The sequence below is a fragment of the Microtus oregoni genome, unplaced genomic scaffold (assembly GCF_018167655.1).
Source record: "Microtus oregoni isolate MIOR12 unplaced genomic scaffold, Mior012 000042F_ref0000377, whole genome shotgun sequence".
NCBI lineage: Eukaryota > Metazoa > Chordata > Mammalia > Rodentia > Cricetidae > Microtus > Microtus oregoni.
In genome coordinates, this window is record NW_024543209.1 from 6,537,209 (window position 1) to 6,609,297 (window position 72,089).

General features: G+C 42.2%; 1 protein-coding gene across 2 annotated transcripts; it reads right to left on the bottom strand.

Annotated features, from left to right (window-relative positions):
• Positions 1–6,542: 6,542 nt before the first annotated feature.
• Tmem170b (transmembrane protein 170B) lies at positions 6,543–46,699 on the bottom strand. Of its 2 annotated transcripts, XM_041632681.1 has the most exons (3): positions 46,228–46,699; positions 19,096–19,266; positions 6,543–13,513 (listed from the first exon to the last, which is right to left on the bottom strand). In XM_041632681.1, exons 1-3 carry the CDS (start codon positions 46,322–46,324, stop codon positions 13,383–13,385), a joined length of 399 nt encoding a protein of 132 aa, XP_041488615.1. In that variant the 5' UTR covers positions 46,325–46,699; the 3' UTR covers positions 6,543–13,382. The 2 variants fall into 2 exon arrangements, with proteins under 2 accessions (XP_041488615.1, XP_041488616.1); XM_041632682.1 differs by lacking the exon at positions 19,096–19,266.
• Between the last annotated feature and the right edge of the window lie 25,390 nt (positions 46,700–72,089).

Sequence of the window (72,089 nt, forward strand, 5' to 3'; positions counted from 1 at the left end):
TTCTCACTTACACTCATGTTAGGGATGCAGGCCCTAGCCTTGGATTCCTGAGACTCCCTCATCCTGAGTGCTCACCTCTGTTATTTTCTCGGCTGAATACCCCATATCTACTTTTAGAAACCCATACTTCCAGCCCGTTTTGGTGTTCAGTCACCAGGCCCATCTAAGCCCCCAGGAGCTTCTCCCATTTCTGAAATGGTATAATGACTTCTAGCTTGTACCTCTCATTTGACGTGAACTAGATGCAACCTTGGATTTTCTGAGGGTCCCCACATTCACAGGCTCCCGAGTTAGGGCTTGGATAACGAGGGCTAGCGAAAAGGCTTGTTTCTGAAAATGCAAGTTCGAATTCCGGTCATAGATATGCCAGGCATGACATCATAGAACTGGGAAGGTGTTAGGGTCCAGGAGCCTTGCAGAGAGCTAAGAAACAGGTTGACAAACACTGGAGGGTGAGAGGGTGCAGCACTGAGTGAGGGGTCTGGGTGAAACAGTCAAAGCACTGGCTGGTGTTTAGGTTAGAGGGTTGGAGAGCGTCAAACTTTAAATATATGTCCAGAATGCTTTCAGACAACCGGAGGCTGAGCTTGGGAGATCTCCCTCACCACTGTTGATGTTTTTCACAGTATTCTCGGAAAGTAAACAAGGCTGGAGAGGGTAATAGCAGTTTCTGCCATCTTAAATGTGCAGGTATGAATTATGCCGCTGTGACAGGAATATAGAGGCTACTCCTATCAAAAGAAATTTTGGACAGGTAATTCTGTGCCAAACCTCTCTCATTCCATCCCCTCTGGAACATGTTTAATACATGCTATTTACATTTAGTCTGATCCATCTTTAGTTGAGACTTAAAAGGGGGGAAGATTAGGAAATTTTTAGAGACGGATCTGTATTTTGGCCAATTTTTACTGTTAAAAGCTAGCATTTTTTGGCAGTTTTTGAACAAAAGAATGAGACATGACAGATTAGGAGTAGCCAAGATAACCAAAGAATTCTTTGAGTTGTACATTATACAGTTGGAATCCTATCAAGTGGCTTTTCCATTGGAACTTTAATTTTTTTTCTTCAAATTTCATTATTTTCCAGAACTAAAAACACTAAATGGATATTGAAGACTAAATCAATTCTTACTTATTTTCTTTGGGTTGTTCAGATTTCCAATTATAAGAAAAGCCCTGCTTTCACAGTGGGACTCATCTCAAGGGTTCCTTTTGTTTCCTTTAGAGGATGCGCTTTTGAAAATGCCTTAATTGTCTTCTCATCGCAAAGAGAGAAGATCCTACCCACCTCTGTGCTCACAGAAATAGTGACTGGAGTCAGATGTTCAGACACATCTGGAGCGGGGGTATTTTAACAGTAAGGAATTCATGTAAAAGGACACTGTTCAGCACGAAGCAAACATCCTCTCGGGGTTGTCAGCCAATCCACTATCTCTGCAAGAGAGGAGGTGGTATAGTGTCGAGCTGGTCTGTATTTGGGACACTACTGTAACCTAAATTTCAGCCCAGGCTTTCAATGGCTTCTCCATGACAGTCCCTGACACCACAGATGAATCCCACTGTCACAACCAATACAGTGTCGCTTGATCCTGACCGGAGCTAATCAGTGTGCTCCTCACCTTCCCCACCACACCATGGACCCCCGCTACTGACATTGTCCAGGTCCTGTTCTGCAGATTCTTCTCAAACACAGCATCCCACTCCTATGACAACCACAGGACCCTTTAGTTCTTTTGTCTATGCTGGACTCAAAATAGCCACAAAGACCGGTTTTGACTTTTTTTTTTTTTTTTGGATGTTTTTCTGATCCAAATAACTAGTTCTAGGCATTGAACTGGTAAGGAATCACAAATCTGGAATCCAGGCTGGTTTTACTTACGAAGGAAAACAGTCTGCTTAGTTGAGACCTTAATTAAACACATGAACACATTTTACCAGTTTCTGGTCACTGGTATGTAACTCTTATGATGAAGGATCTGGTTAATGGTTCCACGCTCAGCACTACCAAGCAGTAGCCACCTAAACCTTAGTGTGGAGGCCCAAAAATGTGAGTCTAGTTCCACCTTGTCTGAAGGTCAGAGAGTTTCATCTTGCTCAAAGTTGTTGACAACTAGTGTATCTACACACCTTGACCTGGGGCGTGATTCCTTGGTGTTTTGGACAATAAGATGGCCCATACAGTTAGATCCACTCCACCTTGACCAAAGATGAGAGAGTTCTAGCATTCTTCTTCTTCTTCTTTGGAGTTAGGAGGTTTGACCTACGGAGTGGCTGCCTTCAGGATGCTTGGTCTAGGATGGGTTCACTGCCTAAACAACAGTATGCTTTTCTCATGAGTTAATGACTTGATGTCTCAAAGCACTGAAGCCAGTAACTGCTCTAGTTGTCCTTTGTATCATGTTAGTGCAATCTTTTGCCTGCTTTTCCCTGTTGTACTGGGGTATAAAAGTGTATGGAAAATCAACCATGGGCGATTTCAGCATTCACTGGAACTTTCTTCCATAACTATCCTATGCTCCTGCCTTATTATTTTCACTGGTGTCTTGATCCTCTTATTTTTCTAACCTCCACGCCCCTACCCTGGTAAGTGGTATGCTTGTCAAAGCTGGTCTCAGACACCTTAGTTAGGCCTTGCTGCTTTCTTCATAAAGTGTTAAGGTGACACTTTATGGCAGGTGGAGGAGCTGGACTCGGGCTCTCCAGAGGTAATCCATGGCCCCCCGAGACTCACCTGAGTCCAGACAAGAGTTGCTGTGGTCACTGTAGGTCAGCCTTCCGAAGTGACTTTGTCTAACCAGCTGCTCAAGACCACGAAAGACCTTTGTTTAACTAAGTAAATGTATCCTGGACAGAAGCGCAGGAAGAAAACACACATTTGGCTTCATCCCAGGGGAAGAGTGCTTGCCTAGTGTACACGAAGCCCTGGGATGTAACCCAAACAGGACCAACAAACAAATATCCTATTCGAACAACAAAACTGCTTTCCGAGTGAGAACAGACCATGATGACGAAAAGGAATGTGTTAAAGGTTTGCCAGGAAAGGTCAGGAAATAACGTAATTACAGCAGCTGCTCTACCAAGAGATTTTCATACTTTCTCTAGGCATACGTGTGAGTGAACACGTGCTTACACACACACACACACACACACACACACAGAGTTTATGATTTGGATTTCAAATTTTCAGGCCTTCTCTTTGACCTTGAAAACCAAGTAGCTCAAGTTGCCCAAGATTGCGCTAATACTGTGCAGAGATTAAAGCTTCAAACCTCAAGGTTACGGGTAGGGTTGCTACGTGAGTTAGGGTTAAGTGTTGAGCTCGCGGTGCTCGATTGGTTCCAGTCTAGGGAAGTTGTGAGCATCATACACCTGTTTAGATGGTGTTGTACGAACAGTGTCAGCCTAAACTGTGAGAAGACAAGGCGAGTCCATCTACTGCGTTGATCAGGAAAGAGACTAGCAGGAACATTAGGTCTCAAATGGAGTGTCCTACACAGGGAGGGCAGACTAGAAGGAGGACCAGGTCTCACTCAGATGCATCCATAGGCTTTCAAGGTAAGTCTCAAAACTGTCGCCACCCATTTCTGTACCTTGTCCTACTTCTGTTTGTGTTACCAGTTGTAGTCACCCAGTGGCAGTCAACATAAAGGGACAAAGAAGGAAAAGCAGGCTTAACCCTCAAGTCCTCATGTCACCACGTCTTTCGGTTGGGAGCAGCTTCTGTATTTGTTTCCTCAGTCCCTACAGAGCACCCTGTGTAACTTAACGGGTACTTTTCAAGTCAGCTGCTTTGGATGTGAAAGCGCCAGCCCTGAGTGGGGTCCAAGCTATAGTTATTTCTGTACAATAAACAAAGCTATTAGCAACCGGATCTGAGATAGCTGGTGACCTTGTACCGCTGACAGGCACGTCAGGCCCGCCAGTCCTTCAGGGGACCTCACTGAAGTCACTGCCGTGGCTTCCTCAGCTTGGACATATTTGGCCTAGGGAATGCAAGGAATTTGCTGGCTGAGCAAGTTCATCTGTTCTGTTTTGTAACAGGCTCCTCTCCATTACCGCTTCTAAAAAAAGAAAAAAAGAAAATCCCCTCAGGCTCCGTTTCAGAAGTAGTACTATGGTCGATGGGACAGTTTTAGTCTGGAAGAATTTTCTCAAAATAAATAAGTAAGTAAAAAAGCACTGTGACCTCAAGGACACTGAATCTGGTTCTGGCTTTCAAAGGGCTCTACTTCCCTCCCTACTACAACCTGTAGCAAGGCCTCGAATGACATCCGTCTGCCTGTCCTGGCTGACGGGAGGGAGCAGAGCCACAGGCTCAACAGTCACTCTGCAGTTATTCCCGTTTATTGATGGTTAAACCGTCGGTCACAGAAACTGCACTTTGAGGCACTGGGCACGCTGAAGCAATGGGCGGCACTCCAGAACATCACGGCAGCTCTAATGCCGTGCCGTGTTTGGAGCTGTCTTCTTCCAGGAAGCCATTTAATCGTCACTAGCTGTGCACTGATTTCAAGCATTAAGTAACGGAATTTGAGAAAAATGAATAAGTCAAGGTCAGGCTGATGACTTCGTTAAAACTTGCACTAATACAACCAATGCGACTCTTTCGGTTTGTCACTGACTCGCAACACTATCTTAATCATTCTTCAGAAAGCAAAAACTGGTTAGTGATGGCATGCAGAAACCATGTTTTCTCTCATGTTTAATTTGCTCCTTATCTTCTGGAGGAAAACCAATTAGCATCTTAAGGGAATGAGCCCAAACGTACTTACCAAATTAACCAGGCCGCCAAAGTAGAAAAAGAAAATAGAACCACTGCACCATCTAGTGGCAGAATGTAGCCTTGCAACTAAGCCAACCAACGCAATTCCATTCTACAAACCCTCCCCAGAACTTCTGAGCCTAAGAATATTCACAAAACTGGCCAAAAGTGGGTCTGGCTGCAACAAATAATGAAACTTACAAACAAGCAGACAGTGTTAAGGGATGTAAATGAGTCCCAAGTGTTTCTCAATTTCTCTCTGCAAGATCCACCATAGGTCCAGGCATAATTTTATAAATCGACAGGGTTAGGCTTAACACCACCAAGGACGTGAGTACCCCTCCACTCCACAAGTCTTGGCGAAGGGCTCAAGTGTCTTCCATCTGGATTCTGGCTCTGGTCTTGCCGTAAGTATGACATTTATTGCCATGTCTCAATGCTCAGCGGGTATAAAATGTACAAAGATAGTTACCCATTTTAAAACATTTTGTTTTGTTTTGTTTTTGGATTTTTTCGAGACAGGGTTTTTTCCGTAGCTTTTGGTTCCTGTCCTGGAACTAGCTCTTGTAGACCAGGCTGGCCTCGAACTCACAGAGATCCGCCTGCCTCTGCCTCCCGAGTGCTGGGATTAATTAAAAACATTCTGAAACCAAGAAAAGAAAGCGAAGTAGTAAACTTTTGGTGCATGTGTGCAAGATTTGCATTTTGTCTGAGGTTTCTGTTTGTTTTGCATCATGGGCAATATGGAAATGTATTTAATAATTTTGTAATTTTTATGGTAAAATGAGAATGTTTTCTGATACTCCCAAAAGGAAATTTACTTCAATTGGGTAAATTAAGAATTAAATAAAGACCAGTATTAAGTGAAAAATGTGTTTACTTGCAAGCATTATACGTTAAGTTAGTTTTTGTCCCGATAGGGTCAGTGATATTCATAGGAAGAGACAGTCTACTCCTTTCTCAAGATGGTGGGCCTGGCACCTCCCTCAGAAATCCCTTTTAAAAAAAATCCATATTCTGCCTAAAATTTGACAGCCCAAATCCTAAGGCTCCCTCCACAAGGCCGTGCATGTGCCGAGGTCAACATCAGGTACTGTCCTCTGATGCTCTCCATTTATCTGCTGAACTTTCTGTCATGTGGGTTTTGGGGACAAACTCAGGTCACTGGACTTGGTGGCGAGCACACTTACTCAGTGAGCCATCTCACTAGGCTACTTCACTTTTTGAGAGTCTATACTGGACCAGGAGCTGGCCAATCAGGGCTGGCTAAAGAGCAAGGCCAGGGATCCTCCTGTCTCGTGTCCTCCTCTAGTGCTTGGGTTACAGGAACATGCCATGGCATCTAGCTTTCCCCATGTGTGCTGGAGTCATTAACACTAACTGCCAGCATTACTGACTGAGCCATCACCCCAGTCCCATGGCATCATTTTTAGAACAGCGACTCTCAGAAATAAATGTTTACGTGGCCAGGATAGGTTCAACACAGACTGGCTCTTGGCAAATATAAGCCAGGCCAAATTTGCCTTTCAACTTGTTGCTTACCTTTTCAATACTTTCATGGTCTACAGGTGAAACTGGCCAGAAAAAGCCGACAGAAGATCAAGAGAGGCCGTGTTATTGCATTTTTCTATGGCTCTTGTGGTGGCAGAGATTAAACCCAGGATCTTACAAATACAAGACAAGCATTTTAGTTCTGAGCCACATCACTGACCTAGAGAATAGAGTCCACTGTGAGCAAGTCGAGAAGACACAGGCTAATCAGTCAAGAGTCCAGACCTGTATAAAGCTTTTGAAGACAGGTTTACTTATATATAAGTGCATGAAATTGAATACAGAAACTTTATTAAAATACTATATATTACAAATTTTAATCCAATAAATTCTGTGTAATGACACTGAAGTGCTGGAGTCGCTTTAACAGATGCTCTGTGTGTCTACAGCGGTTCACCCTGTATATTACAAAGAGGAGAGCCATGTGCGGATCTCAGAGGTTTCCTGGGACCAGACGCGGGATGGAATGAGTTGTGCATCTCTCCTTTCCAGCAGTGGATTGAACTGCGGTTGTTTTCACAGGCCAACTTAAAGAACCAAAATGAACTTGCATATGTTTATTGCTGCCCTTTGAAGAAAATGTGTGGTGAAAAATAATTTAAAATAAGGACCAGCATCTCTGAGGCTAACCCGATGCTTACTGCAATTAAAATACTTAAAATTCACTGCAAAATTTGTGTTCTTCAGGGAGTTATGCTATATACACAATGAGATTTGTACATGACTTGGGAAATAAAAAAATCGCTCATATAAAATTAAAAATCAATAGTATACAATATTTACAGCCTGTTAGGTATTACATATAAACATAGTTTAAATAATCCTTCCAAATGAAACTGTTTTATGTAAACATGCAGTACACATATTCATACAGTGTAGTTTACAGCCGGAGCAGAAGGGAGGATTGTGTTCACACAACGCAGGTACTTCATCACACACACTCTTGTTTGAGCAGCACCCTCCAATGTCTGTTCTTCCTGTCTTTAAGCTTCACAGTACATTTAGTATTTTTATTGTAAAAATAAATCCCTGATGGCAAACATATTTCTAAGGTTACATAAAGTCTGTCTTTGTACTACAATATTTAACTAACACTGTTCACACAGGGATCTCTGCCGTAAAACTCAACTTTAAAATCCCACACTTAATTTGCTTGACAACATTTTCCCCCATTTCATACTTGCTTGGAAAATGAAACAAAACAAAACAAAAGCCAGAGGAAAATGCCATGTGGTGAAGGGCAGGGAAAGTAGTGGTCGCCTGTCATACAGTGGCTGGCTGGTCTCTAGGGAACCATATGAAGTTAGCAGCTGGACTGGTCTCAGTGGCTCATGCTGGCTCTGGAGTCTCATTGTAGGTGGTACAGGTAAAGTACCAACCCCAGAGCTCCACAAGCCTCTTAACTTTCAAGGCACTGAGACATCATTCAGCTTTTATAAACTGTACTGTGGGTCAGCTAAATGATTCATCAGTGGGTTGAGCGTTACTGGAATTTTAAAGTGAGTTTCTTAGTACTGTCTGCTGGGTCAATTAGACTCACTACTTGAACAAAGCCACACTAGCATAGAGCTAAAGCTGCTCCCTCAGCCAGGGACATCTTAAGGCAGGAGCTAATACTGAGGGTAGAACCACAGGTAGATGTTCTGCCAGGTTATATGGCTAAATTGAGCAAAAGGAGGACTTCTTATTTATCTATCTAAACAGGCAAAGCTCATGACGAAAGGCATGTACTAGGAAGAGAGTCAGATCTTTCCATATTATTCTGTGGAAATTGTGTCTACTATCATAAACACTAAGAAAAACTTTGCAAACAAAAGCTTCTGTTTTTCTCTGCAGGAAAAAAGCTATTCCATCCCAGCCATATTCAGTAATAAACATAAACATTTTGATTTAAAGAGAACGAGCCAAGCACATGGCACACACCCCTAATCCCTGTACCTGAGAGGCTAAGACACAAAGATCAGAAGTTCAAAACTAGCCTGTGCTACACAGTGGGTAAGACCCTGCCTCAAACACATAAAACTTAAAAGCAAAATTAAGCCTTTTAACATCAGTAGTATTTCCAATCTACTGTTCATTTAGGCAAGGCTCTAAAGAAGTTAATTTTTAAAAAGTAATTATACCAATATATATCTAGGAGGAAAAGTACTCTGGTTATGGGGTTCAGATGATCATACATCAGAGTTCCTCTTTCTAGGTATTTAATGCCATACTTTTTCCCAGTTTACATACAGACCTGATAATTCCCCAAAAGGGAAGAGCTGAGCCTACACACACAGGGGATGGGTACAGGATATCATCTAAAGGAAAACATGAACATCACACTGTCCTTCCCTCTGTCACCCCCCTCCATGAGATAACCACCGCATAAAGAAGGGTACTGAATATTCGCTCTGGGCCAGCAGTTCAGCTTCGGTCAAGGAACTATGCACATCTAAATAATGACATCTGATAACTGCTTTAGAAAGAAGCGAAATTGTTAGAGGAACTGCTAAATAAATCAGTTAGAAAAACCAAGGAAACCATGACAGGAGTTCAGCAGACATGCCACACACACGGGTAAAGAATGTGAGAGACAACCTCCTAAATTAAGAAATGATTCTGGATCACAGCTCAGCTTGCTCAGAAAGGTGGATGCTGCCACTATCCTCATGAAGAGTCAGCCAGTGCCTCTCCTTGATTACTGAAAACATTTCATATGTTTAACATTAATTCCTCCCAAACAAATCCCAGCTATGTTCAGACACCGCCACCCCACACTGGATCACCTACAGGAGACAGGGATCCGCAAGGGAGATGGGCAAGTCCACCACACACAAAGCACACTACGGATAAAGTGCGTGTGTGGCAGAGCCCACACTCCTGGAGTGAGGGATCAGCAAATCTGTGTCTCGCTGCTTGATAACACAGGGAACTTTATCACATATGCTTCTGTGCACTGACAATTCCTCCTCTTTGAATCTTCCTGTTACAAATGAGATTATACATTTTAAAAATATTGTATTTTTAAATCAAATATTGTCCTTTATATCCTGAACAGTTTCAAAGGGATGAGAAATCATGGACCATCATCAGGAGACACTAGATGACTGTCACATTTAACCAGAGACTGTAACCCCTCATTTTAAAAGGAAACAGTAATTTACCCAGTTATACTCAACTTGTGTTACCACACTTCCCTGCAATCTAAACCCGTCAGAAATTGCCCAGTAATTTTTCTATGTTCCTCATATCTTACAAACAAAATAAACAGAGATGTTTTCAAGGAGTGTTTTAAAACACTCCTAAAGAATGCTTCCACATGGCAAGAGCACTGTGGTCTGCACACAGTTCAGAAAGTGCTCTCATCATCCTGTCGCTCCCTGCATTATAAAATGGCATAACTTTAAGGTACTGGGATTTTTTTTTTAAAGGTTAAATAGAAAATAGGTAACAAACAAAACAATAGCCAGTACCAACAGTGACAGGACACAGAAGTCCCAAATGCTCAGGATGACAGATGACAGGCGATCAGGAGGGGGGGGGGAGCTAAAACAAGGACAATGATTTGCATACGGTAAAGAGTCAATGAATATTCTAAATTAACCCGAAGAAGTAACTAGGAAATGACAGTGGAGGAGGAAATGCTGGCCACAGCTACTCCTCCCACATCGCCCAGTGGTGACAGCCCTGCTGTAATCTACTCCTTTATGCCAGGGCACCACCACCACCAACTGTCATATCTGCATTATTCTACCCAGAGGGTATCAATCACATTTCAGAGTGAGACCTGAAACTCAGAGTGGTTAAATGCTGCTCAGACCAGAGTAATAAAGGCGACAGAGCCTGGATACAAGACTGCACCATCTAGTCCTTTCTCTACTAGCTCAGAGCAACATCTAAGACACGGAAATGCCCAATTCAGAGGATTGGATGGGAAAAGGAAGAGGAGGATGGGTCGCGGGGGAAGCGACAAGGTACTAGTACAAGTTTTTCAGGGTTTGAAATCGCTTCCCCAGCTCCTGGTGGACTTGGGTGAGGGAACCCTATTTCTGGCATCTTTGTACATAGGAGATCTAGGAAGGAACTCACCAAACAGAGCTAGGTAGTGAATGCCAGCCTGGGCACCTTAAAGAGGCCACCCTGCCTTCCACTGCAAATGAAAGATCCTGGAAGCACCGTTTCCTACAGCATTGTTTGATCTTAAATCATTCAGTGAACCTTGTTCCTTTCATAAACAAAACCCTTGGAAAAACAGCAGTGGAATTCTGTGTTACAAATACTAAGAAAGTGCTCTGGGTGAGACCTCAACACTGGGTGATATATTTGAGGATTCAAACTAAGAGTGGTGCTTTCAATTTAAATCCACACAGGCATCAGGTCCCCTGAGAAGCCAATGAAACTGTACCAGGGCCCATGACCTGCACCTCCTTCTCAGGGAAGTTAACAGGGAACTTACATGAGGCCCTGGTGCTGAAGACTTTTAATTTGTCGTGAAGAAAATTTACTGCTAAACCATGGCTGAGTTTTCAGAAGGTGGAACCCGACTATGTCGGTGAGAGCTTTTGTCATGTCCCAAAAAAAGGGTCTCCAGCAAAAATCTTAAATACCCTCCAGTCTATTTGAAAGATCATTTAACTGAACAAATATATCAACTTCTCTAGTAGAATAGGAAAATGTTCATCAAGCAAAGCTTTCCAATTGGACTGTATTCATATATAGCTATCTATATATGTATATAATGATATACTTGTGTGTGTATATATATATATATATATCATTAAACATTTGTCTCTTTAAGAAACAGCTAACTTCTTGAAAACTTCACCATATAAATGGCTATTTAGATAGTTTCATAAATCCATTCTATTCAACTGCACTTCAAAATACCAAGTGATAGTTACACAAAATCCCAATGGAAATAACTGAAGAAATTAAAACTACACACATATTCATATACAAACACAATGCTTAATGCAAATCAGCTGGGTGATGAGATGACTGCAGGACACTCTATAAAATAATAATTAACCCTTCTAGAGCAGAAACAGGAGCTCAGGTCTCTTTGGTCCATTCATTCACATATTCAATGTATCAATTTAATTTCTAATTAATTTTAGATTATAAACAATGAGCTCCATATTATTTCATATTATAACTTTCTTAGAACATAAAATAACCATGTTAAAATAAATATTTGTTCTGTACATGAGACACTGTCCGTGTTAGCAGTTCTCCCAGTGGCACACAATGCTCTTAATTCCTGACAAGCCGTCTGAGAGAAGGGCAGAAATCAGCCCAACAGGAAAGGAAGCCAAGTCTATCTGGAAAAGACGCCTGGGTTTCATTTTAGAAAAGATTAAGAATATAAAGAATGCATGGGAGAAACAGCAAGCTTGTACACACACACACAAAGACCATCTCAAGACTTGTTTTCCCATATCTCTAACGCTGAAGACGTGCTTACTGGGTGATTTGGGGGGTTGTTAAATTTCCAAGCCACATTATAAATTGGTTTATGTACTGGCAAAAGCATCCCCTCCAAAAACTGCTAAGATACTCTCTTTGCTAGAGATAAGAGGGTATGGATGATAAAAGTCTTCAAACTAAATTAAGGAGCTTAGGGTGTTCCACTGTTTTTTAGATTAGTCGTAAATTCATTCACAATCTCTACAATGGATCTTCCCTTAAGTTAGCACGTTTATAATTACAACTGGTCAACCCCCTCCCATACTCAGTTCAACCAGGGTTTGGACTTTCCCGACTGCTTGTATTCATAACAAACAACCGAGTGTTCTTCTAAGCCTCCTAAAAGGTTTTATAGACAAAGCACAACTCTACTTTAATGAATGTGATCAGAGACACTCTTGACTCAGGTAGTAACTTAGAACATAAACTCAAATGACACCACGCAAACAAACTCCTCAGACAAAGGTTCTGTGCTGTCTTGACACACTCAGAATAACTGCCAGCTTGTAGAATGATACACTATGTCCCCAGCTTGCGCTTAATGTAAATCTAACCCTGCCACAAGTACAGGGTAAGGTAAATTACTGCTCTTCCTATGTAAAGTACTTATTATTTTTCTATAAATGAGGCATTTTAAATCCCACAGCCTAATTTAGGCCACTTTCTAAGCAGTTAGTACACCAGAATCAAAGACTGCCCAGACATGTACACCACGCAACACGGTCCCAGTGCAACACGAGTTAGCAGGTTGTGTTCTGTGACATATGAGGCAAAACATTCTAGAAGGGTTGAAGAATGCAACATGCATTTTAGACTTTTTCTTACAAAATTTATAAGAAAATTTTCAAATTATATTTTTGTGACACACAAGTGACAATGTTTGACCCAGAAAGATTTTGAATCATATAAATAGAATATAATGTATTAGGGAAACTATTAAAAGGGTGTGAGTTACTGAAAAGTGTGCACCCTCCAAGTCCGTTTGAGTCCTTAGAACAGCTCAGCTAGTCTTCATTAAGAAGACTATTGTTTTTCACATAAATTAAATAACAACACATAGACATATTAAAGCCCCAAATTCCTGAAACACTCAGCTTTAGAAACCAAATGCCTTCCTTAGTATTGAAAGCCTGGGATTCGGTATTCACATGGGAGTTAGCATTACAAACGAAGTCTGACTACGTTACCTGGACCATGTCAAGTATATTCACAGCACTCTACACATCTACACTTGCAAACTGTCACATGATCAATGTTAACAGAAAGAAAAGTTTGGCACATAGATCCATTTCTCAAAACGTCCCTGTAACTTAACACAACACTGTTGAGAACGATGATTTCAACACCAATGTTAACCTGATTGGCAGCTAAACAAGGTGCTTTTTCTTGCAGCTTCAATAGTGTCCTGTGCACCTTGCCTGGGGTGGAGGCACGTAAGGTGCGGTGCGGTAGTGCAATCGCTTGGACGCCAGAGGGCAGGCTTTCCACACGGCTCAAGGTCTTCCTAGGTTTTGACTTGCTGGGTCCCTGCTTGTACAATTTCAGTTCAGCTGGTTAACAAGGCCATTTCCGGGGAAGCTGGACATCTGTTTTCTTAGTTAAGAAGACATTCCCTCAGAACCTCAAAGTGTCGCGAGGATCCTTGAAAAGGAGATGATAAGGGTCAGTACAGTCTGCCCCACGCCCCACACCAGGGCCTCCAGGGGCGCCATGTTCTTCCCAGCCACTCTGTAGATGCCTGCAACTGCTGCACCTATGAAGGAAACAGAGCACAGGGTCACCCAGGGCATCACCTGCCACATGGCTGCTGCAAAGGTCACCTGTCTGTTTACTAAAGCAGAATACTTCAATGCACCCTCACTTTCCCACATAACACATAACTATTTAATCCAAGAAAGTTATAAGACGCAGTTTATGCTCTCATCCATTTTAACGTGAGATTGTTTTAACAATGACACTCATATTTTACTCCAGAATAAACTCTCATGCCCTTACACACACACACACACACACACACACACACACACGGAAAGAATTAGATGCTAGCCCTGGACCTCTATGCACTAATTCTAGTCAATAGCCATACACGGAAAAGCCTATCCGTGCCTCACAATACAATGAATGGTGTTGGACTAAATCAGTAGCCATTTGGAAGAAAGATTGAAGTTCCTACCTCACACCATGCCACCAGGCAGACTAAAGAACAAAACACTAAAAATAAAAACACAGCCATAAACTTTGAAACACAAGTGAGTGGGTTTAGTATCCTATAAAAGAGGTGACCTTAAAATCATGAAGGGAGGGAGGGGAGGAAAAGGAAGGAAGGGAAAAGAAAGGGGAGGGGGGAGGGGAGAGAAGGGGAGGAGAGGAGAGGAGAGGAGGTGAGGGGAGGGGAGCGGAGAGGAGGGGATGAGGGGAGGGGAGGGGAGGGGAGGGGAAGGGAGGAAGGAAGAAGGAAAAGTAGTAGAAAACAAAAAAGGAAAAGGGCCAGTCATAGAGGCGCACACCTTTAATCCCAGCTCTCACAAGGCAGAGGCAGATGGTTCTTAAGTGAGTCCCAGGCCAGCCCAGGCCAGTAAGGGTTACACAGTGAGACCCTTTCTCAAAAGTCAAACAAATGTGGTCTGGAGAGAGGGCTCAATGGTTAAGAGCACTAGCTGCTTTTTCAAAGGTCCTGGGTTTAATTCCTAGCACCCACATGGTGGCTCATCACCATGTGGTTACTATGTAACTCCAAGGGATCCAACACCCATGACTTCCATGGGCACCAGACATACAAGTGGTACACAGAATACAATAAACAAACAAACAAATAAATATGTACACCTCCACAACACACTACAAAACAAGGGCCTAGAAAATGTGGCCTTGCTGAGACAAAAGAAAAAGAAGATGAACAAATCACAAGAGCTGAGAGAAGGATCCCTGAACCTTGAGAATACAGCAAACAAAAGGCAGCACCCACATACTGATCAGCAACTAGTGAGTACTTCAGTGGGTGCTGGGGTGAAAAGTGACTTACCATGTAAGAGGGGATCCCACCTAACGCTAAAAACAAAGAGGGACTTAGGTCAGAAATGAGTTACAGTCCCACTACCAGACACCTGTTTCTGTGAGCAGTTCTTTGGAACATTTACAATTTGTCCCTTTAAAAAGATTTTTGCTGACTTCTGCTCTAGATGAATTAAAGTCCTTACTATAATAGATAAAGGTATAAAATAAAGACTATATATCAAAATGTCTTTTTATTCTGGTGTGAGATAGAATTTCTTAAAAGCCCCAAATTATAAACCATAAATGGGAAAAAAAAACATAAGCTGATTACATTGCTATTTAAACATTTCAACTCGATAAACTCACTGGATGAAGAGAAGTGGTAGGAGCCTAGGAAAAGGCATCCGCCAAGCTTCATACACCAACATATGAGAAGCATGTGGAATGGAGTAAGAAGGGAACAGGTGCATCCAAAGAAAAGCACAGAATCAAAGCCATATGTAGAGGGGAAAACTGTGCAGTGAGTGATGGAAGAGATGCTGAGACTCATCGGTATACAGAGAAATACACATCAAATCAATAAAAAGATATCACCCTACACCTTTAGATTGGCTAAAATGTTAATAAAAGATTAGCCAACTAGAATTGGTCACTACATAGACTCATTTTTTTCTTCTTAAAATTTTATTTGTAATGAGGCATGGTGGCGCACGCCTTTACTCCCAGCACTCCAGCAACAGAGGCAGAGAGGCAGGCAAGTCTTTGAGTTCAAGGCCAACCTGAACAACAGAGGGAGAGTTCCAAAACTGTCAGGGCTACAAAGAGAAACCCTGTCTCAAAACAAACAAAAACAAAACAAAAGAAAACAAAAGCAAACCCTTTATGTATGTAGGGGGTGGGTAGGCTGTGTTTGCTCCTATGCAGAGGTGAAGTGAGGAGGCTGCATCCTGGGCATCCTCTACTGTCACTCTCTCTTATTCCCTTGAGACACTGGACTGGACCTGAAGCTCATCACTGTGCAGCTAGACTTTCAAAGCAAGGGTCAGTGAACCCCTAACCTCCACCTCTCACCAGTACTGGGGCTACAGGCTTGCATGGCCACACCCGGGATTTTGAGTGGAAGCTGGGGCACCAACTGAGGTCCTCACATTTACACAGCAAATACTCATACCCACGGAGTCACTTCCCTAACACCACCCTAGCCCACACTTTATTTTTTTTTTTTTGGTTTAAATCAAATCTGATAATATCAATACTAGCCAGCATGAGAAAAATAACTAAGATACCCAGCAACACATCACTTTGTCTTGGAAGTAAAATCTAAGTAATAAACACAATGGCTATATGCCAATATTTATCACATCAGCATCTCACTGATGATATATAGCAACTGTTAGGTTTAATATATAGTTATATACAAGCCACCAACAAACTACATTATGAAAAGACATAGAGGGGCTGGAGAGATGACTAGGTGGTTAAAAGCATTGGCTGCTCCTCCTGGGTTTAGTTCTTAGCACCTCCATGGCGGCTCAACCTACACAGTGGCTCACAAGCATCACCTGGAAGTCCAGTTCCAGGGGATCCAACATTCTCTTTTAGCCTCTAAGAACACTGCACATATGTAGTGCACAGACACACATGAAGTCAGAACACCCGTATACCCCCCCCCCAAAAAAAAGAAAAGATACACAGTTAAATAGTCTAGCTACTTTTCTTAATTCATGGTTGCAAGCCAAAAAAATAAGTAACAAAAATATTTCTGTTTATTCTTGCTAACCTGAGAACCAAATTTTTATCTGAAATTGTGGCAGACTTACATTTTCAAAGATTTCAAAACATTTCATGGCAGTTTTTAAAAATTACTAACTTGTTGGATGGTGGTGGCGCACGCCTTTAATCCCAGCACTCAAAGACAGAGGCAGGTGGATCTCTGTGAGCCAGCCTGGTCCACACAGTGAGTTACAGGACATTCAGGGCTACACAAAGAAATCCTGTCTCAAAAAACAAAAACAAAATCAAAAACAAAACAACAACAAAACACCCCACAAGAAAAACAAAAACCATGAGCTTACTATATTTGTGATGGAAGTGAAAGTAGGTTCCATGCATAGACCCATATTAGACATAAACAGAAGTAGAATTAAATTTCCCACACACCCTTCAGAATCTACAATGACATAAACAAAAGTACAGTGTTTATAACATCTGAGCAAATTGCTTCTCCCTCCTCTGCTTATAGTCCCAGTTACAACAGTAGCCCAGTGGTTGTCCCTTCTTGTCTCCTTAAGTGTCAGTCACCACAGTGAACAGCACACAGCTATCACTTAGCACAGACCCTGACACAAATACTGACTTTACTTGTACCTCTTAATTCTTCTTCCTTCCCCTTTATTCTCCTTTGTTGGGGACTGCAGACCCTCAGACCCTGAATTTTCAACAGTTTGTTTTCCTGTGCTTTGCAGCTGCTCTGGGCACCAGACCCTCATGAGTTCATGATGATAGGGGAGTGGTTTCTGGTGGGCTTGCAGCTGAAAAATCCTGAGAACTAGGGTGTAGCCATTAGTCAAGAAGAACCCTACATAAGCTGCCCTTGAACACAATAAAAGGGGCATTCTTGTTTCAAGGACGACCTGTGTGTGTGTGTGTGTGTGTGTGTGTGTGTGTGTGTGTGTGTGTGTGTGTGTTTCAATCTTCAGCCTCTTGACCGACAGGCAACGGGTCCCGTGGTGTATGGGCAGAACAGTACACTCCTTGACTCTCCCCACATCCTTCTTTCTTCTTGTCTTTCACTCCATCACCCAGGCAACAGTATTGAAAATTCACTCTCTAGGTAGTGTTATTAGTGGGTGTGGCGGTGAGAGCCTGCTCTCTCAGAGTTTCGTTGTTTCTTTTCAAATACTCTGCATACAGTTACAGAACAACCTATCTAACTGAAGAGCTTTGCCCTTTAAAATATCTTCCTGTGGCCTGGAGTTGGCTCAGAGCTTCTGAGCACTTAATGTTCTGCTCCTGCAGACCTGGGTTCAGGCCCCAGCACCCACGTGGCAACTAACAACCTCCTGGAACTCCAGTTCTAGAGAATTCAATGCCCTCTTCTGGCCTCTGTATGTACTGCATGTACACAGTACACAGATGTACAGGCAGGCAAAACACCAATATGAATCTCTTAAAAAGAAAAATATAAATATCCATGTGTTCTCTCCGGCTGGCATCTGGAGATCCTTTAGCACTCACGCCAGCTTTCCCAGACAACTCTCCTACGACCCCAGCAGCTGGACCTGACAAGATATCACAGCATCAAGTCACACAACATCCCCAAATAAGCCAACCCAGGAAACAAAACAGCAAAGAAGAGATTAAAATGGAGAGAGAGAGACTGAAAGACAATCACTATTTCCCACAGGTGTTCTGATACCGTCTTGAGGTCAGGAGACATAGTTAGACACAGGGAGACCACTCCTCTCTTCAAACAAGACATGGTCATCACTTTGGAGCAGGTAAAGGAAGGAGACCTTTACTACAAAGATAAGGCCTTTCTCATACTGGGGCCAGGACAACTTTCAGAAGTCCCCTGTGGAGGGAGAGTCCCGAAACAGGATGCAGTGCAGCAGTGAGCTACCCCAGCAGGTAAGAAGACAGTCAGAAGAGGGTGCCATGTCAGTATATACCTCAAAAGCAGCGGAGAAGTGACCACCTGTAAGCACAACCTAGTAAGAAAGCAGCTGTGGAGCTCCCAGGAGGCAAGGAGGTTCTGCTCTGCCAGTAACCCTAGAAACCAGAACTCTCTCAAGAGCAGGGTGGAGCAGGGCCAAGTTCAGTGCCAGGGGACAGCCAGAGGAATAAAACCAGGATATACATAAGAGAGATAGTTGAGAAGAAAACTTGTACATTTCTTGAGGCAGAAAAGTTTTGTCATAATATGTGGTACAGGAAGAAATGCAATTATATGTTGTCACGGGCAATTGACCCTATAGACTCAAAGGCAGTATTTTCATGTTCTTAAATGACAACTGTTACTGATGTATTTTAGTGGCTATCTTCCTTTCTTGGTAAACAGTAGGTGTCTTTAAAGCAGAAAACTTTTTCTATAAAATACTTTCAGACTGAACCCTTGTCCCTTGCCAGTTCATTCCCCATGAATTCCCGCAGAGCAAATATTCACAGTGAGATGCAGCCACCTGTCTGGTGATAAGTGAATTCTTTGTGGTCGAGGCCCTGGTTGTAGTGTTGGGGAGTAATCTACATGAAAGATAAAGCTTCCTTTACAACAAGTACAGTACTGACGAAATCAGTAACTGCACATAAAATTAGGTCCTTAAATATAACAAGCCAACTTACTAGTAATCATTGCTCCAGTTACAGAAGCCAGAAAGCCGATGCTGACAGCAATGACAGAGATCACTCTGCCCTGCCTGTGCCTCTGCAGCATCACAAACATCAGCACGCCTGCAGCACCGTGGACGAACAGAGAGGAGAAGAGAGCCCAGAGGAAGATCCAGTACCACATCTCTGAAAGGAAAGAACAGTGTTAGTTCTGCTGCAGAAATACAGGTGAGAGAGCCCATCAGCAAACAGTGAGCAGCCAGGTCTGGGGAGAAGCCTCAGTGAGATCTGCATATAAAAAGGTCTAGCCTGCTGTCTGACACACAGCATCACTAAGCAAGTCATTGATTATCATTACTGCTAATGCCTGATGGAGAAGAACTCCTTCATGATCTCAGAAAGTAATGGCCACACTGCCATTTCCTTTCCATATCCCATTTAGAAAGCAATCCATCAGCTCGTCTCCTGTCACTTTAATAATCTTAGCCAGGACTTTCACAATCCTTTATGCTTTCTTCAAATGCTCCCAACGGGCTGTTCACTGTTGTCTTAATACACCACAGGGACAGAGCACACCCTACTGTCTCTCATATCGCTGATTGCCCTGTGCTTGTGTAACTCCATCTCCCTGGCCACATCCAAGAGGCACATTCAATAGAGGCAGCAGCTGCTCCAGGTGAGGCCAATTCTTCCCTTTCCCTGGAATACTTGATTGGGATGCGCTGACTCTCCTCCATCTATGGGTAACTGAAGTTAAACCTATTTCCTCCTTGTACAGTGCAAGTTACAGTATAGAAAGAAAATAGACCCATCAAAGAGACAAGAGGTCCCCAAGTCTAATATTTCAGTGACTTCTGAGGTATGTCACATTCCTATCCTAAAATAGAAGCTAACACCCCAGTTTCTCTATAATAACACACTTGTTTCATGTGGAAGTAATTGAGAGAAAATTGCTTCTAACTGAGAAGCTGTCTACCATGTTTAGTCACCCTTGAGAGGGTGCTCTTTGGGATGCAAACATCCTACGAGGAAGGACCCCCTCTGCTGTTTATGCTACTTGTATTTTCTGTCAGGTCACTACAGAGAGACACATTTTTTAAAGTAAGCCCTATTTATCCAAACATCACAGTGGACATATGTAATGACACAATTACCGTGAAAAACAATATGGCAGTTCCTCAAAAATCTAAGAACAGAATCACCATACGATCCAATGCCATGTCTCCGTATGTATCTGTGTTGGTTAGTTTTTACTGTCAATGTGACAAAACCCAGAGTGACCTGGGAAAAAAGGAACCTCAATTAAAGAACTGCCCGGATCAAATGTCCTGTTTCTGAGGAACTGTCTTGATCGATGATTGCTGTAAGAGGGCACAGCCCACTGTTTGTGGCAGCATACCTAGACTGTATAAAAAAGCTAGCTGGGGGCTGGAGAAATGGCCTACCAGTTAAGAGCAAAGTTCACTTCTCAGCATCCACAAAATAGCTCACAACTGTCTTAAACTTCAGGGGATCTAAAGCCCTTTTCTGGCATCCATGGGCACCTGACACACACACATATATGCGTAAGCAAAATATTCACATTCATAAAATAAAAATAAACTTTAAGAAAGCTAGCTTACGAGTTAGCATGCCAAAGTGGATGAGGCAAGTCTTACAAAGCCCCAACCCTAGATGAAGAGCTATAGGCGATGAATGACTGCTGAGGGAGGGAAAGCCATCCTTGCGAGATTAGCCTCTTAATGGGTTATCCAACACCAAGCGATCCGCCCTTAGAACATATACAGACAAAACTAAGTGGACTCTGCAGGTTCTATTTATACATTGTTATATATGTAACAAAATGTAAGTAAAGAGAAAGGGACAAATGTTTTGGTAATTAGGAAAAAAGGGAGGGGGGGTTTGGGGACCAGCGAGATAGCTGAGGATGAGCACAATGATGGACTGTGATCTAGAAGTGTAAACAGGCGCTTTTCTCCCCTCACGTGCTGTTGATCATGGTTTTTGTCACAGCAACAGAATGAAACAAGAACAGAATTTAATAATAAGGAAAGTAGGATGTCTGTGTTACTTTTTGTCTAGAATTTTAAGCTGGAAAAGTTGTTGAATGTTGGAGGCCGAATTTAAAAGGTTATCATGCTGAAAGAAATGTGAACAGTGGAGGCTTGGATTATGAGGAAGAGGGGGAATGGATACAGGCCATTCGTGTGGTATCTGACAAAGAATCTGGCTGTATTCTGCTCATGCCCTGAGAACCTCTTTGAGGAGAGAATAAAGAGTAATGGACTAATTTACTAGGCAGCGGGAATATCTGCAGCACAGCCCTAGATCTATGGTATGGTTATTACTGACTACTCTGATGCAGGCCTCCCAAGAAGAGAAGCAACTTGCAGGGCAGAGAGAGCAAAATGTGTAGCTCAGAGGGGAAAAGAGTGGTGGGAAGCAGAAGACTGCAGTCGGGTCATGTGCTGAAAAAGAGGCTGTGACTGTTAAGGAGACAGACATCACTAACGGGAAGGAAGCTTTGTGCTCTGCACTGGGATGAAGGGTGCTCTGAGGGCAAGGCCTCACCTACAAACATACACCATGTGACAGAAGAAAGCCTAAGGGGTTCTGTTCCCAGAAAACAAACACCTAGCCAAATTCATCCACACCATCAGCATATAGAAGCATCTACAACTATGGGCTAAGGGAAGGGCTAGGATCCATTTCACTCTGGCAGCTGAGCTTAGCAGCGTCATCCACTTGGATGGTTTTGGGGTATGAAACATGCAAGGTGAAGGAGGTCATGGGTTCTTCCTTCACAGTTTCAGAGAGCTGCTGTATTTGTCAGGGTTCTCAAAGGGAACAAACTGATAGAATGAATCTATACAAACATGTCTCAGTAGTCCCAGGCTGGAGCTGGAGTCTCAAAGTCCTAGAGAGCTGACTATTTTGGTCTACACTGGAATCCCAAAGTAGGGTCTCACACAGCAAAGGGATGCCTCAGCAGCAGGAGAGATGGACTTGCTAGTAAGAGTGACAAGAAGCATGTAAAAACAAAAGTACCCTTCTTTAATGTCAGTCAAGCTGAGAACCAAATTAGACATCTCAGAACTTGAGGCCAGGTAGCATGTAGCAGGTTCAGAGCCTCTGGGAGGTCACTGTGTAGACTGAGCCCTGTGAAGCCTGGGGTGTGGTAGCGATCCCAAGATGTTGGAGATGCCAGAGTCAGGAGATAACCGCCAAAGAGATCTGCATCCAGGAGTGGAAACCAGCCCAAAAGAGAGATGTACACTGCAAATGTAAAAGCTGGAGGGGCAGTGCCATCTAAGCCCTTTGAAGCTGAAGTTCTAAAGACTAGACGTGGAGCTACAGGATTTAGGGTTTCCCCTGCTGGGTTCAGTCTTGCTTTAGTATAGTGTTTCTTCATTCTGCCCCCATTACCCCCGTTTTTGGAGTGGAATGTATATTCTGAGAATTATATGCTGAGAGTGTGTAATTTGTTTTCAGTTTCACGGGGCAGGGGACACAGTTAAGAGATTTCTTTGAGTCTTAGAAGAGACTTTGAACTTTTGAACAGTGTGATGGCTGTTAAAAGACTATAGGGACTTTTAACGTTGGACTGTACACATTTTGTATCATGAGAAGGCCAGGAGCCCAGAAAGGCCTGTGGTGGATGTGATGGACTGACGGACAAATGTCCCTCCTGGCTAATGTATTTGTACACTTGATCCCCAGTAGGTGGTAGACAGATCTGGGAAAGATACAGCGCCTTTAGGAGGTGGAGCTTTGTGGACTTTAGTGTCACCTCCCTTCCCACCCAGTTCTTCTAGCTTTGCTTCCTGTGTGTGTGTGAGACATGAGATCAGCCAGCTTCCAGTTCCTGCCACCACGCCATGCCTTCCCTACCATGATGGACTCAAACCCCCAGAGTTGGAAGCCAGGATAAATCTATCTTCCTTACGTTGATTTTAGTCAGAATATTTTATCACAGGAACAGAAAAGGAACTAATACAATACCCCAAAGAACAAAGAGTAGACTAGATGCTTTAAGAGACTGGCACAGCCAAGCTCATGCTATCATATTCACCACAACTGGGAGGCAGAAGTAACCCAAGTGTGCAACAACACATGAACGAATAACACATCATATACATAGACCATGGGAAATTATTCCATTTTAAAAGGACAGGAAATTCTGTTACATGGTTCAACAAGATGAACCCTGAGGACATCTGTTGAGTGGGTCCTATCACATATCTACCACTTCCATTTGAAAATGGATCGCTGCTGGGCACATCCTACTTTATGACTTAGTGGGTCATAACACCCAGCTTGTAATGGGCAGTTCAGATAGCATGGCAACTTGGTGGCCCACTACAGCTTCCATTAAAGCCCCAAAGCAGGCCAAGAGCTGTCTCTCAAAGGGAGAATAGTTGTCTGCAGATGATGGTAAAATCTTGCTCCAAAATCCCAAAGGTCTCTTCTGTGACTCACCTATAGAGGCCTGCCAAAGACCCCAAAAAGCATTCCTATCTGCCACTGACACCTCAAGTACCATCAAGCCTGCTGGATCATATGGTCCAAGGGGTAGAGCAGCCTGCACAAGAGCCTGGACTTGTTACAGAACAGAGCCTTCCCTTGTCCCAGGCCCTATTCAAAGCTGGCAGCTTTTCAAGTCACTTAGCATATGGGTCAGAGTAACACACCCAAGTAAGGAATATGCTGACCCTGAGAAACACTTTTCAGAAGATTTTTAGCTCAGTGATGCTTGTCTCTTGTTAATCACAGCTAATTTCTCAGTTCCATCTAACCAGCATAAACTATTACAGTTAAGCAAAGGTTTTCTTTCAGTGGGCCTGGTATCTTGTTAATCACAGCTGTTTCTTCAGCCTCAGCCTACCAGAATCACAAATCTTTTTTTTTTTTATATTGGCTAAGTTTCTTTTTTTTTCTTTTTATTTATTTATTAAAGATTTCTGCCTCCTCCCCGCCACCGCCTCCCATTTCCCTCCCCCTCCCCCAATCAAGTCCCCCTCCCTCATCAGCTCAAAGAGCACTCAGGGTTCCCTGACATGTGGGAAGTCCAAGGACCACCCACCTCCATCCAGGTCTAGTAAGGTGAGTATCCAAACTGCCTAGGCTCCCCCAAAGCCAGTACGTGCAGTAGGATCAAAAACCCCAGTGACATTGTTCTTGAGTTCTCAGTAGTCCTCATTGTCCACTATGTTCAGCAGGACACCGGCGCGCAGAATCACAAATCTTAACTCAAAATAGCAAATGGCTCTGATAGTCCTTAAGGGACTCTCAAAACTTCCCTCTGAAAGACCATAAGCCAGGTCTCCATTGTCTGCATTGCTCTCAATGTTCTTATCCTCTGAGTTCCCACAGAACAGTTTGCTGAGCTTTGAACACTAAATGGCTTTTCCATCCTAAAATTCCAAAGTCCTTCCACAGCCCTAGAATGGTCAAGTCTGTCAAAGTAATACCCCACTCCTAGTACCAAATCTGTCTTAGTTAGGACTATCATTGTTGTGATGAAACACTAAGACTGGACAACTTGGGGAGGAAAGGGTTTATTTGACTTAGATTTCCAAATCACTGTTCATTGTTGAAGGAAGTCAGGACAGAACCTGGAGACAGGAGTTTATGCCGAGGCCACGAGGAAGTGCTCCTTACTGGATTACTCTTCTTGACTTGCTCAGTCTGTTTTCTTACAGAACCCAGGACCACCAGTCCAAGGGTGGCCCCACCTACAATGGGCTGGGCTCTCCCATCAATCACTAATTAAGGAAATACCCTGCAGGCTGGCCTACAGCCTGATCTTAAGGTTTCCTCCTCTGTGATCACTCTATCTTGTGCCAAGTAGATTAAAAACTAGCCAACACTCCTTGATCTGGTCATCTCTGAATTGTATCCTTTATAATAAATAGGGAAATATTAAGTATCTCTATGAGTTCTGTGGACCACTTAGTAAATAACCAAATCTCAAGTAGAGGACATAAAAATCCCTAATTTACCTCTGGTCAGAAGTGTTGATAAGGACAGGGGACAGAAGTCAGCTAGGCAATTTAGGGACAGGTCCCCAAAAGTAAAGAATTCTATTTTGGTTCTTGGCCACAACAAAGTCCTAGTTTCTTATCTACTAAATGAGCAGCCTGACTGCAGGCTGTGCATGAATGGGTGGCCCAAACTCCAGACATTCATTTCCTTTGGTGAACAACTCTGGAGCTGCAACTCCAGGTTTTCTTGGTGAAAATAATGTATATCTATTTCTCAATTTCAGCCTATCTCCTAAATGGTTTTAAGTCCCCATTCTTGAAGGAGGAATATTACAGGAACCTTAAAGGCCACTGAGGATAAACTCCATAAAGAATCTATTCTGGCCCTGGGTAGAAACATGTCATTCTGATCTGTTCCAAAGGTTAGAATAGTAGATAGTGGTGTTGCCTCCTTTAAGAGTTAATCCAGCTAGGCCTGTCAATTACCTGGCCAGTGGCCATCCCCCAGGAAGGCTCGGTTACCCATATAAAAGAGATAGAAGGAGTAACTATCACCTTTGTACCTTCCTTTCCCAGAAACCTCCCACTCTTGGAGCAGTCACTTGCAGAGGCACTAGCAGGCAGCTAAGACTTCTTACTTTCTGAAGCACCTGCTCAAGTACAGCTGAAAGTGCTCATTCAGGAGGAGAGAAGAAACTAGAGCTCCTCTTGGCATTCCTGGATAGAGAACCAAAGATGACTTCTGCTTCCAGCCAAAGACAAGAAATGAACTGTTCACTGCCTAGTAACTTACAGGTTTCCTGCTTTGCACCTCTTGCTTCCCTCCAGATACTGGCCAGAGCCTGGGAAGGCTTCCTTTGACACTCTGAGCTTCTTTCCTTGTCCCCTGAAGACATACACCCTGCCCCTTGTCATAGGCTTCTTGTCTGCCATGTGTCTGCTTGCTAACCCCAATACCTAGCTCAAACAGCATGTTTCTTCTCTTCTAAATCTCCATCTCCTTCCTCCTGACAGCTGTTAAGATTTCCAGCTTGCTGCCCTACTATTTTGTTTAAAATTATCTTGGAGCTGCTTTCTGAGCTTGTTCTTAAATTCTTATTCACAAGACTACAAGCCCAAAGAGAAGACACTAATTTCCTGAGTAACATGTGGCCTCTCAGATGGGGCTTCCTAAAACATCCAGTGTGAGGAAAATACAGACTTGGACTAGCGTCTGGAGTGAGCCAGTCCTGTGGCACTGAGCCCTTCATTTGAGAGATCGGGTGCTAACTCAGGTGGAATGTCAGAACTGAACTGAATTATAGAACACCTAGTTAATTCCCTGAAGAACTGCTCATTACATTGGTCACAGAGTCTTCCCTGTGAGGGTAGAGGAAACAATTCATGGGTTTCATCATATGTTCATTTTTTAAACTATTATTTTAAGAGATAAATAAGCTAAAGTGTAAAGCATGGATATAAATTTTTAAGTTATTCTTAAGTCAAGACAATAAATGACAAAAAAAAAGTTAAAAACAAAAAACCTATCTGGAAAATGGAAGAAAGGTACAAAAGGGCAGCATAAGACATATCTATGGCAATGGAGCTGCTCTTCATGGCGAGTCAGTAAACACAGAGTGATAAAGACAACCACCATAGAGAGAACACATGCACAAACGAGAGCAAGCACACACACAATTCTGGAGGAAGCTGAGTACAGCTGGAAGACTGAATCAGTATCAGGAACTTGGCTTCGACCCACTATGGCCAGCTACATAAAGGGTTAACCAGCTCTCCTGTGTACTATTTCCTACTACTGCTGTGTAATTATCTCAGAATGAAAAGCTTAATTAGGAGGAAAAGAAGGGAAGAAATACAGAAGACAAAAGTGAGAATATGGACTTTCTCCTGCCACACAAAAAGAATGGACTCAGAAAAACTTGAATTCGTTCCAAGGAAGAGACATCTGACATATTTTATGATGTGTGCTAAAAATACCACACATATTTCCTAACAAAAGGCAAAGACACTGATAATTAAGGAAAAATAGATAAAGCTTGTCTTTTTAAAGGTTTTTCTCTTTAACTCTCAGGAAAATCGTGCTTTCATTCTATGGTCATCTCAGAACAAACAGCTTCAATTAGAATAAGTTGCATTAAGAATTCAAAAGTTTAACTATCTCAATAGGTATTCGTATATTAAAGGATAGATGTTCTCAAAGTGAACCTAACAGTGAGAATGTACGGAAGGGGGTTAGTGTCATTGGGAGGTGCCTTCCACATCCTACTCAGGCAAGCACGGTCTCACGGTGGTCACAAATAGTTCAGAAATAGAAGTCAACAAAACCCTGTATTCCCCACCCACTTAGGAAAGCTGAATCCATTTACTTCCCCTAAAGGTCTCTTCCATGTCCTTGTAATACACAAGGAAATAATTCTTGACTATAGCTAACACATATCTAACATAAAAATGGGATTATTTACCCACTGACTAAGTTACCTCTACATAATAAATGTAGTTAACATGGAAAGGGGAATTTCAAGCTCAACGTTTTACAAAGATCTAAGATAGCAAAAGATCAATAAACTAAAATACAACCTCAAGAGCTCCTGAGAACCAGCCCAGAGTCACCTGCCAAGCTAACTCTGAACAACCACCCCAAAGTTAAGTTTATTTTCATGGTTTCTTGTTACCCTCTCTGAACTACACTACACTATTCATCTTAGAAAACACTGACCTCTGTTGCTAATATTTTTAAGGTTAAAAGCTACTACCATTGTTTTTAATTTCTTGACATTTCAACATGCCCGTTCAGGCAAACAAGTCTGTCTGCGGACCCACTCCCCAGCAGCAATCACAGGAAAACTATAATTTGCTCAAATGAAGAGAACTGAAGGACTTTAGTAGCAGGTGCCTACAGCCCTTAGGGAAGAACGATGCCAAGAGGGGACTCTCAGCCTTTTCACAGCGTATTTCTAGAACATATTCAGTCGGAAAAGTCAGCTCTGAGTATTTGTACTAAAACCACTATATTAGCAAAGACCTGCTCTGATACGATGTGTAGTACAATGGAACAGAAAGCACTACATCTCCTTTGAGTAGGTCACATATTTTGGACAAATGCCAGCCCAACATATTACGACATCCTCTTGTGATCTTGGGCCTGTCCTGCAAGGATTGATCTAACTAGAGCCAGGAAAGAAAGAGAAAAGACAAACACAGACACACAGAAAAGCTAGTATTGGGTAGGCCAGTCTCTGTGATGGAGAAGCCACAGCACCCCAGAAGAATAGCATGTTTATTATATACAGCTGTACAGGGAGGCAGGTTAGTCAATAACCAATAACCGAGGATTCAAAACTTATCAATCCGAGTAGAATTGAGTTGCCTGGCAGTGACTTCATGGCTGTGGAAAACCACTCTCCCTTCACTGCCATTGGACAGACTTGCTTGGTGAGTTACCCAATTTAAAGCCAACGACCTCTAAGAGATCTAGGATCCCTTCTGCCTTTCAGTTCTCTTTCCAAGTCACTGCAGTGCCAGGCGACTGGCCCGTTCCAGGGTAGGGATAGTCCCTGCCTCTAGAGATTCCTTGTCGGGGAGATGTCCCACACAGGGATACCCCAAACCTCCTACCGTTTTTGCCTCAGGCTGTCTTGGTGCTGCCCCACCATAGTCTCTGGCATGAAATTTATCCAAACTGGGGCTATCTCACTGTGCGTTGGTTTGTGCTACCTTAGCCAGGTTCATGAGTACTGCATTCCTGCCCCCTTTCCTCCGGCTGTCTCTGTCCCTGCCCTTTCTCCCTGTTCACAGTTCCTGTGTGTGGCAATCTCCTTGGTTCTCTGCCTGCCTGTAGTTCATGCTTCCATCCAACTGCTCTCCCAGTTTCCCTGACTTGTTGCTTTCTTGGATGCTCACTCTAGTTTGCCTGCTTCCCTGATGTTTGGTCCAGCCACGCTGGGATTCATGCCCAGCACATGGCTGTTCACTCCCTCTCCCCCAACAGCTTAAACTGCAGTCAGCTGTGTCCTCCACATGGCTCTGTGCATGAGACACTGCTACTCTGAGCCCAGCACTGAGGCCCAGCCACCTGCTCTGGCTAGGAACTGTCTTTACTCTGCTTTCCTATGCTGATTTACAGTGTTAACTCTTTTTTTTTTTTTGTTAAAATATTTATTTATTTATTTAGTATACAATATTCTGTCTGTGTGTATACCTGCAGGCCAGAAGAGGGCACCAGACCCCATTACAGATGGTTGTGAGCCACCAAGTGGTTGCTGGGAATTGAACTCAGGACCTTTGGAAGGGCAGGCAATGCTCTTAACCTCTGAGCCATCTCTCCAGCCCTACAGTGTTAACTCTTATTTTCAGATTTTTAAGTCGGTCAGCTGACAGTTTCCTAGGAAAAGTTTTGCTGGCCTTTCTGTTGGAATGAACTGGCTGTTCTGTGTGTATGTGTTTTGAATAACGTGGCCACAGTATGCTTGTTTTATGCTGTGTGTGTATGTGTACTTATTTTAAAATCTTAAAGGCTTATGACTCCAGACTGAAAATGCTCTGGGAAACACCACATGGTTTGCCAATACCTTAGAACATGTGGGCACGCGCCATTCTAACTAAGGTCAGAGACAGAGGTCATATGACTTCACCATCTTTACTAAGGGTGACCATGTGGACAGCCACCATTTGGGTTAAGCTAAAGAGAGAGTTCACTGCCATATTTACTAAGGGTGACCACATGCACTAGCCCTACCAAGGAGACATTAAGTCTCCAATATACCTTGGGTTAGGATATATTTCTGTATAATTTCTGTCCTATCCTAAAAACAAGGCTTATAAAAGATATGATTTAAAACAATGCTGGTTCACTGAAATATTAAAAGTTACACCTCTACATTCATGTACAGGGATGAATCTTGCTGGCAGCCAGATTTTGTAACCTAAAAGTAAATCCCTCAATACTGATTTAAAACACTAAATTGTTTACAATGTTATAACTTGTACAAATTAGGATTATGCTCTAGGTCTCAGGGCCACAGCGAAAACCAGAGACTCAAGTATTCCTTCTACTATTTTTGCTTTTACTAACATTGGTAAGCTGTAACTGACTGGGTAAACTGTATGCCCAGATTTAATTTATATGCTCTCAAAGTTAAGTCTAAACAATAGGCTTAACTTAGATATACCTAACAGCAATGATACCCTGATCCTCAAGCACCTTTACAGATTTGAGAGCATGTCATTTAACAAAAAAAAAGCTTCCCATGATAGAGGGGCATGCCAGCTCCTGGCAGCATCCTGTATCTCCTCCAACAAGACGGATGGCTGCAGAACTTCCAACTTTCACCTAGAGGCTTGCTTTAAATGTGGCAAAGCCAGCCACATGGTGAAAGAAAACTGCCTTTTACCTCATCCGCTGCCTAGACCCTGCCTGGACTGGACAACAGGACAGGGGGATCGATCATCCCATCCTGCCAAGACAGGGAGATCAATCCCTACTCCACAGAAAAGTCTGTCAAGCCTCCTGGGCTTAGCAGTTAAAGGCAAGTATTGCTTCTGAGACTTGGGTTTGCCAAAGGCCACAGAGAGATCTGGAATTGATGCCCAGGTAGCTAGAAAGCTGTCACTTCTGCTCAAATTTATTCCTCTCAGATTTTGTGGTGTTGATGACTAGAGTACCAGTTTAACAGTGCCCCCTCCCAACCCCAAGGCTACAAGCACCCTGGTAACTCATTAGTTAAGTTTCCTGTTAAAAGTACAGACAGGTGTGCTTTGGGTTCCAAAGCCCAAAGTTAACAGGTTTCAGATAGAATTTTGGTGGTTCAGAGTTTTAAATTTCCTCTGGTTATCTTCTAAAATTGTTGGTGCCTTTTAACCCAAAGCCATAGCCTTTTTATTACGCCAACAAGATGTAAATCTGTTCAGTTGTTTTACAGACACTTACAGGCTCCTGGAGAAGCTCTGCTACTATATCAACAAACCTGGCCTGATGAAAACAGTCTCCAGAGCCCATTTTGATTCTACCCATTTTTAAATTCATTTTGCAAATTCACTCCTCCTGCCTGGGCCAAGGCCAAACCACAGATGGCCCTCCAAATACACCAGTACCTGCACCAGCTCCTGGCACCTCACCACTGGTACTACCTCTCTAGGCTCAAGCAGGCACATACCCAGCAACCAGAACCTGGCTTTTCAACAGTCCCAACAAAGGGCATATCTGCTCTCCTGCTCATTCACCCTCACTTCTTCTGTACGACCAAGGCACTTCTCCATTCCATTCTTCCTGGCAGTTATCACCATTCCCATGGCTAGCTCCATTCATAGGGCTGAAGATAACTATTTTTTCTTCTAGCAACCTGCCTTCTCCATCTCCTCAAGAAACAGGTTCCTGAGGTCTCCAGAATGGCAGTTAACCAAATGCTTCTTCATTATACCTCCCACGGAGTGTGATCCCACCAACTCCCAACTTCTCCTTCCCCCGTTGCCCTATGCCTGAAGGAAGTAGCCAGACTTGAACCAGCATTTCTATACTCAAGGAGCCTGGGGTGTTTAGGTGGAAGCCCTACCAGTGTCCATATAGACCCAAAAAGGTTGGGATGTTGGGGATCCCTAGCTTGGGGCCTCATTCCACGCTCTGGTCCCACTCCTCCCATCCCAAACCCCTCAAAAAGTTTGCCAAGCAGCAGCCCCTCCCCCCAAAAAGCCTGCCAAGGCTCAGTTCCACTCCAAGGGGCAGCTCAAGATCATGCCTACAGGCTAACTAAAACATGGTAGCCATATTTGCTACATGATTCCTTCCTCTCCTGCCCTGAGGGTCACCCAGGAGTCCTTTGCTGTTTATTAAAACTGGATTTATTAATTCGGTTTGACTGGCTTATAACATCAGCAGCAGTGGATATCCAATAACTGGGGATCCAAAACTTATCTCAGCCTTCTTAGTCATTTGCCACAGATAGGCTATCTGCAATCGTCATCTTAAACTAACTTCATCTGCATCACTGCAATGTGTTTGCTTACTTTTTTGTGAGATCTGAGAGAATTATAATTTGTTCCAGTTTCCAAACAAAACAAGAAATAGCCCTGCACCCATCTGTAATACCCCTCAGCCCTGGCTACCAAGTCACTAACCAGCTCCTATGCTTTTAACTTACTCCAAACATGGTATATGAGAAATCAATCTCGAGGCATCTAAAAAACACTTGAGTAAAAACACACCAAAGAAAGGTAGACACTGGCTGATCCTGCTTGTTAGAAACCAATGAAAGACCGGGGCATTAGTTATCAGATGGATAAGATGGATAATGGGAACAGTATTTTAGAGTCTTCGCTGTTGAAGAGAGTATAAAATACTTCTGAACATTTGTACTGAAAATAAAGTTTTTAAAAATTAGGCTTTATTTCATTTTTTAGTTCATCAAAGGAGATAAAATTAAGCTTTTTGCTCCTGGAAATTACCTAAAGCGCAACTTCTTCCCTGGAGGTAAGACGTAATCAATTACATCTCCATCAAATCATCCCAGTTGTCATAACATGCAACACAGATGGAAACCACTACCATGGGCTACCATTACATAAGAAATGTTTACTTAAATAGTCTAGTACTAGAATAAGACCTATCATCAGAAACACACTGGGACTGGAAAGAGCTCAAGCATGCAGACCTGTGTCATGTCCTCACAACACGCACACAGCAGGCTGGGTATGTGGCATATGCCTTTAGCCCTAGGACAGACAGGAGCATGGCCAGGTCTTACTGGCTTCCAGGCTAGCTGAGAAAATATAAGCTCGCCGTTCAGGAAGAAACTCTGCCCTCAAAAAAAAAAAAAAAAAAAAACAGTGATAGAGGAGGGCACTTGGTGTTGTCTTATGGCCCCCACGCATAAGCAGGCATACGTTCCCCTCAACAGACATGTATGTGGGTACATTCACACATGCATACACACATACACAAATAAACAGTAACCATCCTTTCTAATAAAAACTATGTATTCGACATACTTTATGCCTCAAGATGAAAAATCTGACACCTACAAAAGACAACATTTAGGGACTATTCATAATATTCAGCTTTATATAAATAGTCCCTGCAATATTTTAAATAATCTAGTGTTCAAATAGGGTGATTTTACGGTTTGGTTGTTTTTTTTTTAAATCCAGGGAATCCAAACATACAGAAATTGCTCCCACTACATTGCGTACAGCAGAAACTTCTGATCTTGTAATGTCGGATTACACTATGGGATATAATGCATTTATAATTTGGTAAGATCCCCTAGCTTCGGGCCAATAAGTGAATACAGCCTATGAGTCATATCTGCTCCATGCTGTCTCTGAACAATCTATGGCTAAAAATAATTGCACACTCAAAGAAGATTGTTTAAAATCCAAAGAGGAAAATTTCATAAAAAATTCTACATGGACACCAGAATGCATGCTCAGACCATCCATGGGTGCTATTGCGCTACAATGGCAGACTGAGTAGCTGTGACAAGGACCATATGGCTTACCAAGCCCCAAAAGTTTAGTGAAGTCACTACTTACAGAACAGAAGGATTTGTTTTAGAGCAGTGGTTCTCAGCTTGTGAGTTGTAACCCCTGAGGTTGAACAAGTCCTTCACAGGGGTAGCCTAAGACCATTGGAAAACACAGATATTTGCATTACAATTAATAACAGTAGTAAAATTATAGTTATGAAGTAACAACAAAATAACTTTATGGTTGGAAGTCACCACAACAAACAGTATTAAAGGGTCGAACCATTGGGAAGGCTGAGAATCACTGTCTTTGAGGGCTGTGGAGTTTGGGTTGGTGCGGTTCCTGGGGTCTTGTGCCTTGTACATAATAATCACACACTGGACACTGGGCTCTCTAATGTTTTCCAGGTGATTTTCATGTATAGCCAAGCATGAGAAACCACAGCTCTGAAACATGATGTTCAAATCACACAACTGAATGCAACTGTAGAAACTGGTATGACCAAAGGCAAAAACTGTTGAGAAATGAGGAGTGTTAGAGGCAAAACAGGGAGGGACTGGAATGTCACAGAGTCTAAAAAATGTCCATTTTACTATGAAGATGAAAGGTTTTAGACAGCCAACTGAAAAATCTTTTAATTTTTAAATTTTGGACAATTTTATATGTGCATATAATGCATTATAACATCCACTCCCACTACCCTCTATCACCTCCCCCTTTACTGCTGACTCCCTTCTTCCCAACTACTCCCTATTCTCATATTTATCTCTTCCCATCTCCCTCCCCCTCCCTTTCTCTCTGTGTATGTGTGTGCACATGCGTGTGACACATGCCTGCATGTAGTGTAGCCATAGCTCCTGTGTGTTCATGACTGTAATGGCCCTGCCATATCTGTATCTACACATATTTTAAATACAGAAATTACACAACCAAATTCAATTTTTTAAAACATCACTCTGGTAGATACCGGAAACTGAGCCTGAAGCAAATGGGCAATTGTGAGACGATGTCAGAAGTCCAGAGAAAGGCCAGGCAGTGGTGGCTCACGTCTTTAATCCCAGCACTTGGAGGGCAGAAGCAGGTGGATCTCTGTGACTTTGAGGCCAGCCTGGTCTACAAGAGCTAGTTTCAGAACAGGCTCCAAAAGCTACAGAGGAACCCTGTCTCAAAAAACAAAAACAAAAACAAAAAAACACACAAAAAAGTTAAGAAATTAAGGCCTGGACTTGACTATTTGGAAGGACCACTGGTCCAGCAGCCTAGATGAGAACAAGAGAGATGTCATATCTGGCCCCCCAGATTTCTAGAAGGGACTAGTGGATAAATAAAAGCACATGGATTACACACATGGAAAAGCATGTTTGGTCTACTTATAAGACCATCCAAAATGTGAGTGAGAGACGAGGAATAAAGAAAACTAAATGTAGGAAAAAGCCAAGTAGACAAAGTAAGATACTACCTAACCTACACCTTTATATAGGTTTATTTTAGTTTATGTATGGCATTTTCCCTTAAATGTTGCATCTACTTGGCCATACTTTTAAATCTATGTTCTCTCAAACAGTAACTATGAATCAGAATGTAGGATACAGAAAGCTAAAAGAACTATTACTCCCCTTAAGAGATATATTGCAAACTCCCAACTTTTCCTTAGCTCATAAGGAAGGTCTTAGGTAACAAGGTCAGTCAAAAGATACCGCCATCCCCATAATGGGCACCATCTAGGAGAGTAAGAAGCCAGATCTGTGTGTTAACTGTCAGCTGAGTAAAATAACAGAATGAGAAACAGGGGTGTTGTTCTCTCCTGGGTGTGCCCTAGAAAGCCTGGGTGTAAAGTAGGAGGCTAAAGAAGCCACCTGGTGATATAGACAGTGTAGACCAGATAGGTGATCACAGTCTGCCGCCCCTCAGCCACTGGGAGAGCGGCAAATCTTATTACCCTCTAGAGATAAAAATAAACTGCTGCTCCAGTATAGAGAACAGGAGAAGGAAAAATGTCTACCTTCAGGGGAAAAGCAAAAGACTGTCCACGAACCAAGAATCCTACTCTAAGCAGAGGTCAGTTACTGCAGAAGGCACCAGAAACACCTACCCAAGAACAAGCATAGACAAAAGCCAAGTTAGACCACCATGGTTGGAAAGGCAGGCATGCTGGGAAGGCTCTACTCCCAATTCCCCAGTATACCAAGCATGACCAGAATCCCCACTATGAGCCTAGCCCTGGGTCACAAACAACAGCTCAGCAGCGAGCATGCAGGCAAGCATCAGGATGACTGAAAACTGGCAATGGAGCACTGGCCCGAGACCAGCCCTGCAGCATCAGGTCCCATGTCCAGTACAAGTCAACAGTGGCAACTTCCAGAGAACATGAAGAATGTGGTATGGCAAAGGTAGCCACAGCAACAGCCAAACTCAAACTCAGCTCAACCCTTGAGTAGCATGGATTACTGCTGGTCTTTGCCAGTGAAGATTATGTATCTCATTTCTATCATGCATCCAACAATAAAAACTAAGACACACTCAAAAACTGGAAAACCCTCTTCTGAGAGATACAACAATCAACAGAACCTGACCCAGATGGCAGTCTGCAAAGTCACCAGGCAGCGAGATTTAAGAGCTAGTTGGAAACTCTTAGAGTTAAAACTTCTACCCAGAAGTTGAATAAAACATATTAGATAAAAAAAAAAAAAAAAACAAGCCTTAAATGGGCTCATTAAGAGACTTGAGGCACCTGGACAAGGAATTTAGGTACTTAAAGATATACTAAAAGAAATTATTAAAACTAAGAAGAAAAAATACAGTGGAAATAGAAGAAAACACCCAAGAGTTACAGAGCTCCAACAAATAACTTATGTAATTGGGATCCCAGAAGAGACAACAGGAAAAAAAGAGATAGTCACCAAGAGTCTCAGAATCCAAAGTCAGACAAGTGGTATTCCCTCCACAGCAAAATTACTGAATCGGAAGCCAGTATCCTCTACAAGAAAACCAAAGGGAAGAAGGCAGCAAGCAAATACCTGTATCTAGCAAAAATGTCTTCAAAAAGCTAAGTCACAATGAAGATTTTTTTTTTATTTCTTCTGCTTTTTATTTCTTTTTCTTTTCTTCTTTTTATTTTGTCTTTTGGAAGGAAAAATTAGGAGATTCACCTGTCAGCACACCCATGCTAAAACCATGAAAGGAATTTCTTTGGCCAATGGCACCATTGTGAAGGGCCACTGCATGAAGAAGGAGTAACAGATTAAATAAGCAGATACAAATCTTTCCATCTATCACTCAAGATGAACTCCTGTCTCTACCCTCTTGAACTGTCCTTTAACATACAAGCCTACTTAGATCTCTAATAGCTCTCTGCTTTTGCTTCCTAGAAGATGAAAACCACTAATTTTTAAAGTCAGCTCTGGCACCTTAAACAACTGCTTAACACACCGCCTTTTAAAAGTTATGGCAATACTGTTTATTACCCACTTAGGTTAAATTACCCTCTTGCTTGCTAATTATATAATTTCAAAATCGTAAATTACAATATGCAGCATTAAACAGTAAAAAGGAATCTTTAGAAAAGCAGGATTTTTCATTTACAATAATCAGTTGCACTTGCTTTAAAATGCTCAAGTTATTTAAAGTAACTTAAAAACTGCTCTACATTAAAGCTACAGCAGTCTCTCATTCAGAAACACAATGGAATAATTATTTAAAATCCAAATCTATATGAAGGTAGAATAGATCAACTATAGAAAACTTCAATGTTATTACTTAAATGTCCTCAAGCTACTTACCTTGAGGGCATATAGGTGATGTTTAAAAAAAAGTAGTCATACTACCACATGATTTTTAAATCAGACACTGACCTAAAAGCAATCTTAAAAATGGGTAAGATTTTGCAGTCTCATCATATAGGGTTATTAATATTGAAAGCTAAAAATAAACTTGTTATTGGAATAGCATAACTTCTAATAAAACTCCACACATAACATGTTACTCAAATTAAAACTAAGTATAAGACCACATGCATGAATGGCAGGTCAGGAAATAAAGCCATAACCAGAGGCCAGGTGATAGTGGTGTGTGCCTTTAGTTCCAGAACTCCAAAGGCAGAGGCAGGTGGACCTCTCTGAGTTCAAGGCCAGCCTGATCTACAATATTGAGTTCCAGGACAGCCAGAGAAACCTTGTCTCAACAAATCAAACCAAAAAAAAAAACAAAAAAAAAAACAAAAAAATAACCAAAAAAACAGAAGAAACCAAAAATACAACCAGAGACACTCAGCAAGAAGTGCTCAGTTGAGACACTATGATCCCAAAGAGGCAGTGACATCACAGTGGGATGAAAACCACAGCAAGTTCAGAACTAGAAGGAAGCTGGAGATACTGAACTAAGTTCCAAACCAAGGTACAAGGGAACAGTTCAGTCCTAAAAGCTACAAAGTCGTCATAAAACAGCAAAGATTTTTCTTGGCTTTGAATCTCATCCTACAAATGAGCATACTGAAAGTCTAAGGAAGGACTGCTTGAAATGTTATAATTCAAAGATTAATGAGATCTTTATTTATAAATGAAAAATTGTTTATAGACTCCTAATATTTTCTCAACTTTCCTTAATTCTTTAAAATTTCTAAGTCAGTTTTTCCTTAATATCAATACAATACAATCAATATTACTGTTATCATCATCATCTTGTATTTTTGTTGTTGTTGCTGTTGTTGTTAGACAGGGTCTCTTTATGTAGCCCTGGCTGTCCTGGAATTCACTTAGGTAAATGAAGCTGGCCTTGAACTCAAAGATCATCCTGCCTCTGATGGGATTAAAGGTGTGGTGTGCAGGGCAAGATCAATATGAAAATTGACACTAATGTTATAGGTAAAAAAAAAAAGCAAGGTCTGGGAGAAACATGCTTGTCTAATGTAAGACAGATTGCAAGGTGGAGAGATGGCTCAGTGCTTAAGAACACTTGTTGCTCTTATGGAGGACCAGGGTTCACTTCCTAACACCAACATGGTGGCTCACAACCATCTATAACTCCAGTTCCTGGAGATCTGATGCCCTCTTCTGACTTCTCAACAGACACTGGGCACAATGACAAAAGTCAGATTCGTGGCACAGATTCTTCTGACTCCACATGCAGACACAAATCTAGAAGGACCACAGTTAGCTTGGCGTCAGGAAGATTTCTAACAAACTTCAGTTACAGATTTACAGACACTTTAAATATTTAATTCTATATGCTTTGGATTTAATGAAACTACATGACTTAGAAATTTTAAATATATGCCAAGTGTGGTGCCTTACATTTTTAATACCAACACTCGGGAGGCAGAGGTAGGCAGAGTTCTGTGAGTTGAGGCCAGCCTGGTCTACAAACCCTAATACACACACACACACACACACACACACACACACACACTATACATTAACAGGGATCTTTATGGCTAATGATTATATAAATGAAGTATTTTAATATATTATGGTACTATCCTCAAATATTAACTGTTCATATGGAGAGTCTGTCTATGGTCACCCTACTCCACAACATTAACTTCCATCATGTTACAGAACAGTGAAGAGCTCATTCCAAAAACTCTTAGTAGTTTTTAAGCATACACTCCCATTTGCTGAGCACTCCATGACAGAATCACCCACGAGCAGCTCTAAAATCCCTGAAGACCCATACTTTATACTTGGACTGGACCCTCATTGCTGTATACCCAGCCCTAGTGGTTCCCCATATGCAAGCAAGGTTAGTAGCAACTACTTCAGCCTGAAGTTGTGCATGACAGAAGGACAAGTACAATTTGAGGATGCAAACTAGTTTCCTATTTCTGATTTAAAAAAACAAAATCTTTGCTTGACACACATCCAAGGGCATCACTCCTGTTAGTGTACTATACCTGGAACACTCTATAAGCAACTGACCTGCCCTCACTCCCTACCATCACATACACAGGTCCAATCTCCTCCTTTAGTTTTCTTCAAAATCCTACTCCTGGTCCTTTCCAAAGTCAACAAGCCATCAAGAAGCACTTCTGAAAGCGCCCAGTCTTCCAGAACCATTTTATGTTTATCAGCGTGTACCACAATGGCCAGCACAGGGCTTGCAGTCAAGTCCAGATTAGCTCCTGGAAAGGCTTCCCATGGCTGCTCCATGTAACTGTGCATGCCCAGCAGCCTCCTTTCTTAGGGCCTTCTGTTTCTCTGGGACTGCATGCCCTCGCTCTCTCTGTACTGCCACTATTCCTCCCTCTGAAGACCTCAAGCCTTCCTGCCACCTGCCACCTGCTACACAGATGTGTTTGTGGAAGCTGTCTCTCTGGTCCCAGGACAGTCTACAGAGAACACAGGCCCAGCTGACAGGTGGACGGGAGCACCCAAAACCAGCACTACTCCCGAAGAGCCTGTTCCTTGTTCTGAGCTTCAAAACTTGAGAGTAACTGTAACTCAACATTAAAGCAGTTCAAATCTGTAAGTTAATGCTCACTGCAAAAGAGGCCTATGAGGGGATCACCAGGTGCAATTTACCTCTGAGTAAATGACACGTTTGCTGAACAGCAATGATTCCTCAAGTCCTGAGCCACGTCTCTACTAGACGTGTACCTACCACATGGGGCATTAATCAACTAAAACACATGAATGTTCTTGGCGCCCTGTCCTGCTCACTAAAAAGGTTTAGAAAAATGTTATATTCTACAAAGAAAGTTCTAACATGGACATGTCCACATTCTTAAAACTAAAATGCTAGACACAAACTGTTTTGTGTAAGAATGATCTAAGTCATGGTGAATTACGAAAATATGAGACAAATCAGCGTGCTCTCAAGTACTCAGGACAGCTCCTCAAGGGAAGGGCAGCAACACAAGCCTGTCAGTTGCTCAAACACGCCAGGTCTCTAAGGTTTCCACCTGGAAGTCACACGTTATCTTCTTTAAGTCCTACAGGAAGTGAATATGTGCTCCTAGGTTACACTCCAGGGCTAGACATTTAGTCTCTGGTAAAATCTGGCTTTTCCTACTTCCCTAAATTTTAGGGGAAAGTTTCTTTAAGCTGAGTCTACTTAGTTCAAGGTCAAGTTCACTAAATGAAATTGATAGCCCCTCCCCGCCCCCGCCCCTTTTGTTTTCTTTTTCAAGACAGGGTTTCTCTTTGTAGCCCTGACTGTCCTGGAACTCACTTTGTAGACCAGGCTGGTCTCGATCTCACAGAGATCCACCTGGCTCTGCCTCTACCTTCTGAGTGATGAGATTAAATGAGTGCACTACCAGGGCCCGGCTAAGGTTAAGGAGACCTCTTAAATGTGGTGCTGCCACCACTGTGCAGTCTATAATTAACTATTACTGGTTAGAGAGGTCATTAAAATATGTAATTGCCCTATCACACCTTAAACACTCATACACAGCAACTAACTACAGGGAAACACATGGGAAGTGCTCTGTATAACTCTGGCACAGAAGCTGGTGGATGAGTTAAGATTTTTCTCCCCATAACTATGCACAGTCAATGCTCACCTCTCAGGCAATGCCTGCCTGCCACACCTGACCACTTTTAATTCTGGTCCCTTCCCTAGACCCAATTTCCCTTCCTTTCCAGTTCGGGGTTCCTAGAACAGTTACTAATGCACAACATCTCTGACCTGTCTTTACAATTAGCTCAGTCTTGGTGACTAAATAAAGCGAAGATAAATGAAATCATGTTATATAATTAATTATTATAAAGTCAATAATCAGATATTCTTTAAATGAGTCCGCAGTACTCCAGACTTATGAACAGTTCCAAAATAACGGAGTGGAAGTGAAGTGTGAGCCCAGGGAACGGTAAGTCTGACTTTTCAAAGCTTACAGCCTCCTGTTAAACACACAGGCGGGCCTTCTAGAATGATGCATGCTACAAAACACAATCTGCCTGCACTACTGTGCTTATCACAAGAGTAAGAAATACCAATCATGTGCTTCAAAAACAGTCACCTGTGGGATCCTGCACGCATACACTACACAACACAGCATGTAGGATTAAAGCTGAGTTTACCAACCGAGTAACAGCAGTGGATTTCTGACCACTCTCGACAGGCCTGCCTTAGTAAGGGAGTATAACCTAGCAGTGAACACAGAGTCACACCAAGGGAGCCCCAGCTACCTGAAAACAACAGTGAAGGTGTTCACCACACCACACAGATAGGAACTATTTCTTCCTTTCTGGCTGACATCAACTATGAAATTCTAAATGGAAACCAGCACAGTATGTGTATGACCACTCTGAGAGGAAATGGGTATCGACAGAGAGACCCCAAATTACCAGGGGTTCAACTTACAGAGTTTCAATTTTACAATGCTGTCAGCCTATGTCCACCCAACCACGCTCTCTGTTCTCCATTGTGTGTGCGATAAATGGATGCTGTGTTAGATGACTTCCAGCCAACCAGGGGATACTGTAGCTCATTTTAGGTAGGTCAGGCTAAGTGTTGGTTTTGGTAAGACAGATATATTAAACATACTTCCTATTAGTAGTTTTTTTCATTACGGTGGGTTTATCAGACTATAACCACATCATAATTTGAGGAACCACTGTGCATACATATACATGTACATACAAAATGAACAGTATATATACACATATATGTGTATATAGATATGCCTATAAACTTTTATTCTTCACTATATATTGGACCCAAGACTCTCAACATTTATTACTAATAAGAGAAGAAAGGGTACACTTGTCCCCCACATTTTCTGCTCTCAAAGAGGAAGTGGACAAGCCTAAGTGGATAGCATCTACTTTCCTCCCAGGGCTCAGTAACCCTTCCCCTACCCCACTATGTTTGGCCAGCCGTAAGGACTTGCCTTTTCTAAAGTAAAATTCTTCTCTAAATCCTTAGTAACCAAATTTGGATCAGAATACAAAGTGGAAGCCAAATCAGTTAAGGAAAGCAAAATAAAGCAAAAAGATACAGCTAATTATCTGGAGAAAAACCATCAAGTTACAAAGCTGAAAAGGTAACAACCGTATCGAGTCCAACTTCAGATTGAGGGGTAGGAATTTAGAATACATTCACAGAAAAAGGTACTTGTGAATGAAGAAAGGAAGGAAGCCATTCATCTCTACTAAGCTTAAAAAAAAAAAACCTATATCCTATTCAGGGTTAAGCAAAGGAGGAATCCTAAATACTACATCCAGAGGAAAGTGTAGACACACAGCAACTGTGGACGGTGGTCACCTAGTGACAGACACAGGATTTGGAAACGGCTTGTTCTCAGAATTTTCATGTGAGTGTCTCCAAAAGAGGGAAACATTAAACAGCTGACCAAACCTTAGAGGATTCCTATGACTGGGAATACTGGGATATATTTTCAATAATATCTAGCATTTTTCAGCATCTTCTTTTAACAGAACAAATCAGTAAACGATCATTCAAAAATCTCAGTTTCTATGGTTTCAGCTACCTGTATCACCAACCATCCAAACACACCAAATGGAGAATTCTAGGAACAAACAAGTCATACTTTCAATATTGCTGGCCATGCTCAACAGCACGGTGCCATCTCATGCGGTCCTGCTCTTACTAAGAATCAGCTCTGTCATCTCCCTTAACATGCTGACTGCTAGCTACTGGATAGCCAGCCTCGGTCTTGCAATGCTTGTGTTCAAATAGCCCATTGTTTTACCTAATAGCATCAGAGTGCAACAGGAGTGCCACAGGAGTGACAGTGTATGGTTAAATTTGTTCCAGCTTTATTGTGTTAAGCATCTTACTGCACCTAACAGAGAGTAAACTGTATCATAAGCACACATGTTAAGGATTAGATACTCTCTGTGGTCTCAGGCAATCTGGGGAGATGGCAGGGGTGAAGAAGGCTGGAGGGTAGGTGTAGAGGAGGTGTCTTGGAATGTATGAGACCCAGCCACTGGAGATACCTTTCCATATTCTCGGGCTTCGACAAGTATGTGCCAGGCTAATCGTAAGTATCATTAGATTTACGTTTTCTCAGACCTGCCCAGATTAAGCAGCTATGTGGGACAGAAAGGACGGCAGGGAACTGCAGAGCGGCTCCCACCCTGCCTCTGCCATTAAACATCTCTCAAGGCAGGCTGCTAAGACAGATGGGGAGTTCAGAAACTCTAGAACTCTCAGGTTAGGATGCTTCTAGTTCTTCTCCGTTTACGTTTATTCCTGTCAAAGCAATGCATACATCAGACTGCTTTCCAAAGGTCAGACTCCTGCCTTTTAGACAAAATCCTAAGAGTAAAATCACATTGCTTGTCTGTACAAAGAACAGAAATGAGAGCTTACTTTTCTCTTATTTGGTATTTAACTAACCCAAATTCCCAATACCCAGATTTCTATAATTCCTTCAGCCATAATCCAAGATACCCTGGCTTTATACTATGCTTCTTTTCATTATGCTTCACTTACAAGTTTGCTATGATGTCAAATACACCTTCTGAATTAACAGTACATATTACAATTGTATTAGCACCAAACAGAAGTTTACTCTCTGCTTCAATGTCTGTATCTGTAAAGAAACACAATCTCCCAAAAACTATTGAAAATATCAAATAGAGAACATGGGAGCCGGGGTACCAAGCACTAAATCCAACTGCGCTCAATATGCATTTGCATGTCTTCCAAGTGTGTGAAATGACTGTCTACAAAGACCGCCTAAGCACCTCATTACACTTTAATGACACATTTATTCCAAGAGACCTAGATGAAATGCAATGCAGCAGCATGTTTAAGTCCTGCATTAGGTACTATTTCACAGTCTAACTTCAATAAACATGGACTCAGCACTCACAGTGTGCCAGACGCTGGTGTGCTACGACATGAGAACTCAGAAATGATCAAGACAGTGGCCTTGCTTTCAAAGCACTCAAACCAGAAGAGACAAAAATGTAATGCAATTAAAAACAGAAGTAGGTACAAGGAACAGAAGTAGAAGAATGAAAACAGAGCTATGGGAAGCGCAAAGAGAAGGCATTCTGTAGGCAGGTTCGCACTGAAGCCCCATTTGCTCCCTATAACTTAGGGTAGTTTAATCTGCCTGAATTGCTTTGTATATAGCAGAGTTATTAAGATTAGAAATTATATACAGAGAAGGAATCCATAGGAGACATCCAATAAATGGTGGGCTTATTGCCTTGGGAGCTGTGCTTGCTTGCTCATTTTAAACAGACCAGGCTGTACGTGGCACAGTGAACTGCATCTCTTGACTGAGCCTCAAGCGACATGCCGGACAGCTATGATCCCATGTGTGCAGGACACACAGAACCACAAGCTGTCGTTTTCTATAAGCAATTATTAGGCTCACACCAGAGATAACTGAAGCTCTCCAGGTATTACTAATCAAATGGGTGACTTGTGGAGCGGAAAAGCCATCATAATAATGAGAGCCTTAAATGTTTTAAAAGACTGCTAAATCTTGCCTACAGACCCACACATCTTCACGTACTCTTAAGACTCCCTGAACCAACTTTCTGTAAAATACCTTGAGGAGCCAAGCTAGTTATTAATATAGGTAATATATTCTTACTAAATATATCATTATTCATTAATAAACAATTCAGACTTTGGAAATATGAAACTGTGGATAAATACAAAATCGTAAGTAAGATAAAGAAGTCTATCTTGAAATGATCTTTACATGGATTTAACTTTTCAGAACTATATAAACATGCAGCCAAGAAGACTCTGCTGGCTCCCGAGTTCCCCCAGTTGTGTAGTTTCCGCATAGAAGGAATTAAGTACCCTGAAAATTGTCCTGTGCTACATAATTCCATCACATTTTCCTCTGCGAACATGTGAGCCCTGTATCATGCCAGATTTTACCTATAAACATATGCATATGTATACTATGTGCTTTTAACTTGATATCACAGATTTGAAATATTACTGTTTACTTGGAGTAAAGACATTTTAAAGAACTGAGGGTTTTTTTTTGGGGGGGGGGTTGTTGCCTCAGAAAAGCAGACGCCCCAGACTCAAACTGTTAATCGCTTTCCTGTCAGTATTGCTCTTTAGAAGGTATTTAAAACACACAGAACTCAAGAGTATAAACATTTCCACATTAAGAAAACCAAAAGTTTCTTCCCAAAGCAAGCCTACAGATTAAATGAAAATATTCTATGTACTAAAGCCTCACTCCAACAACCACAAACTGATGCTATAATGTAGTGAAATTCAATTCCCAAACACCTGATTATTGAAGGGAAGTACACTGGATTCCCAAATGTCACAAAAGCAGCATCTTGAGGCCAGGACACACAAACAGACAAAAGGAAATTGGTGAGAAGACAGACAGCTGCTCTGACTGCTCTAGACCTGGGCCCAGCCCCTGACCCACTATAATCTACTTAGTCATCTCCAAAAAAGAAACGAATGGTCCAAGCAAACAGATCACCGTGAGCAGGGAATGAAACTGCTGCATTTGGTTTGAGATCTGTCGGCAAGAAAATGAGCTACACCAGGAAAGAAAGAATAAAAATGATCGAAACTGCAAGTAGCGGGGGGGGGGGGGGGGGGGGGGGGCGCGAGAGCACGCGCATGTGTGCATGCGGGGCGAGTGGGAGGGGGGGTAAGTGGCACAAACGTGAACTGTGATCCAGTCTGGACACTGACGTGGCTCGCGCGTGCTCCAGCGGCCGGCACCGGGCCGAGGGTTCGGACGCCCAGAACACGCGTGGAGTGAGTGGGTCCCCACCGCTCCCTCCGCCCCGCACATTACCCGTGAGGTTCCTCAGCACCGTGCCATGGGCCCAGAGACTCAGGACCTGCTGCACCGACAGGTTGATCATCGAGTGGTCGGCGCCCTCCGCCCTCATCGTCCCCGCGGGGCGGCAGCGGGGCGCTCCGGGGGGCGCCGCTCGGCGGGTGTCGCAGGCAGCGTCCTCCCCGCCGGGGAGACATCGAGGAGCGCGGGAGGGCGAGGCCTGGGCCGCGGGAGGCACCGCCGCTCCCGCTCAGGGCCCGCGTCGCGCCGCGGGGGCCCGCCACGCCACGAGGCTCAGGTCACGCCGTGAGGCCCGCGCGGACCGGCAGCCGGCAGGGGCAGGCCGGAGGACGAGGCTCATCGCGGGGACGCGCGACGAGGCAGCGGCGCCGGGCCGCGGCACCTGCCGCCCGCCTGCCGTACGGCCTTAGGGTCGCCAACACTCGAGGAGCCGCCCCCTCCGCCCGCGACGGCCCCGGGAGCGCGCATGCGCGTGCCCGCCCGTCTGCCCCGCCTCCCCCCGGTGAGCGGCTGCGCACGCGCACTGCCCCGGCTCCGCGTGCACCGCCCCGCCGCAGCCTAGAGCTCGGGTGGCTGGCTGCTCCCGGCGTCCGCCCGCAGTGGGGCGGAGGGAGCCCCTCTGACGTCACTGGCGCCACCGCCGGGGCTGGCTGCTGATTGGGTGCTCCGAGGACCCTGCTTCCACGCTCCTCCCCCCCGGCCGGACTGCGCGCCCCCGAGACCCCGAACCGGAGCGCTGGGCCAGCGTGGGAGCGCTGCGCGTGGAACGGGGACGCTGTCAGGATGTTTTTTTGTTGGTTTTTGTTTTTGATTTTTGAGACGGTGCTTTGCTACTCCAGATTCCTCCCTCTCCGTGAGGGCGTCTGCGAGCAACTTTTTGCAAAGGTAGAAATGCCAATGTTGGGGTGTTTTTATTCGCGGGCTTTTCTGAAAGCGAGTCCAGTGACCTGGTTAAGTCTCTTCCTTTGCTAAATCCACTAAAACAGAAATAGAGCCTCTTTATCATTTTAACTAGCCTTCCTGCGGGCAGTAAGAACTTGATCTCCCGTGGCTGCAGGATCTAAAATCACGTACTGACGCAAGCAAGGCCCGGCAGGTGTCTGAATCCTCCTGGCCAAGGTTGGCTCCAGTTCTTCCTTTCATTTACAACCGTCTTATCACACAGGCCTCCCTGGTACTTAAACTAGATCAACCCCCTCTCCCTGCCCTTCAAATCCAAGGTCAGCCTCAGAAGCATCTTAAGTCCACTTATGCTGATGGCACTCTTCCTTGAAGTTTGAAACGTTTTAATATGAAAAATAAAAAATTAAGTGTTTGCAAAACATGCTCGTCATCCCATTCCCTTCATCCGACTCCATCTTTTTTTCAAACGTTCTGCTGATAAAGTTTCAAAGAGGGAAGTGAAAAAAAAAAAAAACCGTAGCTAAAGCGATCAGGTGTATTTGCCCAGACGCTGAAGAGTCAAGTGGTCTAAGTATTGTTCTTGGTGAGCAATTTAAAAATGACAATACTGCATATGCAGTTTTATATTTATGTATACTTTTCTTTTGATCCCACAATACAGAAAAATGAAATTGGGGGATCATTAATTGGGATTGAGTTAAAACCCACTGTAATTCAGAGTTTGTCAGCTGAATTAAATCTGTTACTTCAGAGATTATAGGTTATCAGACATAAGTGAAGCTTTAACATTCTAATTGTTTGTATTTTATGTAGAGAGAAACTGATTTTGAGGAATTAAGTGATTTAAAGAGGCTTCTTTTCTAATTATATTCTTTTTATTTTCATTGGAGCAGACACTCACCAGTCCCTCCCTAGCATTAAAGTTCAGAATGGGAAGTTACCTAATGATGTTGCAAAGGGATTTGACATTATTAGGGAATATGAACATTTAGTGACAGGCTTATAGCCAAGTCTCGGAGCATTTCATTCAACTCTCCTACGATAAGCTTTAGGCTATTGGAGTCTTTATAATTACAGTGTTATTTAAAATGCTGTAGCATGCGTTAAAAATACATAATAGAAACATTCGGAACCGAGGGCAGTGCTTAACATAAAATGCTCCAGAAATATTTGTCTAATGACTAATTGACTTCATAGGAAACTTAACATTTTTCTTTTTCCATGTGTTTTCTTAAACTTATATCCAAACATTTATTTTAGACAGTTGAGACATAATGAAATATAAAATACTTAAAGCAATTTCACAAAAAAACTTGTATCAAGATAAATGATATTAAAATGATGTATTTTTTAAATACAAAAATCCACAGTGAATAAAATACCAAATTCTTTAAATAAAAACAGAGTCCAGTCTTGCACTTTTGTTACCAGTCAGCTGGCTGGAGCCCTTCTGCTGTACCCCAATAGGAATGGTGGGTAAGCAAGGAGCCGCTCTTCAAGAACTGTTCTCTGGCAGTTTGTGTATCTCTAGGTATTTGTCAGGAGGCCTGCTCAGCTGCTGCCGCCAAGTCCACCTGTCACAGCCTGGAGCTCTGCCTCTTTTGTAACTGTCAATGCAGCTGCTCCCTTGGCTGCTTTTGCACCTCAGCCCACCAGCCACTCAGTTCTGCTTCTTCTTCTGCCGTTGCCACCCCTAGTGTGAATCTTTCCTCTAGCAGCGGTTTACTGCTTTGGTAACCTCGGGAAGGCAATGCAGGTCTTTTAACTTTTAACTTTGTTGTGAGTTCCTCTAGCTTTCTCATGACCCCCCTTCCCCCCTTCCCAACTTTTTTCCAAGGAAATGCTTTCTGAAGGAAATACCTAGACAACCCTTATGGTTGGTTCTATGATTGTTTCTGGTAATGTCTGTCACCATAACTGATAAAACTGCTCCGGTGACAGTCTGTCGGTTGTCCATTCACCCCGAGCAATCTAAAAAGCCCACATCTCTACTTCCTCATAGCTGTTCTTCTCTTTTCCCATCATCTTACAATAGATTGTCCATTCTGTCTGCTCTTAAAGCTCAAGTGTCTGCGTTCTAACCCCAATGTAATTAGCCAAAGTGAACATTTAATTACAATGGGCTATTAGCCTCTAGGCTTCAGTTTCATTATCCGCGAATTTTATTATTTCATTCTGTATTTCATATGTTACCTACTGTAGAGAATATATTTCATTGCCTTAACATTTGGGTCCTTCAGCACTCAGAATGGAATCTGGATCTGTAAATACCAAAAGGTGCTAGTTTTTATTCCTGTCATGTTTACATATGGATTTTTTTTTTTTTTGAGGACAGATGAAAGTTGCTACCTTGTAAATATCTCTTCTAAGAAACAAGCAAAAGGGACTGGAAAAAGAGCCCTTTGATAGAACATCGCATATATTTTCCTCCTTTAACAACTGTGATGTATTCATGTGGCTCAAAACGCTCACCATATGAAATGTGTGCATTGAAAATGTCCTGCCACCACTGCTCCCGACTGCTCACTGCTCCTCACCCAAACACAGTTACAAGGTTCTTGTGACTCATTCCCAGTTTTCAGCCAGGTTAAATAACAGCTGTAAAATCTGAGAAAAATCAGCATATGTAAACTTCATCTTTTGCCATTTTCCACCCGGTTCTGTGGAAGCCATGGATCTGACGTTAAATCCATACAACTGGCCCGAAAACAACCTCAGCATAGACCATGCTGTGTACGGACGCTCTGTATCTCTCCAAATTGATGCATTCTCCCAAATTACTAGAACGTCATGACAGTGGAACACCTGTGATTGGGACTGATGCCGTTATTAGAAAAGTCGAGGGAGATGGTCTCTCATCTGTGTAAAATACAGCAACAAGGTGCTGATCTGCAACCCAGCAAAGGACCCTGAGCAAACATGGAGCCTGATGCCGCCCTTCTCTGTGATTCCCAGCCTCCAGAAACGTGGAAAATAAACTAGTTAACCTACCTAGTCTATGGCCTTTGGTTTAGTGAATACTCACATAGCAGAGTAGCCGAGCCATAAGGTGATGTCATGGGAAAGCTCTAAGTGTCCATGTGAAGATTGCAATCACAACCCACCAAGACCATTCTGAGCTTGCTGTAGCCTGTTTCAACCTCATGGACTGTTGTTTTTTGTTTTGTTTTTTTTTTAAAACAAAAGGTTGGGGGCTGGAGAACTGGCTCAGCAGTTAAAGCACTTGCTTCTCTCTCTCAGAGAACCCAAGTCTGTTTCCCAGCACCCACATCAGACAAATTGCCCCAATCTGAAGTTCAGGGGCATCCAACACCCTCTGGCCTCTGATGGCACCTACACATATACCTCCGCTTAAATAAGTAATCTTCAAACAAGAAGTCAATACTCCTTCCACAAATGAAATACAGAAAATTAGTACCAAGAATTAAGCGACCATGTCCATGTAGCTCTGAGCATTTGGAGCAGATGTGTGGGAGGAATGAGAAAGAGTTTGGAGGTGTGAGCTAGAGAAGCTCTACAATGTTGCAAGCGATGCTTGCTGGTCCTTCTGGTGGGAGTTCAGAAGAAACGCCATCCGCTCCAAATGGTCAGAGGGTTTCAGAGGTGGGCAAGGACTCTTACCAAGAACGAGGCTAGACAACATTGCTGTTGTATCCTAGCAGAGAATCACACTCTGCCAGTGTCCTGAGGACTTGGCTGTGGCTAAACTCTAATGAACTAAATTTTTGTCTGTTTGGCAGAGGACTTTTCAAGAGAGGATAGTGTTCAGGGCATGTCGTGGTTACTGTTAATTGCTCTTGTCCAGGTCTGTCAGTAAGAAAAGGTGGCAAGTAGAGCAAAAAGCTATGAAAGCTGCGGCTTGGCAGGGAAAACAGCCTGGCAGGAAAGGTTTGAGTTGCAGCAAGGTCGTGGGAACACAACTATGACTGTTAAGGGCTTTTAGTTCCATTACAAAGAAACCTATCAGTAGGAAAGCCCCCTGGCAGTAAGGCCAACTTGTGAAAACTCACATTTATTTTGAAGGAATGGTCTTAGGCTGACAACATCACGGAAGGGACTCCTTGTTAAAAAACAACCACCTAGAAAAAATGTTTTACCAGGGTCCACACACAGAGGCAAATGAAAATGTGCTTCAAGGGAGCCAAGCTATGTCTAGAGCCAACAACAGGGCTTGGTTGCATGCACCATTTGATACAGTTGTGCAGGCATGAAACATGCAAATGTAAGGACATCACAAAGGATTCCAGGAAACCCTTAAAGCCCCGCAATGTATGGCAAGGTCAGATGCCAAGCAGGGAGACCCCAAGAGGACACTGAAGCTGTGAAGGTGAAGATTAAGTGCTTATGGAGACCTAGTTAGGATGTTGCTGTTGCCTGCCAAGCAAAGTTACAATCATGGGAGTGACGACAGCCTAAAAGACGGGATATTATGGTATAAGCAGTATCCCTGGAAAGTCAGGGCAGCCCGCAACTACTGGAGCCCGCATGATTCCATGAAGAGCCCTAGATACAGAACATTTGTATTTTCAGAGAGAAAGACAACAGGCAACTCTGAGATGAGTATGTTACTGTACAGCTAAAGAGACCCCTTGTCACAGGCTGAATGGGTGTGGCTACCTGATCTTAAGGTTTTAGCTTTGTCTTGGTCACTGCTCCTTTGCTGTGAAGAGGCACAATGGCCAGGGCAACTCTTATAAATGGAAACACTTAATTGGGGCTTTCTTACAGTTTCAGAGGTTAATTCACAGTCATCACGGTGGGAAGCATGGTGGCATACATGGTGCTGGAGCAGGATCTGAGAGCTACACCCCAATCCACAGAGAGAGAAGCAGAGAGAGAGAGAGAGAGAGAGAGAGAGAGAGAGAGAGAAGGAAACTGGGCCTGGCACGAGCTTTTGAAACCTCAAAACCCACCCCCAGTGACAAACTTCCTCCAAAAATTGTCAAACCTGCTCCAATAAGGCCACACCTCCTAATCCTTCTAGTCCTTTCAAAGCAACCACTCCCTAATACACAAGCCTGTGGGGCCGTTCTAATACTTTCGGTCTGACCACTCCCAACTGTGTGAGCCTCTGGGAGCCTATCTTATTCAAATCACCACAAGGCTTTACAAACTGTGAGACAAATATAAATATGCAAAATACACAGCTTCAGGAGTTAGTATATATTTATAAATATACACGAAAGTACTTAGTAAATATATTGAACATAATACATAATATATAGGTGTGCACCCATAGCCTACATGTGTACACTTATTAGCATGTACATGTATATATCTGTTTTCCATAAATGCTGAGAGGATTATAAAAGAGAAAAATATAAACATCTGGCCTTTACTTTTGTGAAAGTAAGAGATCAAAGCCTGCCTTAAGACCAAAGCCTTGTCTAATCACAGGTTTCAGATTGAGTCAGCTGGCAAGGTAATCCACTCCCTAAGTATCTCTGTCTTTTCTAATTATGAAAGGAACAGAGGGCAATGTTCTAAAACCCCATTAGCCAACATATATTGAGAAATTCCCTGAGCTAGGCAGTGGTTGACTGTCATCTCTCAGTTTGCCAAAGGCTCCATGACCAACAGCTTGCACAACAAAATGTAATTTCCTCCTTGCAAAAACAGAACATTTCAAAAACTCAGAGTCTTGTTGCCAAGGGAACTCATATTTTATGTTCAGCTTCCTTATATTTGTCCTGGACTTCCAAGTTCAAATGAAGAACTATGTAATATTTTATTGTCAACTCTGGTGCTCAAAGCATAGTAGAAGGGTCAATAAGGACTTTAATTTACTCCAGGGTGAAGATAAAGCGTGGTCAGATTCTCAGTCCACATTAGTCTTGTTGCTTAAAGGATAGATTTCATGTTAAGTGTTCTTTAGAACTTAAAAAAATAATGAAAGATTTCAATGTGACTTAAAAATGGTAGGAATATTCTAAACCGATAGTCTATTGCTTAGCTACACTCGCTCATTATGACTTTTTTTACTGGCCCTCTCCTTTCAGGAACCGCTGTAACAGTTACTTCACAGAAGAAAAATTTTAAAGTCTCTTTGCCATTTTCTCATCTTTCTTCCTTTCTGGATATGTGAAAGTAATATGAACACTTGGCTAAGCATTTTCAAATCATTGTTCCTTTTTATTCTTAGTAAAACCTTGCAAAGCCAGTATACCGATGTCTAAAGTATGAGGTGAAAATATATACATGAACTTAGTAATTTTTTTGAACTTGCTGAGTAGAACTCAGTTAAAAATTCACCCTTGAACTTTTCTCTCCAGTGCTTCAGACAGGGTAGGTAAAGCTGTGTACATATCTGAGAGAGAATGATGTATAGTGTACCGCTTTGAAGAATTATATTGACAGAAATCTTGTCTGGATTTAAGTCATTGAGAATTTAAGCCAACACAGTTGATTCTTCACTTAAAATAGGATTCTCTTCTTTCATATGTGAATATCTATAATTAGCTTTGATAAAATTGGCATTCTTGTAGAAGTTGTATTCAATGGTGTTAATGTCTGTGATTTGAGAGCAAGCCTAGTGTTCTGAAATTCTGAAGTGTAACATCACACCAATTAAGTGGCCAACCTAGAAAAGGCTTTTCATCTAAAATGATGCATATCTTTATAAGAGAGGCATTTGTCGTCTCTATTAAATCGGCACCAATTATTTAGCAAGAAAAAAATTGCGGACTTTATTGTCCCCATGGCTTGACTAGGATCATTTTTCCCTCTGTCCACAACCAGATCCATAAAGAATAACATCATATACTGTCAACATTTGCCTGCGTTCTAGCTCCAGAGCAGACCCTGTGCCAAGCATTTTTCAGTGTGCCACCCTTCCTGTGAAGACAGTACCATCTTCAGTTTAAGAAGGAGGTGGCCTAATGCATTAAGGTTCTGGGACTACCACTACAAAACACCAGAAACCAGGGGCTATAAAGAACAGAATTTCTTTTTTCATAGTCTTAGAGGCAAGAGCCCTGCTCCTTCTAAAATGCTAGGTCAGGATGTGACCATGCCTTCCTTTTCATTTCTGCTATTTCCAGCAGCCCTAAGTGCCTTTTGGTTTACAGCTAGGTAACCCCAGACTCTGCTCCTGTCATTACAGACATAGGTGTCTTCCTTATGTCTCTCTTCACTTATTACAAGGACACCATCACACTGCACTATAGACTCACCTTTGTCTAGCATGAATTCCTCTTGACTCATTAGCTCTGAAATACCCACATTTCTAAATAAGAACATGTGCTGAACTGATGGGAGAGACGTGAATTAGGGCGCTGACAGATAGTCGGCCTTGTACATTATATAGTAAGTAACCTCTGCAAATTAATTTGTCCTGTTTTCATGGACCCAAGATCCAAGGAAAGTGGCTGTTGGAGCCCATGTTCATAACAGCTTCATCACTCTGCCTATGTTTACAAGTTCCTCACCCCCTATCCTTCCTCTATTTGATATCTAATCCCAGTTCATGAACTCTTCTAAATGTGGTCATATTCTTCCTCATTGAGCTTCTTTGCCTCCTCATCCATTTTGTTCTCCTAATTCTGTGGAACTCTTGAGTTTCACTTCCCAGACTGCATTTTCCATCAACAATGGCTCATTTTACCCGTCCAAGGCTTTTATTGTGGGTGCATCTTCACCCCATTTCCCCATCCTCCTCTTCACATTCCCTCTCCAAAGATCTCCCATTTTCTTGAATTCAGTTGAACCTTCCATGCCATTGGCTATTTTTTTTTTATCAACATGCATTTCCTCCCTGCACTCTCCCCTAAGCTCCAATCCCACCCATGCAGACTCCTTCTAGACAAGAAGTTCCATTGTCTTCTCTAGCTATTGCATGCTTGAAACCAGATGTTTTCACCTCTTGAATAGTCTCCCATCCCTTCTCACATCTGTGCTATGTTGATGAGGTCTTCAGTGTGTGACAGATGGATTATTATAGGATGCCCCAATTACCTTGCCTGGGTTCAGCTTCCACCCATCCAGTGCATCATACCCTAGTTGCTACCCTGATCCTCCATGGTTCAGCAATTCCTTCTGTGCTGCCACTCATATTCCAATGCCACTGACACATCTTTGTCTGCCATATTCACCAGAGTAGTTTCCCACAGTTTCTGGCACACACTAGTCTAGAAAGGTGGATCGCTCCTCTACAAAACTGAGCATGTTCTCACTAGGCTCAATACTTTATTCTCTCAAATCTCCGCCTTCAAAGCCCATATCAAACCTCACTCATTCTAGAAATTTCCCTCCAACCATTTCAGCGTTCATTTACATCAGAAGAGCCTAAAGAAAGAGAAGTCTCATTGTATATATTTCTTCTTCATACCACTTCCACATCTCATCTCTTCTTCTGCAATGCTGTAGCACTGACCACTAATGTTGGGTATTTACTGAAACACTTTTGTTTAGTTTAATAAAGTTCTTCAACAGTTGGAGAATGAGGTTTTACACAGACTATATAGAAAACAAGTTTCAGAAAACTAAATGTGTGCTAGCCCAAAGACAGGGAGCAAAAAGGATCACAGACTGAAATCTGCAAACTCATAAAACAAATTAAACCCTTTCTCTGTAAAAAACTGTTTTGAGGGGTAATTTGCTATTGTAGGGTGAAAGGGCCAGTGAAAGAAAACCCTGGTCCTGAGAGCAGAACCAAAGATATACACCCCGACTCTAACCAATTCAGAAGTTGAAATTCAACCAATCCCTAAGCACAAAAACCAACCAATCACTGATCACAAAAACCAAACACTCTCTGAGCACAAAAACTAACCAATCCCAGAGGATGAAAACAGTCAGTCCCTAGGCACAAAATCCACCCAATCTCTGAGCTTGTAGCAAGCTCAGGAATTGAAATCCTACCAATCCTCACTCTGAAAAATCTTCACCTTGGAAAACTCCACACCTAAGAAAACCTATATAAGCCCTATACCCGTTCAGTTTAGAACTGCCCTTTTTCAACCCTGGCAGAAGCAGCCATGTTCCTGGATTCCTCCCTCCCAATAAATCTCTTAAGTGAGGTTTGTAGTAATGACATTCTTTCAGTGGAGCAGAGCAGAGATCAGAACAGAGTGGGGGTGGGCAGAACAGAACTTCTACATTTCTGCTGGGACATTTTCTTAGCAGAGCAGAGATATAATATGTCTCTGGAACAGAGCTGTTACACTTGCAGTAGGAAAACCTCATCTGGAATAAGGACTGTACCATTTTGCTGGGAAAACTGTGCCCCATGAGAACAGGGCTGTAATACTTCTGTTGGGATTCCTTTCCCTTCAGAGCTGTAATACAGGGATTCCTTGACTTCTGACCACCAGGATATCTTTTCCTTATGCTGTAACACAGTTATAGTAATAGAAACCTTATTAGCACAGTGGATATTACAGAAAAATGTATTACATAGCATTGTGAGCGAATATTGTCTCTTTGTCTCAATCACTAAAAGCATGTCACAGAACTGTCTGCTGAACTCAAGCCAACTGTTTGAAAACAGAATTCATTGACATTAAAGAGTAAAAATCTTTAAATTCATTTTTACAATATTAAACGTATCAACAACATTTTAAATAATTGTAGGACCAACTAAACTTGATTTCCTTTTGTTTCATTATAGATTTTTTTTTCCTTTAGACATAACATGATCATCCCATAGCCATCTCAGAGATGACTTTGGCCCAGTTGCCATAGAAAAAAAAATAAACAGAACACTACAACATCAGGTAGTTCTATGGTATCAGTAATAGATGTGCTGACACACTCTAGTAGGCAGAAGGGGTAGGGGAGTAATTCTCCAACCTAAAAGTCCAGTCTTAACTCCTTCTTGCCTTCTCCACTTCCTAGATGTAAATGACTTTGGGAGATGGCAGAGTAATTAGAAAGTAGCATGTTAACTAAAAGTAGGGCTCTATAATCTAGCTTCCATGATGTCATCATCAATAAAGGGGTAGAACTCTGTGTTGATGGAGTTGTTTGGAGGGGTTGTCAGTTCCTGGAAGTAACCTTTCAGCCATGTTCCTATAAGTAAGCCAAATAAACTCTTTGGTTCACATATTGGATTGAACAGAATCCATTCCTTTGTCTATTGTTGATGCTCTGTCTTGGATTAAAAGATGTTTATTCATATTTCCTTAAGAAAAATTAGTGCAGTGCCTTTTTAAGAACTATATGATGGGATTAGAATTTTAAGAAAAACAACCTAAAGGAGTCATTGGATGTCAAATTCTAAGCATTGTCTAATACACACTCTCTGGTCAGGAAGACACACATAAAAGTTTCACACTAAAGCATCGTTAGAGTAGGGGTGATCTCTATATTCAATACTTTGGTGAATGAGCCAGTATCACTATAGATGTCTACCTAAAATTGAACTCATATTGAAGGACTAGATAGGTGATGCTTTCCATATGTAAAGCCAAGGATGTATAGAGCATGGATCGGGTTGGTTGATTATTTTTAGGAGAAAGCCTCTCGTGAATCATTTCATTTTTACATTATTTGGGTTTACTTGATAACCAGTCAACTTTGCAGAAAAAAGGGAAAAGAAAAGAAGTAGGAGGAGGGGAAAGAGGAAAGAAGTGAGTAAAGGAGAGAAGAATAGAAAGAGGGAGAGAGGGAGGGAGAGAGGGAGGGAGGGAGGGAGGGAGGGAGGGAGAAAGAAAAATTAGGAATTATTGTAAACAAGGATCTTCTTGGAACCCAAAGGCAAAAAGCCAGGGAAATTCTAGAAGGAACTGAAACCAGGGGCCCATAGCTAGCAGGCTTGAGGAAGTGCCTCTGGTCCATCCTTGCTTCTTCTTTTTGCTTTCCCCCTGTTTTCTTTTTGAGAACAGCCTTTCTTTATTCTGCAGCCCATGGTCCCAGGGTATAGTCTCAGGCTACATGGAGAGTTAACATCGCTGGTTGAGAGGAAAACCGGCAAATTTAAGTCAGATCATGAGCACTTGGACAATCATGTGTGGTGATGAAATGTTATATGTGCTGTAAATTTGGTCTGATCACTGTTTCTGTGCTTACTCCTCTGACAGGGCATTTAGATGCAATGTTGAAATGTTTGGTTTATGACCTTCCTTTAATTACCCTTTGGGCAAGGAAGTACTGAAAGATAAGACAAACTCAAAAGTCACCACAGACTACGAAAACACAACTGTTTCAAAACTACTTCCTTGAGGTAGGCTCGCTCAATAGATAAGGCATGTTTTGAGTGGGAATTGCAATGGGGGAAGAATGTTTCTGAGCTTCACAGGTACCCTAGGAACAGATAGCTAATGAAGTGGGACTGGAATATAGCTTATAATTAAACTTTATGCCGTTTGAAAATACAATCATAAAAATCAAGAAACATGTTGAAATGAAAGATAATATACAAACAAAATAATTGAATCCTAAGAATTTACAAAGAAAAACATTGTAAGTAGCGTAATACTATGCTAAGAAATTTACAGACCTCACGGCATTGTACAGAAAGACTTTGGAAAACTACCCCCAAAGTGTTATTTTCAGGTAATTTCTGGGTTGTGTGGTCATGGATATTTTTTATTTATTTTGTATGCTATCTTTAGAGTTATATTAATGAAAAACTCTTCCTTTATAATTTAAAACAATTAATTTTGTTGAAAATCAATAGCGCGCGCGCACACACACACACACACACACAGAGATGATGTGGGAGTGTCATATATCAATCTGTTGATTTCATTGGTTAAGCAATAAAGAAACTGCTTGGCTGGCCCTCATAGGTTAAAACATAGGTAGGTGGAGTAAACAGAACAGAAGGCTGGGAAAAATAAGCTGAGTCAGGAGTCGCCATGATTCTCCCACTCCAGACAGATGCAGGTTAAGATCATTCCTGGTGCCGGGCGATGGTGGCGCACGCCTTTAATCCCAGCACTCGGGAGGCAGAGGCAGGTGGATCTCTGTGAGTTCGAGACCAGCCTGGTCTACAGAGCTAGTTCCAGGACAGGCTCCAAAGCCACAGAGAAACCCTGTCTTGAAAAACCAAAAAAAAAAAAAAAAAAAAAAAAAGATCATTCCTGGTAAGCCAGCTCGTGGGCTACATACATTATAAGAAATGGGCTAGTCCAGGTGCGAGAGTTAGCCGAGAAAAGGCTAGATATAATGGGCCAAGCGGTGTTTAAAAGAATACAGTTTCCGTGTAATTATTTCGGGTAAAGTTAGCCGTGGGGGCGGCCGGGCGCTGCAGCCCCGCTGCTCCTATTTCAACAGAGAGAGAGAGAGAGAGAGAGAGAGAGAGAGAGAGAGAGAGAGAGAGATAGAGAGAGAGAGAGAGACAGAGAGAGGCAGAGACAGAGAAAGAGATGAATAAAACATTTTAAAGTACTTCTATAGAGCAAGGTATAGCCATAAACTAGTAAATATTTAGTGTGCTGTAAAATTCTGTAATAGGTATATTAGAAACTACCAACAAACAGCAGAAATTGTCTTGAAAAAACACAGATGTTATTAGCAACAAACAAGAGAAAACTAAAGTGGGAACAGAAAGCAATCCAAAACTGACCTCCCTGGACTGTTTACATTCATTTGTTCAGTTTCTACCAGATCAGGTATCAGGTTCAGTCTATATTATCCTAAGCTATCGACTGCCAGGATGTCTTTCCCTTCAGAGCTACAGGACTTGTGTCGGGGGAAACCTTTCCCCTCAGAGCTGTAACACTTGCATGTCGGGGGAAACCTTTCCCCTCAGAGCTGTAACACTTACATGTCGGGGGAAACCTTTCCCCTCAGAGCTGTAACACTTGCATGTCGGGGGAAACCTTTCCCCTCAGAGCTGTAACACTTGCATGTCGGGGGAAACCTTTCCCCTCAGAGCTGTAACACTTACATGTCGGGGGAAACCTTTCCCCTCAGAGCTGTAACACTTACATGTCGGGGGAAACCTTTCCCCTCAGAGCTGTAACACTTACATGTCGGGGGAAACCTTTCCCCTCAGAGCTGTAACACTTACATGTCGGGGGAAACCTTTCCCCTCAGAGCTGTAACACTTACATGTCGGGGGAAACCTTTCCCCTCAGAGCTGTAACACTTGCATGTCGGGGGAAACCTTTCCCCTCAGAGCTGTAACACTTACATGTCGGGGGAAACCTTTCCCCTCAGAGCTGTAACACTTGCATGACTGAAGTATGTATACCACGGAAGTCCACCTTGGTGAATCGACCAGTTTTATCGGGGTTCCTTACATAAATAAATATGGGTGAGGAGTTACTTACAGAAGCAGAAATGACTCAAAGACAGTCGCATCACCAAAGCCCACCCCAGCATGGGTGACGACTCACAAAACTGGAAACCTGGAGCCCATTGCACAGCCTACAGGGAGCTCAGCAGGTTGGAGGGTGTCCTTCCTCAGTGATTCAGTTGGTGTCAACCTTTTTTGAGGAAGCTCTGCTGGTTTCTGCTTCTTCCAGGCAATTGGTCTGGTCTCAGAGTCTTCTTGCAGGCTGACTTGTTTGAGATGGACTCTCAGTAGGCTTTATTGCTAGGAGGAAGGGACCTAGAGGATACAGTCAGCTGCAGGTACTTCCTGAAGCAAGTGTGAGGTGTTTACCCTCTTTCTTAAAATCTTTCCCATAGGATGGAATGTTTCCGTCTCAGGAAGAAATGGCTACATAAGAGAAATTAATCAGGTCTAACCATGTAAATTTCCTTATCAGTATTCTAAAATCAATCATATAATGCACTAACATTAGACTACTGGAAAAACAAATATTTCGTTTACAGTGGCAATTTGGGATGCATTGAATACTTACAAACTAATTAAGAAAAGTCATACAAGATTTGACACTAAAAATACAATTTTCTAGATAAAAAAGTTTCACATGTATTTGAGAAACAATAAAGTTGAGGGCTTATACTAAGCGAATTCAACATTTACTAAAGTTACATTCATCATGAAATTGCTATATTATAAGAAGAACCGATCAGTATCACAGCCCAGATAGAGTTCATTGCTTTTCAACAGAGGCAAATGAAAAGCTTTCGAACACAGGGTGTTAGAACTATTAGATATTTAAGTGGAAAACACTCATGCAAAACGAAGTTGAATGCCCTTCAACAATACTTCTGTCTAACATGATAACCCATGTATCAATGTTTTCTATTTATGCATTAGTAATGTATTAGCAGTTCATCAAAGTACTGTTTCTAAAAATATGGTAGTATTCTTGTTGTTAGGCATGCGCAGGTGCTCAAAGAAGCTAGAAGGGAGCATTGGAAACTCTGGAACCAGAGTAACAGGCATTTTGAGTTGTCTAACGTGCGTTCTAGAAAGTAACCTAGGCCCTCTGCTTCCATCTTCTGCTCTTAACCACTGGGCCATCTCTCCAACCCTATAGTAATACTTTATAAGATAGATTACTCAAAGGGAAGGTAACCCTTATAATTACATGCATGGTATTATGTTCAAAGTAAGCAACCTGGTGGCACAAACCTGTAATCTCAAATACTGGGAGACTGAGACAGAAAGATCATGAGTACAAGGCCTGCTTGGGCTACAGAATGAGTTTAAGGTCAGCCTGGGAAACTGGGACAGACAGACCCCATCTCAAAATGAGAAATTAAAATAAAAGGTTGATGACATTGCTTCATGGTAGGGTGCTTGCTGAGCTTCTGTAAGAACCTGGATTCAGTTCACACACACACACACACACACACACACACACACACACACACACACAGAGAGAGAGAGCGAGAGAGAGAGAGAGAGAGAGAGAGAGAGAGAGAGGACAGAGAGAGCTAAAATATCCCCAAAGTGCTAACAATAGAAATTACACAGAAGCACAATATCGTTTTAATGGTGTCTTATGAAAAGAGACGTCTTCAGAGAGTGAACACTCAAATACCAGGGATCTGTAATGATTCAGTGGAAGGTTCAAATATGCAATTACTAAGTGACCTACATGCACCTCGCAGCTTTCCCTGTGAATACGGAACATTAGAAGAAATCTATTTCTAACCACTGCCTTAGATATATCCAGTATTTCTGACGTTCTTTTCCTTATTGCTTACACGTCACTGAAAGTCCTGGATGTTATTTCTGAAGTTTGAGGAGGAGAGCTATGAGATTGGATGAAGGCATTTTAAAGTTAAGAGATACTTGAACAGAGGTCAAGTAAGTTAACTTTGGTTAACCTGAATTTTGCTGTAAAGGTAAAATTGTGAACAGAGAGTTTGATATATGTGTGTACCATTAAATTAAAACCATATATGTTTATTGTTGGTGTTTTGGTTTTTTTTTTTTTTAGATGGGAGTCTCACCACAGAGCCCAGGCTTTTTTAGACCTTGTTAACTAGCTCAGGCTGGCCTGAAACTCTTGAATCTTCTGTCTCTGCCTCTCAGGGGCTAGATTTACAGATGTGCACATCACCATGCCTGGAAAATATACTTTTACGTTCAAACCTGTGTACGGAAAGTTAAATAGCATGATGTCTGGCCAGTTAAGCTGTTTCAGTCTTATTATCAGATGCTCTTATAATTCCATCACTTGCTTTCTCAAACCTCATCAGGACAGAAAACATAGGATCTTCAGAGATGCACAGACCAAAAACCAAAACAATACACAACACAAAACAAAACCAAAAAAAAAAAAAGAAAGCAAAACAAAAACTTGAAATGAAACTAACAGGGCTTCAGATGAGGTAGATGGAGGCTTTCTGCTTTTCTCTCTGCATTTTGACTTGATGCTTCAGGATGTCAGGATTAGAAGTCTCTTCAGTGCTGTCAGTGTGATGCCCATCTTCATGATTTTGTATGAGCTGTCTTACGAACAAGACCACAAAGATAAAAATGTAAGATGAAGGGGTGTTATAAGAAAATGGCTTTGGAGGCCCCAAATCATAGGGTTCAGTAACAGAACGGATCCTGGATTTCCTTGCTAACACCCAAGGAAATTCCCTTATTTCAGTATAAAGTTTGGTTGCTAGCTCTATAGATATATAGAGCTATAGACATATAGAGCTATACCAATATTTACAGTAAATATTTCCACCCCTTCGTAGGATGCAATTCTGCAATTGAGCTGATGACTACAGTATAAACACAAGTCATGTGGAGATTGCTTTCCCCAAAGGCTCCGTTTAATATTTGATTGATAATAACTAAATAAAAATAATTTAATGCCCTGAAGGCAATACAAGCACAACCAATTAAAACTTACGCATCCAGCATTCGCGTCATCACTTTCAATATCTATGCTAGTCCTTTCATGCTGCTATAATAAAATACCTGTGACTAGGTACTTTAGAGAAAAGAAGTTTGTATCTCATAGTTCCGAAGGTTCAAGGACATGATGCTGGAGTCTGTGCAACTCTGGTGATGACTCATGACATGTGATATCACAAGGTAGGTACACATGTGGAAGAGAATACAGGGGTGTTCTCAAGACCTCTTATAACAACTCATTATCAAAAGAAGTAAAACACCCTCCCAAGACCTGCCTTAATTAACTTGGAGGGCAGTGTACTGTGATCTAAATTCCACTCCCCAGCAGTCCCGCACTGGAACATTGCAGCACCTGAAGGATCGGGGCAAATTACATACAAACCAAAGCACTATCTAGACATAAAGCAAGTGTTTGAGGGGTTCTGCCAAAATCACAAAGCCACCCCTCCTCCCTTCAATCCATGTGCCATTTTCTTATTTGTTCTACAAGAAGACAAAATTATATTGTGGAGTTTGGAAGTAATCGTGATTGCCAAAAAAAGAACAAACATCTTTAATTGCTCCCAAAGTAACAGAAGCCAGCTAATTTCGACAGAAACAAGTCTAAGGGAGAGGGACAGCAGCGAGGGAGCATGTCTTTCACTCATTGCTCTCAAGGTCTTCTTGACCCTGACTTTCCCTCTGGAAGCAAGTCCAGTAAATGTCACCCAAGGCAGCACAAGCCAGCACTCCCTGTTTGGTTTTCCTTTCTCAGTTTTAACAGTGTGAAATTTCAGAATTCAAATCTCCACATCCCCCTGAGAAGGCAGAAAGCAGCGTTCCTCTCTCTGGTGCTGATGTCCACGGACAAGCCTCCCCAGCCCTGGGCATCACTCGTCGTGAGCTATGTCCACCGCATCAGCAGCATCATGGAAATGCTGGAAATTTAAACTGGGTCCAAACACAAACTGGACTCAAGGTTTGAGCCTTACCTGGTGGCATGGGGAGGCAGGGTCTAGTAGGTTGTGGTTTGGGTCATTGGGAGCGGCCCTAGCAAATGAACTAATGTCTCTCTCACGACTGTGACACCAGCAGATTGAAGACAAGAGCAGGCTATGAACCTCAGAGCTCGCCCCCAGTGCCCCACTCTTAATAGCATGCTACACACACGGTAGCTCTTTCTGCATTTCCCCCATCACTCCCTGATGTTCTTTCTTTCTTTCTTTCTTTCTTTTCCTCCCTTTTTTTTCTCAGTGTTTCTTATTGCCTTTTGATAGCTTCAAATTACTTTTTTCTGTCATTTAAATACACTGCTAAAGTCATCTTGTGACTTTTAAATTTCAAATTCTCCTCACCTTCATACTCATCTTTGTCTTTGCTGCCATCTTCTTCCTCTTCCTTTTTTCTCCTTCTCCTTCTCCCTTTTCTTTTTACTGTCTTTTTTAGTATTCTAGTGCTGTGAAGAGACACCATGACCATGGCAACTTAAAAAAAAAAAAAACGAAATCATTTAGTTGGGCTTGCTTACAGTTTTAGGAGTTTAGTCTATGATCTTCAGGGCCCGGAGCATGACAGCACACAGGCAGACATGATGCTGGAGGAGTCTACATCCAGATCCAAAGGCGTCTGTGACTTTCTGTGAAGGAAGAAAGAGAGTGACACTAGGCCTGGCTTGGGCTTTTGAAACCTCAAAGCCCACCCCTAGTAATGCGCTTTCTCAAACAAGGCCACACTATTTCAACAAGGCCACACCCCCTAATCCTTCTCAAGCAGTGCTACTCCCTGATGACTATACATTCAAATATATAAACCCATGTGGGCCGTTCTTACTCAAACCGCCACATTTACAACCCAGGGCCTTGTGCGGGCTCAGTATGGATTCAACCACTGCGTATATACCCAAGTACTGTTTTTCCTTTCATAAATTTTCATTTGATTGTGGCAGGAAAGAACAATGAGAAAAATCATGGGGATGTGAGAAGGGAAGGGCCCCTCACCCTGGAGTCTGAAGCCTTTCATCACCCAAGTCATTGAAATTCCAGCACCATTTGCATTTACTGTAAAAGCTCTCCATGCTGCAAATGCATGGAAACAATGCTTCTTTCATACACAAAGGCTTTGTGTTGAAGTAACAATGGCCCAGGTTTAAGGTCTCAATGTATATGCCATGGATAGGGCCTTTCTTTTCCCCAGACATTGCCTGAGAATCTAAAACAAAAATGTTAACTTTGTTCGTAGCAAAGATCTCCCTACATCTCTGTGAGCCAGCTTTTACCTCATCAGTTTGGGCTTGTCTGTGCCCATTCAGGCTTCTTAGCAACCATTTGAAGACAGTAGTTTCATATCCTACCCAAATCTTATAATTATTGTAAAGCAAAAACAGCAAGCATCAGCTCTCCCTCAGCGAAGTACATGCTCTCAGCGGTGTTTTGTCTTTCTTTCTGAGTGCTTCTCTTCTTCTTTCTCCTGTAGGGCAGGCTGGCCTTGAACTCAGAGATCTTTCAGTTACATCTTCACCAGCTTTCTGTTTTTGATGCTTTTCTTCATTGCCTAAGTTTGATTATTCTGGAACTTGCTCTGTAGACCAGGCTGGCTTCAGATTCACAGATCAACCAGCCTCTGCCTTCCAAGTGCTGGCGTTAAAGGCGTTTACCACCAGACCCAGAAGCTCCAGGCTGTTCTTTAATTCCTTTTCACAAGTTGGAAACTTAGCTGGGTGAGATCTTGTCCTGAGGTCACCATTCCCTTTATTCTATTTCTTAATCTGTTTATCTCCTTGAACATAGGATTTGGTTCCGTTCAACCTCCTGGTGCTTCTTTTCTCCTCAAATTGTACATTCTGTATTTTTGCTTGCTCAGCTTGCTCCTTTTCATTATAAATCTTTATAAGCATGAGAATTAGCAACCATATGATAGAGTCTATACTAGTCTGTTTTGAGATTTCCTCTGTCAATGGAATTAATCCAAACCTCTTCACGTTAGCCTCAGGCAGACTTTTTGGACAAGGGCAAGAAAAAAACACATTCTTTTACCAAAATATTACAAGAATGATCTCTGAAACCTCTTAAGCCAGGCCACCATAGTTCATCAAATTATATCCAGCACCACTGTCTTCTATGCCCCTACTAGAATGGCCCATTAAGCAGCACTTAAAGCTTTCAGCTACTTTTCTAATCCACAGTCCCAAGGTCCATATTCCTTCAAACAAAAGCATGGTCAGACCTCTCATAGCAATACCCCAGTCCCTGGTACCAACTTCTGTCTCCTAATACTGCCACTCCCTATGCACTTATGGGGGCCAGTTACATTCAAACTACCACAGGGTCCTTTTACACTTAACCTTTTAAACCAAATTGTGTTTAGTGACATCTTCCTGTTTCTCTATAAGTCTCGAAATGTTGGGTCATTTGGATCAAAGTGTGAATCATGTTATTTTAAGGATCGGATTCTCTTCAGACCTTTTATGTTTGCTGTTTGTTGTTTTTACTTTTTGAAACAGAGTCTTATGTATCGCAGGTGAGCTCAAACTCATGATGTAGCTGAAGAGGATCCTGAACTTGCAGTCTTTCTGCCTCTACCTCTGGATTACTGGAACTACAGGCCTGTGCTACTCTACCCACTTACACGGTGCTGGGTGTGAACCCGGGGCTTCACACATGCTAGACCATCACTCAGTGAACTGAGCTCCATTCCTAGCCCGTTTGACTTCAGTTGGACCACCAACTTTATTTTTCCTGCAGTGGAGCAGCTGAAAACTCTGTTTAGTTTTTTTAGAACTTAGCTGGCCTGTCTGGTAACTTCTCTATGCACAGATAGTAATGGAACTATCCCATCTTGAGCCAACTTTATCTACAAAATACCCTGTCCAGGGTTGCTTTTCTCCTTCTCTAGTTACCATGGTCTCCCAAATTCTGTTCCATAGCCAAGCCAGGAAGGGTGGATTTCTTTTAGAATTTTACCCACTGTGCCCACGGCCCATCCGCAGACAAATATTTGTGTCAAACAAGAATTGCATTGCACCATTTCCTTCTTTCAAGTGTAAATATGTTTCCAGTTTCTTTCAAGCCTCTCTTCAGGTTCTTGCATTTTATATTTTGTGTTAAATTTGTGGTTGCCATCTTGTAGCAGCAGGTCTATCTGATAGAAGCTACTTCTCAATTGCTGGAAACTTATTTGCAATAACATTTTATTTACCAAGAAGTTAGTATTTTATTGATTTTCTCCCACTTTCATATGTAGTAGTTGCCTGGTATTTATATTAAATGAAAAATTTTGCTCTATCTTACCCCTGTCATGTTTACTAATTAATTGATTAACCATTCATTTTCCACTTGCTTCTGAGCATATTCCATATCATAAGCACTGGTTACATAAAGTACATAAACCTTCTTTGGCTCAGAGTCTGATAATGCAGTGTGCAGTGTAGCAATTACCAGCATGCACTGAGTGAATTATATTCACAAGAATCCATGTGTCCCCTGTCGTTATTGTTGTTATTTAAAGACAAGCCAAACAGCTCTAGACATGACTTCAAAGCAACTGCAAAATCAAATGTCAGTACATGCAGCCCCTCGCTCTTGCAGGGCAGTCAGCAGTTCCAAAGTCTGTCAAAAGATTTGACTACCTGCTACATTTAGATGTCTGAAAATAATAAATCTCAGCTGTCAGACTATCAACCATGAACTTCAGAAGCATTTTTCTCTAATAACTTTGGACAGGCAACCTATATTTACTTTTAAATAGCTTGTTAAAACTGAAGGTCTTAATATATACTGTGTTAATGACTTAGTAACTTAGGCTATCCCCCACCCACTGATTTCAAAGACTAGATGATCAGTGCTAAAAAGAAGCCCATGTCTCTGTAAACAGGCACAGGAACAAAATGATTTATTAGCATCCCAATCGCTGCCTTCTGCTTCCCTTCATGTCTTGACAATTCATGTCACAACTCCCTTAGCTGGCAGATGTAATGAGCAGAGCTTTAAAACTGACACATTCCCTTACTTAAAGCTATGAACTATGTATTCTGGTGGGATTTTAATGACCACACATACCTTTACTGATATTTGATTACATTCTAGATCAGCAGTGCTCAACCTGTGGGTCGAAATCCCTTTGGGGTTGCATATCAGATATTCTGTATATCAGATTTACATTACATAATTTACATTATGATTCATAACAGTAGGAAAATTACAGTGGTGATGTAACAACACCATAATTTCATGGTTAATGTCACTACAATATAATGAACTGTATTAAGGGTGACATTATTAGGAAGGTTGACAACCACTGTTCCAGATATTGCATGAAAGAGGGGACCTCAAAACTGAAGAGACACAGTCCGTTTCTCTGATGAATTGTATTTTACTAAACATATTCTACAGGAAAATGATTGTAATCGTTGTCTAATAGCTGTATGTCAAAGACAAAAGTGGAGATTAGCCTAGGCTGTCTTTAGAGGAGTGTTTAAATTTAGTATGATGTTAGAAGCAGACAAAAATTTAAAGGTCATTAGATTGAATACTTATGATTCAGGAAATTGAAGGCATGTAATTTTTGCCTTAGAAAGTACCAAGAAAAACTGAATTAGAACAACCATATAGACCTGAAACTCGAGATTTCTTTTTATGAATCCCAGACACGTATGTTAACACACCCACACACACACCCACACACACGCGCGCACGTGCATGAGAATGAGAAAATGAGTGAGGTTTCTCCCTGTTGACAAAGAGATGCACATAGAAATATGTGAAGTGACAATGTACCTTGCAGTATTTGCTTACAACATTTAAAATATTATTATAAACTCCTGTCTTTGATAGTGGAACACACTCTAATTTTTAAAATCCTCTAGATAACCTAAATTATAATTTCCAATGTAAAGCAAAAGTTCCGGTGAGCAGTAAAATGACACCCTTTGAGCCCATCATGGAAGCAAGGCTTCGGCATATTCAAGAGGCCTGAGATTTGAGGAAAACTGGGCCCTTATAAGGGTGTAAGTGCTAGCATATTTGAGTTACAGTGTGAGACTGTGAAAAGTTGGCTGCCATACAATCAAAACAAGAAGACAAATGTTATTTGAAGAGCTAACAAAAAATAATGAAGGATTTCTAATGATATTCAAGAAATACACGGAGCCCCAAGCAAAGTAAATCTAGAAAATAACACTCAGACTTCTGGAAACCAAAGTATTAGAGGGAGTTTGAACACTGTTCTCAAGAGAATTCCAGTAGAGGAGTTGTGGCGATTATTTAGTAAGTAGAGTATTTGACAGACAAGCATGAGGACTTGAGTTCAGAACCCAATACCCACCTAAAAAAAAAAACCTGCAACACACACACAAACACACACACACACACACACACACACACACACACACACACACACTCGGAACTCACCAATGAGCCAGACAGAGACAAGTGATTCTAGGTGTTCACTGACCAGCCAGTGTAGACAAGATAGCAAACTATGGACTAATATAAAAGAAAAAAAAAACCCTGCCTCAGAAAATAAGGTGGATAATGACAAAACAAGAGTCCAACAATGATGACCCTAAGAGAGACATACATGGATCTAATCTACATGGGAAGCAGAAAAAGACAAGAGCTCCTGAGTAAATTGGGAGCATGGGGACCATGGGAGAGGGTAGAGGGCGAGGGAGAGGAAGGGAGGGGAGTGAAGAAAAATATATAGCTCAATAAAAACAATAAAACTAACTTTAAAAACAAAGAAAAACTTTCCATTGAGAATTTTGTATGTTGTAAAAATGAAGCCAAAGAGCTGTGAACAAAAGAAGATGGAAAATTAATTATAAGTGGACATTCGCTGAAACCAAAGTTGAATAAGCACTTGAACAAAAGAATTATACCACCAGGAGATTAGTAGTATATAAAGAAATTAAAATTGCCAAACGTAAAAAAAATAACGTCAGTAAACTGGAAAAGAACTTACATTGCTAGATGTTTGAAAAGGTCATTGTATGACCCAAATTGTTCCATGTTGTAGAATATTACTATCAAAGTGTATGTAGCTAAAATACTGATACACATAAAATGATTTTAAAAATTAAAAAAGCAGTCAGCATAATAGATTATCAGACAAAGAGGAAATATATATGCAACTGAAGACGAATGGAAGGTCAAATACTGAAGGCTTTCTTTCTAAGATTAATAAAGCAAGATATCTATTTCCAGTACCCTAATTGACATTATGACGGAGTGTTAGCTAGGATAATAAGTCAAGACGAAAAAGTTAAGTCACATACAGATTGAAAAGAGGGAAAATGTATACTTGCAAGCAATAATTGTCTACATAAAAAGTATCACAATCTCTTTTTAAAAACCTCATTTTGGTTTAGCAATATCTCAGGATACTGCTAGGCCAATTGTATTCTAAGGATGAAATCAAATCCCATTTTTATGAAGACAGCCACTCCAATACATGTGTCACACCACACCCTCTTCTCCCCTTGGGGCATGACATTTCTTGAGTTAGGGTCCCTGCCCATGAGCCTGGGAGTAACTGCGTCTATCAATAACACACAGTGGGGCTGACTTAGGCGACTTCGGATGTGGGTCATCAAAAGCAACTTAGTATTTTCTTGGCTCTCTTTCTTGGCATACTTACTTGGATGCCATGAACCAACGATGCAGCCACCAGACACGTGAGCATATAAGGATTAGCATAACCACAGACACCAGCTGGCTACATGTGAACACCAAATCTCTAGATAGAATTGTAGCGCACCACACCTGTCTGCACACTATGCGCCACCATACAGTTCGTGAACCGGACAAGGGGCTGGAGATTGAAACACACAGAGACACACAGACAGACAGAGACACGGGTCATCCTTGAAACAGAAATGCTCCACAAATGCCCTTTTTATTATGTCCAGGGGCAGCTTATATAGGGATAGCCACGCCCCAGCCAACCGCACCAGAAACCATTCCCCTGCCATCAGGAGCTCCTGAGCGTCTCGTGCTCAAAGCAGCTGTAGGCACTCAGATCAGGGGAAAACAAGTTGTTTCCAAGAAATTCAGGATCTGGGGGTTCACTGCTCCCAGCATAGAATTAGTACACTGGCCCGCTACAGGGCTCAAGAGGCCAAGGAAGAGAGTAGGTGATTACCATTGATTAAGCTTCTGCGTTTGGGGGTAATAGTTTCACAGCAATAGATCTGTAACACAGGCGTCCCTGGCATCATGCTTAGCAAGTATAATAAGTGCTTGATCTCTTTTTGTGGGGGATAGTTAGTAGTTTGTTACTTCAGTATTTAAAAGTCTGTGCGCTAAATTAATACCTTAAACTTAGTAAGCCAGTATTTAATTAGCATCTTTGCTATGTTTGTGGTTACCACCACCAGAGGGCAAACTGTCCAGCCACAGACAGACACTCATGCGTGGAACTTGGAAGTATAGTTCTTAAAATCAAACACTAGGGGGAACCAGTCCCTAATTTATCTTTGTCCTTTTTGAAAGGTGAGCTTGACAACAGGGGGAAAAACAGCCTTCACATTCAAGATGCTAGCACACACAAAGACGATGGGGAGAGAACGGTCTCCGCAGGCATTCTAAAACACAAGAAGTCTTTTTATGGCAAATAATAGCCTCCGTCTGGGTTACAGACAGAAGACAGAGCAGCCCTACCTCTCTGCACATTTTGAGTGCAGTAGAGCAGGTAGCATTTCCTGGGAAAGCAGAAGGAATCCACAAACCTGTAATTCCCAGGCAGCGTTTTAACCAATGTATGTCTATGACAAACACATTCTGCGCTGCTTCTGGTTTCTGACACAAGGTGGTAT

What these genes read in the sequence shown, in the direction of transcription:
- Tmem170b (XM_041632681.1), bottom strand. Translation starts at nt 46,324, where the DNA reads ATGAGGGCGGAGGGCGCCGACCACTCGATGATCAACCTGTCGGTGCAG. An exon ending in GGTGCTGAGGAACCTCACGG is followed by an intron (nt 19,267 to 46,227) that starts GTAATGTGCGGG and finishes CTTTCCTTTCAG; the next exon opens with AGATGTGGTACTGGATCTTC. An exon ending in AACTGGAGCAATGATTACTA is followed by an intron (nt 13,514 to 19,095) that starts GTAAGTTGGCTT and finishes TTTCCTTCATAG; the next exon opens with GTGCAGCAGTTGCAGGCATC.